Source organism: Musa acuminata, chromosome BXJ1-4, assembly GCF_036884655.1.
Source record: "Musa acuminata AAA Group cultivar baxijiao chromosome BXJ1-4, Cavendish_Baxijiao_AAA, whole genome shotgun sequence".
NCBI lineage: Eukaryota > Viridiplantae > Streptophyta > Magnoliopsida > Zingiberales > Musaceae > Musa > Musa acuminata.
In genome coordinates this window covers 10,370,709-10,423,108 of record NC_088330.1, presented here as the reverse complement: position 1 = coordinate 10,423,108, position 52,400 = coordinate 10,370,709, and the positions used below count along the sequence as shown (strand labels likewise).

At 40.4% G+C, this 52,400-nt stretch overlaps 4 protein-coding genes, 1 long non-coding RNA gene and 1 pseudogene across 9 annotated transcripts; 5 read left to right on the top strand and 1 right to left on the bottom strand.

Annotated features, from left to right (window-relative positions):
- Window positions 1-4,232: 4,232 nt before the first annotated feature.
- Window positions 4,233-7,397, bottom strand: LOC135648074 (probable LRR receptor-like serine/threonine-protein kinase At4g37250). Its single transcript, XM_065165736.1, has 2 exons — window positions 5,113-7,397; window positions 4,233-5,031 (listed from the first exon to the last, which is right to left on the bottom strand). Exons 1-2 carry the CDS (start codon window positions 6,977-6,979, stop codon window positions 4,349-4,351), a joined length of 2,550 nt encoding a protein of 849 aa, XP_065021808.1. The 5' UTR covers window positions 6,980-7,397; the 3' UTR covers window positions 4,233-4,348.
- Window positions 7,398-11,772: 4,375 nt separating this feature from the next.
- On the top strand, window positions 11,773-13,648 carry LOC135648042 (F-box protein At1g47056-like). The gene has a single exon (XM_065165734.1). The coding sequence runs from the start codon at window positions 11,866-11,868 to the stop codon at window positions 13,486-13,488; it is 1,623 nt and encodes a 540-aa protein (XP_065021806.1). The 5' UTR covers window positions 11,773-11,865; the 3' UTR covers window positions 13,489-13,648.
- Window positions 13,649-15,488: 1,840 nt separating this feature from the next.
- LOC135648058 (oryzain alpha chain-like) lies at window positions 15,489-20,925 on the top strand. The gene is made up of 5 exons (XM_065165735.1): window positions 15,489-16,829; window positions 17,261-17,496; window positions 17,588-17,728; window positions 18,635-19,084; window positions 20,555-20,925. Exons 1-5 carry the CDS (start codon window positions 16,334-16,336, stop codon window positions 20,651-20,653), a joined length of 1,422 nt encoding a protein of 473 aa, XP_065021807.1. The 5' UTR covers window positions 15,489-16,333; the 3' UTR covers window positions 20,654-20,925.
- Window positions 20,926-22,424: 1,499 nt separating this feature from the next.
- On the top strand, window positions 22,425-23,921 carry LOC135672069 (uncharacterized protein At4g06744-like; annotated as a pseudogene).
- Window positions 23,922-25,200: 1,279 nt separating this feature from the next.
- Window positions 25,201-26,556, top strand: LOC108952596 (uncharacterized). Its single transcript, XR_001977650.2, has 2 exons — window positions 25,201-25,580; window positions 25,973-26,556. It is a non-coding gene; the product is annotated as an uncharacterized LOC108952596 (long non-coding RNA).
- A 4,577-nt stretch (window positions 26,557-31,133) lies between these two features.
- Window positions 31,134-48,936, top strand: LOC135583451 (kinesin-like protein KIN-4A). Of its 5 annotated transcripts, none has more exons than XM_065165732.1 (28): window positions 31,134-31,441; window positions 31,533-31,737; window positions 33,916-34,062; window positions 34,156-34,305; window positions 35,995-36,248; window positions 37,474-37,661; window positions 37,745-37,869; window positions 38,874-38,910; window positions 39,694-39,785; window positions 39,903-40,013; window positions 40,441-40,554; window positions 41,508-41,601; window positions 41,759-41,871; window positions 43,040-43,138; window positions 43,220-43,333; window positions 43,421-43,537; window positions 43,631-43,711; window positions 44,439-44,510; window positions 45,232-45,313; window positions 45,402-45,433; window positions 45,522-45,619; window positions 45,709-45,804; window positions 45,966-46,187; window positions 46,655-46,817; window positions 47,887-48,042; window positions 48,123-48,418; window positions 48,491-48,527; window positions 48,641-48,936. In XM_065165732.1, exons 2-26 carry the CDS (start codon window positions 31,615-31,617, stop codon window positions 48,336-48,338), a joined length of 3,096 nt encoding a protein of 1,031 aa, XP_065021804.1. In that variant the 5' UTR covers window positions 31,134-31,441; window positions 31,533-31,614; the 3' UTR covers window positions 48,339-48,418; window positions 48,491-48,527; window positions 48,641-48,936. The 5 variants fall into 5 exon arrangements, with proteins under 5 accessions (XP_065021804.1, XP_065021803.1, XP_065021802.1 ...); XM_065165731.1 differs by having other exon boundaries at window positions 48,123-48,422; XM_065165730.1 differs by having other exon boundaries at window positions 48,491-48,936.
- The last annotated feature ends 3,464 nt before the right edge of the window (window positions 48,937-52,400 follow it).

The window sequence follows — 52,400 nt, the reverse complement described above, 5'->3', positions numbered from 1 at the left end:
CTCTCCGTCCCTCTTAATTTTTCATCTCTTGTTGTTTGAGTCGACCATCGATGCCTGAACCTTACTAACACTAATCCCTTATTGCTTCGACAGCCTCCTACTCTCGTTTAGAGGGAGTTGGTAGTGGTTAACAAAATGAACCGCCACTCCTAAGCCTTCGATGACAACGTCCATGTTATGGCATGGTGTCCCCATGTCCAGCTCGTGGTGCTCCTCCTTCGCATACACCAAGTCAAAGGAGCATAGAATGGTGTTTGTGATCGACGAAAATAACGAGAGAAAGAACATATTGAGATCTATGCTAACTTACGATGCAACAATTGACGCCATTGGTCCACTTGCTTAACATGGTATGGGAGCGTGACGAGTGCCACAAGTTCACATGCTATGCGTTCTTTACCCTCGGTGGCTTCCCTACAACAACAAAGGTGCAATTCTTGCGAACCGCAAAAGCATTCGATGTAATTGCCTAGAGGTGGGACAATGTGAAGGAGAAGTTGGCTAAGACAAAATACTAATGCACCTGCGTGATCGATGGGGATAAGAAGATGTGCATGTGTCGACAAGGAAAATAGATAGAGGTGCTACAGGAGGAGGGTGACAGAGCATGGCGACCACTAGCATACCTACCTAGTAACATAAAGACATCACGATAGATGATAAAATCGATAAAATCTTAAATGATTATTTTATGACAAAATCGATAATTCTGTAAGTTTTATCTCGTGTTGTATCTTTCGTTAGTAAAATTAACGATATTAGAATAAATAAAATTAAATATCGAATTTTGATAATTATAAAAATATTAATATATTTTTTAAAATTTAAAATTAAAATATGTAATTAGACCCCCTCTCTTTTTCTGTCAACGTATCTACTCTGTGGTGCCGCAGAATTATCTCCGTTTGGTTGGACAGTGCTGGGTTGTGGTACGGAAGGGAAAGGACGCATTTCCCGCCTTGATTTCAGGTGTCCGGCAGTCCCATAGCTGACACGCGCCAGAGAGGCATGGTGGGAGGCTTCCCGCTTTTTGTTTGCTTCCGTGGTTGTCCAGCTCGATTTATTTAAAAAGGCATGGCTCGATTTAACACCGTCTCAATCACCAGCTTCGGTGATAGCTGGCCGCAGCACCGACTTCTCTAGGCTTACCCATCCCCCCCGGTACGTACACACATCACATTTTGTCTCCCGGAGAGGCGTAGTCTGTTTCCCCTTTGCTGTGCTCCGGTATCTTCTTTTTGACGTATCTATCCTGTTAGCTTAGTACATAATCCATGTTCCTTGAAACTTATATAACGTCTTGGCATGTACTCCTCCAGTTAACAATCTCCTATCTACTAAAGCAAGATCCTAACAGATTTAAGATTGGATAAGGATTGTTGTTCTCATGGTATACATGTCTTATTGTAACATGATAGAAAAGTGACGGCTTTGAGTTGGTAGAACATATTATTGGGTGCAATTTTAGTGTCCTTGCCGTTGTCAGAAGCCAAGTTACAGTGAGAGAGGAAGTCGCAACATTCTATCATGCACAATAGCAAGACCATTATGCATATGTAATAAACTTTGATGGCAAGGTGGGTTCATCATTATCATCTCGCAGACGAAGACTTGGACTTCCTTGAGCACAATATCCAGGTGCTGTCTGTTGCTCTTAAGCATCATTCTCATGAACCTGGCTGGCTATGTTGTTTGATTCTTGATCCCAGTACTATTTTTTTTCCTTGGAGCTTTCTAGCCTCCAGTTCATACGTGGTCTCAATTACCATCGTAGACCACAAGCAGGGCACAAGGATGATGGTAACGAGTCACCAATCAAAATCGACAACAAACCTAAATTAAAACCCGGAAAGATCATTCAAAAGTGGATTTTGTGTGTGTATATATACTGATTCGAATAGTATCTGATTTTCTTTTTTATCCACTATTTTGGAACATTATATGAGGGTCTCCTTGTTAGATGAACAATCGAATGAACTCACTGTGAATATTTTTATTAGCTGAAACTAAGCTAATCCTAGACCAATTATCAATTGTATTGAAAACCTAACGTTAGATCTCTGCCAAGAGACTGTTCGGCCTTCAATTTCCATGGCTTAAGCGTAGATCATGCCTCAGCCGATGGAGGAAATAGAATTATCAGATGAAAAATGAGGATGAGCCAAGTCTAGCGTTCAAGCAAAATTTATTGGTTTGATCATAATATACCATATTTACTTATTAAAAATCACTGATTCGAAGCCTCCTCTTCTTCTGGTGATGGTGATAGTAGATTCACTTGTCAAAAATTGCATCATGATGTTGTGTCAGATTTACTTACCAAAATCTACTTACTAAAGATTAAGAGTTCAAATCTAACCTTCGGTCATTTAGCTACTCATATAACGTGTTAACTACTGGCATGCCTCTACTTCCACACCCTTTCCACTATCTAACATTTATTCTCTTGTAAGCGTTTACCCTTTCACCTACTTTCTCTCTCTAATCTTTTCTTAAACAATGCATGCATGGTTTGGAGGAAATGACCACAGGAAAGTGCCAAGATTTGAGATTAAATTCGAGCCTTACAATCACATTTACCCTATCACTCTAATGCACGACTCGATTGGGGGGTTATTACGATCTTTCTTAAGCCTAGTGTTTAGTGTTAGATCCATTACCTTTGTGGGTAATACTCAACTCTTAATTAACAATGATAGGCTCATCTGAGTCACTATTCTTCTATTCCTTCAAATATGATATTAAACTGGGGAAAAACAATCTGTCTGTCTTGTCATGAGATCCAACCTAATCTAGTTTAATACTAAGTCGATCTAATACCAATTATAACTAATTAATCCAATAGAAAATTCAATTCATTAACTTGATAAGTCCAAACCATACAACTCAAATTACTTAGTGATAATATATTCAACGAATCTTATATCCAGTCACATTCATCCTCCCATTTCAGATTTAAAATGTTGTCACCCTCTAACTTAGACCTGACTGACAATTGTTCGGTGATTCCGAACCAGTTTGGTTATGGTTCTTGAAATCTGAAACTTAAACCGGAAATTTTAGTTCAGTTCCGAATCGATAAGAAAAATTAAAACTAAACGATCAAATGCCCCTCCAAATAACAAATCTACCCCTTCTAACAACTTAATAAACGATTAATTAGAAAAAATAAAATAAAAATTAAATATTAAAATAGGTTATTTGGGCTCGAACCGAAACCAGAACCGGATCAGTATAAAACCGATTTGGTTCTGATTCCAAATTCGACAAAACCGAGCCGCTGGTTCCAAAATCGGAACTACCGGTTTGGTTCCGATCCCAAATTTAATTGAACCGAGGGTCTGGTATTGGAGTCATCGCAACCCCAACTCATCCACCCGAAATCTGCTGTACAACAAGCTAACAGATTCCATCCTGCTTGTCTCAATTCCATGTACTTGCATTAGACCCCTTACATTTGAAGGATATCTCCAATGCATTCAATACCAAACAAGGAAGAAGAAAGGAAACGCATCTTTTGCTGCCTCTGATCTCATTCTCAGGCCCTAATCGACACAATTCATTTCCGTCCATTTATCCATCAGATGAACTCCTAAGAATAGCTCAAGAAACCGATTAAATGCTGCCACCTACGATGACCCGTGCCCCCCCCCCCCCTCTCTCTCTCTCTCTCTCATCCAGCCGGTGTTTCTACCTTGACACGATCAATTCCGGGAAGACAACCAACAATCTCAAGATCGACACGGACATAAGAAAGGCGGAATTGAGGAAGTACCTGAGGGAGCTTTGCCTTCTGCAGATTCTTCACCGGACGAAAGAGAAACCAGCGATCCGCAACACCAAAACCCTGCATTTGGGCTCGACGATCGGAGATGCGAAGCCCGGGCAAAGAGGAAGGTGAGACGGTTTTGAGAGGGGAAGATGAGACATTTTGGGGAGAGGGTTAGAGATCGAGGGAGGCGATGCGACGGTTGAGGGATCCTATAATGTTTTATTCGCTGCAACGGTGCAACCTACATCATATATATATATATACATATATATATATATATATATATATATATGTATATACATATATGTATATATATATGTATATATATGTATATATATATACATATATGTATTTATATATATGTATATATATATATATATATATATATATATATATATATATATATAATTTTGAGCAATTTTGTGTGACCTTAAAATTAAAGGATAATATAGAAGAAAAATAAAAACACAGTGATCGCTGCATCACCCCAAACACTGAGCACATCAACACAAACAAATTAGTATGTGTTACAATGACGAAGGTTAATGGCTTACGGTCCTAATTCTGCTACAGAGATCAACACGAGGCGGAAGGAGGCAACTTCTCGAGCACTTGAATGGCATCCTTCATGGACGGCCTCCTTTGGGGCGCCGCCGCACAGCAAGCAAATCCCAGCTTGAAGCAGCTCAGCAGAGCCTCCTGCTGTTCCTCCACCTCGCCCCTCAGCGCTGGGTCGGCCATCCTCACCACCCTGTTCCTCTCCTCCACCACGAACCCCGCGTTACACTGGGCGAGCTCCACCTCCGACAACGCTCTTCCGGCCAGTAACTCTAACAGCAGCACCCCGAAGGAGTACACGTCCCACTTGGCGCTGGGCTTCAGGTTCTTCATCGACTCCGGCGCCTGGTAGGGAGCCGCGGAGACCAATGCTGAAGCGGAGGAAGACCCGCATGGACTGGCTCCGGCGACTGGTGGCGGAGATAGGTCGGGTAGGCTTCTCTGGGACTGCACCGATCGTTTGCTGCCGAACAGCCGGGCCGATGTGCTGAGTCGGTAGCCTCCGCCGGCTGAGGTGAGGCGCTCGAGGCCGAAGTCGCCGATCTTGGGCTCCATGTCTGCGTCCAACAGTATGTTGCTTGGTTTGATGTTGCCGTGCATGCTCTTCTTCTCATGGAGGTAGGCGAGTCCCCTGGCCACTCCTCTGGCTATCCGAAGCCGCGATTCCCAGCTCAGATGAAACGGCGACGAGCCATGCTTCTCTGAGAGCGACGAATACCCCATGGTGAGTAAGGAAGAGGAGGAGATCAGGGAGAAGAACACGATGGGGGGGAGAGACTTACTGGTAAATGAGATGTTGGCAAGGCTGCCATTGGGTACGTAGTCATGGATGAGGAGCTTCTCGTCGGCGGCCCAGTAGAACCCCCGCAAGCGGACGAGGTTCGGGTGGCGGAACTTGGCGATGCTGCGGACAAGAACTTCGAAGTCCTTTATCTTGTGGAGGGCACCGCTCTCGCCTATTCGACGGACGGCCAGGGCGGTGCCGTCGGCAAGCACCGCCTTGTAGACGATGCTCGACCCACTGGCGCCGAGTACGTAAGCTGAGGCTTTGAGCAGAGTCTCCAGCTCCAGCTCCGACCCGCTGTCGACTGTGACAAAAGTAGGCGCCTGCTGCTTCTGCTGCGGTGGGGTTATTCCGCCGCCACCCTCCGTTCCTCTCTTTTGAAGACGCCATTCCTCTTCTGCTTCCGTTTCGGAAGAGACCGAGGACGCCGAGGTCTCTTCGGTGTCTTCTTCGCCGCCCTTCTTCCTTAAACAGCATGGTAGCCCTCCGAGGCCTTTGGGTTCAGGGGGAGCCGGTGGCTGCTCCTCCTTCATGCCGATAGCTCCAACTCCATTCATCTGCTGTTGCACTCTGTTCCTCTTCTTCACTTGGTATACGTACCAAAGCACTAGGCAGAGAAGCCCGATTCCGGCCACATCCCCGACAACTATCGTGGTAATCACCGCCGGCCGAAGGCCCCCCTGCTGCTGCCCACTACTCGCCGGAGAAATCTCATTCGCCTCCTTGGGCATCGCTGCAAAGGCCGGAGGAGACTTGGACGCCAACGGAGCTTCGGTACTGGTGTTTGGAGGACCGGAGAGGTTGGAAGGAATCGTGCACAGGTTCTTGAGCGGCTTCCCGCAAAGACCCGGATTCCCGGCGAACGCAGCGGGCTTCTGCGAGGCCAAAGCTCCGCTCCGAGGAATCCCTCCGGTGAGGTTGTTGAACGCAAGGTCCACGACGGCGCTGGCCGGAATCTTCGAAACAAATTCCGGCGGGATCGACCCGGCGATCCGGTTGTAAGACAGGTTCAGGTACCGGAGCCTCTGCCCTCCGAGATCCGGCGGCAGAGAGCCATTGATGAGGTTGGAGCTCAGATCCAAGTACTCGAGCCGGCTGAACCCGCCGCTGGGGAGCTCGTCGGAGAGGTAATTGTTGGTGAGAGCGAGGACGGTGAGGTTCGGAAGGAGGGCGAGACCAGTCGGCACTGCGCCGGCCAGTGCATTGTCAGAGAGATTGAGTACTAAGAGGCTGCTCGTCCGGCCGTCCAGCTGGGGGAGGCCGCCAGAGATCTCGTTGGCGGCCAAAGAAAGCACACGCAGCTCCGACGCATTGAAGATGGATGCGGGGAGGGTGCCGTTGAGGTCGTTTCCGGAGAGGTCGAGGTGGCGGAGGTGCTCGATGAAACCAAGCTCCGGCGGCACGCAGCCCAAGAGCTGGGAATTAGGAAGAACCAAACCGATCACTCTTGAAGCGGCCAAGGTCCGAGCACCGCCATCAGAGAAGCCGGTGCACACGACCCCGTTCCACGAGCACGGCGTCGCGTCGTCGTAGTTCCAGTCCCGGAGCGCGGCGAGGGGGTCGGAAAGGACGGAGTACTTGAACCGGAGTAGCAGCGCTCCATCTTGATTCAGCCCCAGCGCTGGACCGAGGAGGAGAAGAATGGAGCACAGCAGAGCTGCATGAGTTGTCGTAATCACCCACTTGGAACTCATGTTGGTGCCTTGAAGCAGCTCATGTCTCAAGTTGCAGAAGAAGAGAGGAAGAGGAAGAGGAAGAGGAGAAGATGGAGGAAGGTGGTATGGGAAGACCTGCTTCCTTCTGCAAGGAATGGAGCTGCTCAACAGATGAAAGCATAAAGAAGGATTTAGTGCTCCAGTTGGCATGTGATTCGGGACGAATCAGTGTGCTATAAAATAAGAACACAGCTCATGGAAGGCTGCACCCTCCGTGAACGTCAGACAGCTCGTGCTTGCTCGTTCCTTGCTTTGAGCTCTTGCGTCTGGAAGACCAACTGAGATCAAGTCAGCACCAGAACCGGCGGAACACGGTGGTTGCTGTGGGAGAGGCGGCGGGGAGAAGAAGAGGAATCTTTGGCTTTGGGAAGAGGACGCAAGGCAAGGAGTGGGATTGCCATGGACGACCTGCGGCAAGCCTACTTAAACTAATGACAGTGGGCATATAAGTCAGCAGAAAAGAGGGAGGGAGGAATGTTGTGTTTGTGCAGTTCCTCTCTCTGCACATGACATTAGTCTTGTTGTGGATTTATAGCGTGACAGGGGAAGGGAAGAGAGATTGTCGAGAGAGGACCACAGTGCATGTATTGTGTCATTATTCAGATCATTTAAGCTCAAACTCATCACCTATGGATCCCCATTCATGAGCTGATGTAATTTTGCTTTCATCTGAACACGGAGAACACATCCATCACTGCGAAGCACAGATTACAATTCCATAGTAAAGAGAAGAGAGGAGTTGGAGACATGATCGAGTCTGCCAGTCTTTTGTCAGAGAACAGCTGTTCTTCTTTTCCTCGCACTTCTCATTCAGAAAGGCCGGACCACATGGATAGCTCACGTATCTATCAGCTGACTGCATCTATCATTCCTCAGTAGACACACTGCAGTTGTGAATTTCTGTGCCCTCAGATTAATATTTATGAGAAGAGATTATATCAAACCCATGCATTGCAGATAATTAAGATTGGAAGATAAGACACTAAGCACCTTCTAAACCACATGCAACAGCCACAAGACATTCCAACATTTCATGTGCCACAGGAGATGAGAGATGAGAGAAATGAAGGTCATTTTCACCTGTGTATTGATTGACATTAGATAAAGATTGGCAGCATATGACTGCAAGAATCTCTGCAAACCAAGTTATGTAGCCATCACTACGGCTTCACGAGTTTTGAAGGTTTGTACTGATTCATGTGAGAGAATCTCAGGAACTCTATTCAAAGAGTCATCAAGTTCTGTACAATCCCATGTGTTCTTATGTGTACAGTGTTGTGTGTTATCTCCTACCTCCTAACTTTTCTGCCGCTGGAGTTTGCTTCTTGCATTTAATTCTCACCTTCCAATCGCTTTCTTCCCGTTAATAAGCAACAGCGTGGAGATGACAGAGAACGAACCAAAAGGATGTTTCATTCCACAAGCAATTGCCAATTTATGGAACACCAAAATGGATGTCATCAACTTCCTTTTGATAGGTTTTTGTCGACTGGTATAAATATCATCTTATGAGCAATTGCCATCATTCCTTGAATTGGTAGCTATATTTTCTCCATTTCAAGTGACAGTTTAGCTCTGCTTCAGCTCATACGAACTGAGGTGGATCAGAGTAAGCGAAGGAAAAGGAGCTCGGCAAGTGTTTGATCGTGTGAAAGTTCAACCTCTGACTATGAACAGGTGACCTGAGTGTTGACTGAGAAAGTCAATTTAAACAGATCCCACATGATCTGCCTATGAATAATTCTGTAGCTACGACTTCGAAGCAATGTTGCACGCTTCATCCAAGACAACAGTGTAAGATCACCGGTGACAACCGACCATCATCTCTCTCTCTCTCTCTCTCTCTCTCTCTGCCTTATTACACTGCTACCTAGAAATGGGAGCTGTGCACTGAAGCAAGAGCTGAGCAACTCCGGAGCCAAACTTGCCATGCACGCTAAGATATCATATCACCCGATTCCGAGTCGTGCACGCCATGACAGCAACCCCTGACCGCCAAAAGCTTCTGTAGCCTCTGAACGCAGAGAAGACAAGCTCGAAGTTGGCGTGGGGAGGAGAAGTGCATGAACCCGACTCACAAGACCTGCATCGATTTCCACAAAGTGCTGCAACCAAACGCGACGCTCCCGCGGTGTGTCCCCTGCTGCGTCAGGCGCGGGCGGGCGATGGATGCCACGCCCTCCATGGCTTTCTTCACCCTCTTACTCATCCGAAGAAAGCTGAGTTCCTCCTCTGTGACTGTGTATCCTCGTTTGCCATCAACCTTCGGTAACTCTTTCGGTGCCGGCGTGGTGATATAGAGGAACTGTGAGATCTGTGTTGTTCAAAAGTAAAGAGGAATTATATGAGATAATTATAATCAAGATTTAACGTTTCGTTGGGACCGATACGTCCTCTCAGCTTCATCTCTTTTTCTCTTAGTCGTATAGTGTGTGTCGACTTGTTAACCCTCAAACCCATTTAGATCAGATAAATATAAAACCTTGATTGTAAGCTCAAGTTGGTGACACAATCCATATTAGTGACCAATCAAAATGCAGTCTAGTGGAGAAATAGCATAAAATAGTTGTTCTTATTGGACCAAGAGCTATATATTAGCAAAGTAAATAGTATCAGTATTGTCCTAAGAAGCAGACAGATTGTGTGGTGTGTACTTGATGCATTTTGGATATGGAATGCTGAGAGATAGAGATAGAGAGAGAGAGAGAGTGCAAAAACTACACATGCCTTGCTTCCTTCTCCTCAATCCATTTGTTCCTCATGAAACAAATGGAGCACAAGCTGAAGTGCTCAAACTGTAACAGGATACTATTAGATGTTATCTTTCTTTGAATATGATCTAATTTTTTGTACTTGACATTATGATTGAACTTAGCTCTTCTCTCTCTCTCTCTCTCTCTCTCTCTCTTTTTGCTTTGGTATCTTGGCAGTGAGGAACAGGACCACATCATGTGAGCCCCATTGACCTCGTGACAAAGGATCTTCCCAGGTAAAGCCAAGACTCCCATCTATTTATGACATGAGAAGGTGCCTTTAGTAGCTAAGAATGCACTGAGGAATCAAGCAGCTGTGGCAGCTGCTTGGATCACAAAACAGTGGTAGAATAGTTTCTTTGCTCTAAGATTCACAGGTGATTCATTGAAGTTTAGTTCACGAGGTATTATGGTGTCAACAGCTCTACTCATTGTCCAGACAGCTTTGAGGAGTAGTAATCTCAATCCAAATGGATATTAGTCTTAGCCTCCTTTGGATTCTTTTTCATTACTAATGATGAAGGAGACTCATATTAAAGATTATTTTTATTAGCATTAATTAGTATTTTTGAATTCCTAAGGCATAAAAAGACTTTATTTGAGGGAAAAATATTCTAAAAATTAGATTAATAAATATTATATGTATCTCTAGGCATTGACGACGAACAATGTGAGAAGAAGCTTTTATTTTTTTCTAGATGTAAGAAAATATATGAGAAAAATTCTTCCAGACATATGTATGGGTTATGACCAACTCAAGAATTTGATTTATTTTACGAGTGATATGTTGAACCATTTAAATTTTATGTCAATTATTTTGATTATTGATATCTAGATTTTTCTAGTGTGCCATGATTGATTGGCCATAAGGATCCAAATACATCTTCATCACTTTGCTTTCGCTTAGGTTACTTCTTTACTATCAAAATGATTAGGATTCGAGTCACAAAAATAATCTCCACTTATACGAATAAATTAGTAAATACTGACCTTCTTCGTACCTACGATTTATTGATTTACTCGATATTAAATAGATTGTCTTGGTGTTAGAATATGAAATCATAATAATAATTTGGTGACTAAATATATAAGCAATCAATGATCAGATGATATTAGAGCATCACCAGAAACATTTTTCATGGAGCAAGAAAAGCAGAATGAACAGTGATCAAAAGGTAGAGCCTCAATTCATGGGAGCTTTACAGCTCATAATGATGCTGAAACAATAGAAATCCTCTTAGGGTTTAAAGTTATGATTGGAATGGTCAAGTTCAGCTTATCTCTTTTTGGACCCAAATTAGTCATGCCAATTACATCTTTTGAGTCTGATGTGAAGGCCTACTTTGAATGGTTTAAAGGATGAAAGGCTTCTTGCTTTCCCACAAGCTAATCTTCATCAAGGCTGATAACCTTAATCTCTAGCATTTGAACCTTTAACATGTGAAACAATAATATTTAGAGTAAATTTTTAACACTAAAATTTACATATTTTATCTAATTAAATTGTTCTCACAATATTAATTGATGATCAAAAACATACTTGGATGGAATACCAACTGTTTAATATCAACTATTATTATTACTAAGCTCTGTCTAAAAATATTAATTAAATTAATAATATTTAAATTCTTCCTTTTAATTATTAATATTTTTCATAGTATATGTTCGTATCATCTTAAATATATTATTAAATTTTTTTTTATATATATTTTATAATAATTTCATCCCGTTTATCTCAATGTTATCATTTGAATGAAACTATACCTATAACTATATATATATAAATATCGGCATCAGTCATCATGAGCATCGTTCATGGCCATCCGAATGCGTGACGGAGGAGAGTGCAATGGGCTACGTGGAAGCCGCAGCCGTCACGCAATGGGGGAATCACATTCCATCCATGCCGCGTCGACACCATCATCCCCGAGTGGTCTTTTCCATCCTCATATTATGGCGTTCACGCGGTGGCGTCCCGCCTTTTTGATTAGTCCAATCCCATCTCGGCCGTCCGTTCGGCGCGATCCGTTCGTAAATCGCCCCCATCGGTGCCGTCCATTTGAATCAACTCCACGCCACACGTGCACCAACGACTCGTCTGAGCCCGCAACTCCGTCCCGTCGTGACTTCGGTCGTGGTTGATGTTACAGTAGTAGTTACTTATCGGATTTAAGTGGCTTCTGTAATCTGGATTGGAATCCCATTTCGAGTCCGCTGCTTCCTCATCGTGCGGAGGGCGAAAGAAAACGCTGCGCCTCTGTCTCGCCGCTCCGGCCGCCCTGAATGGGCCAATCCGCCTCCATCCCATCCATAAAAGTCCTCTCCTCCTCCTCCTCATCCAGTCGCCGTGCTAAGCTTCCCTCCGCCGCTACCGCGGCGTGGCGTTCGGTGGCGATGACAGAGGGAGACGCCGCATCGGGCGACGGGGACGCGGCTCCGGCGAGGAACAATACCGAGGACCTCCCCGATGAGTGCCTCGCCCTTGTATTCCAGTCCCTCGGCTCCGGCGACCGGAAGCGGTGCTCGCTGGTGTGCCGGAGATGGCTCGCCGTCGAGGGCCAGAGCCGCCACCGCCTCGCCCTCGACGCCCGCGCCGCCCTCCTGGAGGCTGCGCCGGCCATCTTTGCCCGCTTCGACGCCGTCTCCAAGCTCGCGCTCAAGTGCGATCGCCGCGCCGACAGCCTCGGCGATGAGGCGCTGGCCCTCATCGCCGCCCGGTGCCCCAACCTCACCCGCCTCAAACTCCGGTCATGCCGTGCCCTTACGGACAACGGCATGAGCGCCGTCGGTCAGCACTGCCGTGGCCTTCGCAAGCTGTCCGTCGGGTCGTGTGCCTTCGGCTTCAAGGGCGTGGAGGCCGTCGTCCGCGGCTGCTCGGCGTTGGAAGAGCTCTCCATCAAACGGCTCCGTGGTCTCCCCGACGTCACTGCTGCCGGCAACGCCATCGTTGGCTCTGCCTCCCTCCGATCTGTCTGCCTGAAAGAGCTCTATAATGGTCAGTGCTTTGCGCCGCTCATCGCTGGATCCTCCAACCTCAAAGCTCTAAAGCTCATCCGTTGTTCCGGAGACTGGGACAGGTTACTCGCGGATATTGCAGCTAAGGTCCCTGGGATAGTCGAGATCCACCTTGAGAAGCTCCAGGTCAGTGATCGGGGCCTTGCCGCACTCTCCTTCTGTGCCGATCTTGAGATCCTTCACCTTGTAAAGACCCCAGAATGCACTGATGCTGGTCTCGCCACCGTCGCTGAACGTTGTCACCTCCTCCGTAAGATCCACATCGACGGTTGGAAGACCAACCGGATCGGCGACGAGGGCCTCATAATTGTTGCAAGACAGTGCCCGAACCTTCAGGAACTGGTGCTTATTGGGGTGAATCCAACGGCCCGAAGCTTAGGGCTTATAGCGAGTAATTGCCACAACTTGGAGCGCCTTGCCCTCTGTGGCAGCGACACCTTCGGGGACGCCGAGATCACTTGTATTGCCTCAAAGTGCATGGCTTTGAAGAAGCTCTGTATCAAAGGGTGCCCGGTCTCTGACCAGGGAATGGAGGCCCTCGCGGAGGGTTGCCCAAAGCTAGTTAAAGTTAAGGTGAAGAAGTGCCGAGGGGTGACTCCAGGATGTGCAGACTGGTTGATGCAATGCAGGGATGGGATGCTGGCAGTCAACTTGGACACAGCTGGGCCTGTGGAACAGCCAGAGGGGAGTGTTGGTGAGAGTGGGAATCTTGAAAACAATGAACAGTTGATCGATCAGATTGGGGCTGTAGATCTTCTCCCATCAAGCAGTAGCTCTAGGTCGTCACCATGGAAGACTAGGATGGGTCTTTACGCTGGTAGGAACTTTGTAGCATCTGCTCTCCGGAGATGGTCCCATGGAAGCAGCAACTCCAATCATACATTACAGTGAAACAAAATCTCGTTCTTTTATTGCTTTCATTGTCCTACTAAGTCTTGAATTTGTATGTCATTTAGCGCTTCATAACTAGGGTTGTCATTTGCTGCTATTGCTGATCATAAGCTGTTTATCCTGACTTTTGAAAGTAAATAGTGGGTATTATTGTCTTTCATGGCATTCTGTCTCTCTACAACCATATGCATTGGTACTCTGCTCTTTTAATGAAATTGTGCTCATAATTTTTTATGCTTATCATTATATTACACTGTTTTGTTTGTTTCTCCCTAATTAGGGCCTTTTGCTTTAACTCCTGTCCTAGTCTGATCTGTCTAGTCATAAACAGCAGGATTGTGGAGTTATATGCAAGTTGCTGGGTCTATTGTTTCATCCTCCATGGCATTGATTTTTGTTCTTTCTCAAGCAGTGTAAAGAGCCATTGGCATGAGTTGAACTGACATTGACTCAAATTATTTTGGCTTGTTTTAATGAAACATGCTAAAGTTTCTTGAATATCTAAGCAAAGCGTTCTGAATTTTAACATTGTAGGATTTTGCGTGTGAATTCAAGGAGCCAAGAGGAGCTTTTAGCAATCTTGAGGACTTTCAATGATTGAAATTAAAAATGTCTCCATTTGTACTTGTTGATTGCTAACATGGTTTGAAGGAAGCTGAAAGTCTGTCACAAGATCTTGAAGTTTTTTGTTTTTTTCCTTTGAAGCTAACTGATACTAAAAAACATAATGATCTTTACATTTATCATATTTTCATGATTCTTTGTTGTTCTCCGGAATGTAGCTCAACTTTGAAGTTAGACATCAGCATTCTATTATTTTCTCTTTTTTATATGATTCTCAGGAAAAAATGTGGACTTAGCTTTTGTACATAGGCATGACGTTCTTCTTGGATTCATTGTCATTAATGCATTTGCTATTCAGTTGAAGATCAATCTTAATAAGCAGTTTTCATGATTGCATACCAGTATTTGGTGTTTGAAGATCTGCATTAGTTGTATTCATGATTCATATCCTAATGTGCAGAGCAATCTTAGTTGGCACATTGAGTACAAATTGTAAGTCTGCAAAAATGTCCTCGACTTAACATATCACATATAAGCTTGGATTGGTTTGTGCCTTATGAATGTTTACTCATGGAAAACCAATACCATCTGTAGGCTAATGGGATTGAGCAACATTATTATCCACTTGGAATATTTATCATGGGAGTTTTTTTCTTTTTGCTGTGGACTGTTGGTAGAAATTTATAATTTTATGATCCCGCACATGTTAGAGTCATTTTTATGATATTGAAGGTAAATCATAAGTGTTATGTGAAAATCTTGAACTGATATCTTGATCTTGAGGTTTTATTTCTTGTTAAGTCTAGCTTTTGAAGTTGACTCTGCCATGGTCTGCGCTTTGAGTATCAGTTAATATTTCACACCTCTACTTTTTCTTGTTACTAGTTTGTTGAATACCTTTTCTGTCGCACGATGCATAGTCCTTCTTGGCATCTGGTACATATTGTAAATGAGTCGTGTTTTTGCCTAATCAAAGCATGTTCGTTCTCTTTGTCATCCAGTTTAGTGCTATGTCTGAGTAATTGATGGTTATGCTTACCGCTATTCTCCGAGTAAATTGATGGTTCTACTTAGCGCTATTCTCTGAGCAATTGATGGTTATACTAAGCGCAATTCTCTGAGTAATTGATAGTACTGACTCCTGTGTATAATTGCATACTGGTTGAATTATTCTAAGATCAGAATGCTAGGTTTTCTTTTCTTTTTGGCCTTTTTACATATAATATATGCTTGCATTAGAGTTGTTAATTGAATTTGCCATTGTATTCTTCAAAGGGTACTAGACCAGTTAGCACTATGCTCACTGATAACTATTTTATTTTGCTCCATTATATACAATTTTTGGATTCATTCTTTGAGACCTTTCTTTCTAAGAAGTATCTTCTTTTGTTTTCCCTTTGCTAGCTAATCATTAGTTACATAATGGAGCATTTACATTAATGTTAACTCTGTCCAAATTTCGTTTGATGTTTTATGGATTGATAATTGTTTGTGGTTTTGAGTGACTGATGAGCTTAGGCTATGGCTAGCTTTTCTGATCTCTTAAAGATTTTAGTTAATGTATCAAGATATTACTGTTACAAATGATGAAAACAGCTATAGTTTCATCACTTGATTAGAGGCTGAGAAACCCTTGGATCTTTTTTGCTATGGCATTCTTGATCTCTGGCTTCACAACTGTTTTATATTGATGTTCATCATATTGCATGTAAATGTTGTTCATTGCTGCAAATTCATTCCAGATAATATTATCTTTTGCATTGTTCTTTACGGTAATATGTTTGAATGTTATTCATTGTTGATAAAGTCATTTAGTTCGGGAATCAAGGGTTCATTAGTCCGTCGGATCTTTTTTACTTTCAGAAATATAATATTTAAAATTTATATACTCCAAAAGGATACGGGTAACGGATAATTTCTCGCGAGTCTACGGATATTTTATCTCTCTCTCTCCCATCGTTCAATTGCTCCTTCAACCTTTGGCTGTTTTCTCCTTTTTCCTTTCTCTCCCATTCTGCACTAGAGTCCTTTTCCTCAGTTCGATAAGCTGTTCTTGCTTTATCCCATCCCCCACCCCCATTCCCCATAATTCATCTGTTATTGCTGTATTCTTGATTACAAACCGACAACTTTATCATGAACGCATCTCTCTTATTTGATTCCGACTCGAAGTCCCTACTCCGTCGCTGTCTCCACGATCCCTCCTATAAGAATACCATCTTTAGTCCCACCACCCCATCAAAATCTCACCTTTCGCATTCTCCTCCTCGGATTTCGCACCATGGGCATCGTTTCCGAGGCTCTGATCGCCGCCCTCCTCCTCCTCGGGGTAGCTGCCACCGCCTACGCGGCGCCGGACATGTCGATCATTAGCTACGACGAGAAGCACGGCGTGCGGGGCTTGGAGCGGAGCGACGAGGAGGTGCGGCGGATGTACGACGCGTGGATGGCGGCGCACGGGCGGGCGTACAACGCCCTGGGCGAGAGGGAGCGGCGGTTCGAGGTGTTCAAGGACAACCTACGCTTCGTCGACGCTCACAACGCCGCAGCCGGCGCCGGCGTGCATGGGTTCCGCCTGGGTCTTAACCGCTTCGCCGATCTCACCAACGAGGAGTACCGGGCTGTTTACGTGGGCACCAGAGCAAACCGCGCCACCGCCCGACGGGTGAGGGTGGCGAGCGACCGGTACCGGTACAACGCGAGCGAGGAGTTGTCGGAGTTCGTCGATTGGAGGGAGCAAGGCGCCGTCGCCGCCGTCAAGGACCAGGGGAGTTGCGGTTAGTCTCCCTTCCTCTTCATCTTACGTTAAATTACCATTGAACCCTTCGATAACTTCCTTTTTGTCTTCTATGTGGCCCTTTTCCATCCATCTAATACCTAATTTGCGGCCAATTTCTCGTATCCGTGCTTATGTGGTACAAGTATCCTGTTAAATATTGGTGTTATTTATGGATGAGTTCTTCCTTGCTGTAATGTTTCATAAATATTATATAATGATTCTATTAGGCACAAATTACGTGCAAGTTTATGTAAGAATTGAATGTTATTTGAAATGGTTATCTGCATGAATTCTGAAACTTCATTCTCAAGGTAAGTTATTAAAGCATTAGAACTTTGGCAATCTTCTTGCTGCATTTTGTCGGTAAATGATCAACACTGGCATGATAAGAAGGATTTGGCGCTGATGAACTTATGTGTGGTGGTGCAGGGAGTTGCTGGGCCTTCTCGACGATCGCTGCAGTAGAAGGAATAAACAAGATCATGACGGGCAATCTGATAACGCTATCGGAGCAGGAGCTAGTGGACTGCGACAATGCCTACAACCAGGGATGCAATGGTGGACTGATGGACTATGCCTTTGAGTTCATAATCGATAATGGTGGCATTGACACTGATAGTGACTACCCCTACAAGGCCCGTGATGGGACGTGCGACCAGCTCCGAGTAAATTCCTTGGAATTTGTCATGATTTCTTTAGTTACATTGATGCTAAATGTGATCATTCTGATGGTGATTGGATTGTTTGATATTGTAGAAAAATACTAAAGTTGTTGTGATCGATGGGTATGAAGATGTTCCTGAGAACGATGAGCGAGCGCTGCGGAATGCTGTTGCCAACCAGCCTGTCAGTGTTGCTATCGAGGCTGGTGGTAGGGAATTTCAGCTCTACCAATCGGTAATGTCTCCTCTACTAAATCAGTGATGCTGTGATTCTTAACAATTACCTTGTTACGTCATTAGTAGTACAGTCATACAAGAAAAGAGTGTCATCTCTAATGAAGTGCGAGAAAGTATCATCAGACATTCGACAAGATTAGTACTACCATGGGCATGACTCTGGTTGCATATTGTGCTTGCGCAAGTGTTGTACCTTTCCTACAACTGATTTCAGGTGTAGAGAAACAAGGTGGTGATTAGATAGGATATATGATCATGGATCCATGCTCAGTCAACTTTTATGAATACTGCAAGTTCATGATTTTAAATGCATATGCATTATTGATATATTAGAGTAATTCTGCTCCTTTCATCGTTCTTGAAGGATATTTCATTTTTATTTGTGAAATTTTGGAAATGAATGGATTTAGCTTCAACAATCGTAGTTTATCCTTGCAAAGAAACTATGATTAGTACTAACTCATATTTCATTGTGTGATCGAGGCTTTGTTATGATGGCATTCCAGCGATTGGATCATATTATTGACACTGTGCCCAGAATTATCAATCATCAGAATTATATATGGGTTGTCAGATGTAGAGCTTTGTGGAGACTAATCAATTGATAAGGTAGAATACTAACTAGAGGGACTAATCAATATGCTTCAACATTTTGAGAAATCCAAAAGTGAATTATGTCCAAGAATCCAATGTATAGGCTCCTAATAACATGATATCTACTAAATATGTGACAAGTTAGTATTATAGAGCTCTTTAAGCCTTGTGATATTTCTCAAATATATCTGATCTAGTCTGAAGCACACTTGGTCATTATGAACAACCTTCTATTATTTTATGTTTCTACATTATGAACAACCTGTTAAGTTAATGCAACAAAAATTATAAGCTGTGCTATTTGTTTTAGGGAATATTCACGGGAAGATGTGGGACTGAGCTGGATCATGGTGTGGTTGTTGTTGGCTATGGCACCGAGGATGGTAAGGATTATTGGATTGTCAGGAACTCATGGGCCAGTGACTGGGGAGAGGCTGGCTATATCAGGATGGAGCGTAATGTCAAGACATCCACTGGAAAGTGTGGTATTGCTATGGAACCATCTTATCCCACAAAAAAGGGTCAGAACCCACCCAATCCTGGACCCTCTCCTTTCCCACCAGTGAATCCACCAATTGTCTGTGACAACTACTACTCCTGTCCATCGAGCACCACTTGCTGTTGTGTCTATGAGTATGGACACTACTGCTTCGCCTGGGCATGCTGTCCTCTTGAGGGCGCAACCTGCTGTGAAGATCACTACAGCTGCTGCCCCCATGACCACCCTGTTTGCAATGTCCAGGCTGGAACTTGCCAAATGGTAATGTCATGCTCTTGGTAAACTTCTCATGCAAATGTTTTTAATACCAAACTTATCACTGTTTAATATCTGATCATCTTTAATACATCTGTAAAGATCATGGCATCCTTAGAGTTCTCTCATGTTGAATTTGGAGAAATGCCAGTAAATTAACTCAACTTTGAACCTAACTTGAATTCATGATTTATATATTGACAGTTTAAAATTAGTTTCAAGTCAAGTTCCAGTTGTTGTATAATTGGCCTCTACTACATCAAAGCCTGATTCTGAAACCGATCCAATGTTGTGCAACTTGATAATCTAAATTCACCCATATTTAGCTTGTTTAAGATCTAATTCTTTATCAAGCTTTTTAGGCTTGCTTCAAGATATACTAATAACTTTTTCAACTCAAATACATTGTCGCATCAATATTATTCGATTCTGCCAAGCATTTAGAGTACATTCTCGGTCTAAGCAGTCAGCATTCATAGATAAGGAACTCAAATTGAAACAGAGAGAAACTAAATCTTTTTCAAAATCCCGATAATTAGTTGTTTAATGTGTAGGATGTATGCATATACATCTATCTATAGTTCGGTGCAACTTCTGCCAAATCTGAAAAGGTGCCTCTAAGTTGCGGCTTTTGGCCTGAAAACAGTTTCGAGCCTATCTTGTTATTGAGTTTGCTCATTTACATGCTAGTTGAGCTCATTCATGCTTTCAAATTAGCTAAGCTGTAGCTATTTGTGATGGTTTTCTTAAAATTACCTGCCCTGCAATAGGCGGAATCACTTTTAGGTCTTAAACTATGGTCCAGCTATCAACATACAAAGTAGTACGGCTGTAGGCCGTCTCACTGTTATGTCTTATCAAAGTCCAGCTGGATACAAAATTATAGACAGATGACTATTTATCTCATTTACATGATAGCTGGGTTCATTCATGCTTGCAGGTGAGCCAAGCTCGATATTTCCAGCCCTACAATTAATGAAATCATTTTTGGGTCTTGTACTATGGTCCATTTGCATATATACAACTTAATAATTCACTGTCTTATTCAGAAGTCCATCAGGATACAAATTAACAACCGTGACTTCTTAATTCTTTCCATCTAGCTGAGTCAAATTTGAGATATTTGTGTATGGCTATTGGAATTGCCAGCCCTACAATGAGCCAAATCACTCTTAGGTCCTATAGTATATATAGTATGGTTGCATTACATACAGGTTACTAACTGGCTGTAGTTCCATATCATAGTTATGTCTTATGCAGCAGCTGAAAACAAAAGATACAAATAGATTGTTACTGCAGTGATGGTGATGATCTGTTGTGTGTTCCTGGCTATATTTAGCGTGACAGTCCTCAAACATGAACCTATGCATATAACCTCAACCATTTCTCTGTAGTTAACATTTATCTTTGTAAATATTTTGGACTCTGCTTCTTATTTCTTATCGTCTCCATTTCATACTTTATGTGAACGAACAGAGCAAAGACAACCCCCTCGGAGTGAAGGCTCTTGCTCGGATACCTGCAAAGCCGCATTGGGCATACTTGGATGGCAAGAGCAAGAAGATCAATGTATGAAGACTCATGCATTGATTTGTTTCGTGAAGTGAAAATTAAGAGTACTCCAGCAGCTTGACCTGGCACACTTCTCCCCTGCTTATGAACCGAAAGTTAGCTTATTGTTTATTTGACGACAACCGTGTAAATATTTCAGATTCGGAATGTAAGGTGGACCGAAAGATGGTTTACTTATTAATCATGCCATTTGCTTTTCCAAAAATTGGATCCCATTCACTTGTCATGTACTTCAAAATTTATCATGTTACAATAAGATTGGGCATTAGCTTACCCTATGTAATATCTGATGCTATTGTTGTTAATGAATTGCTTCTGTTGACAGCATAACCTTTTTTCCTTCAGACCATTTGATCATATGTGAACCTTGGTAGTAAACTTTATCCTATGTGCTCACTTTATGGAAACTACTGAGTAGTTTCAATTAGTTGATCTTTTCCTGCATCATCAAGCTTCTGAAACCCTCAACAGCAAAGCTGTTCCTGTTCTTGGCCTCTGGAAACACCTCTAGTTTCAAATTCAACAACTGGTCTTCTTACTTTTCTGTCATTCTTCTCTCTCTGTGATGATGAATGTTGCATTTAGTCCAACTACTGTTGCATATTAAAGATGTTCCCATTTGATCACCAAGCCAACTATTTCCAGTGTGGTCACATTTTGATCACCAATTATTCCCAAAACATGCAATTTCCAGTGTAAACACAGTGAAGTCTGGAGTGGCTATTGATATCTGGACCCATCAGGCCTAACTGAAGAGGAGCATTTTCAGATAGCAGTAAAATTTGACTTGTGTTTGCATAAAGTTTAGGGTCAGAGGAGACAGGAGGAACCAAGTGGGTTGATGAGTAGTAATTACTAGATCCATGTCCTTCTCAGTGGAATCATGGAGATCATGGGCATTTACCAAAACATGTGGCATTCACCCTCTGCTATGGTCCTTTCTTGACTATGGCACCTCTCAAGAGGACAACAGCATTAAACTTCCCATTCCCACCACTGTCATCCAAATAATGAGATCAAGTTTAAGACTTGCATGAGTAGGACATGACCAGCTCTTGGTTTGCAAAAGCAACAGTGCAAAGATGGCTTCATTTCATTCAAAACTCTTAAATATCACCTGAAGCAGCTCACTTTGTAAATTTGAGAAGAAATTCTTTCTTTAATAACATTTTATGGTACAATCAAACACAAAATAATTCATTCCCAAATATATTTCTCTTTTTTTTTCTTCTATATATATATATATATATATATATATATATATATATATATATATATATATCTTCAGAAGAGAAATCTAGTGCATGAACTGAGGAAGTCATGATCTACTGATGAGTTAGAATGTGCTCTGGCTGATAAAAATGCAAGTAATATCTGGTACAGGATTTAGACTGAAGTTAATGAAAACTGTTCATGCATTAAAATAAGACCCAATGGATCAAATCATCCAAATTTATGCACCACTGATACAGTCCTTAGTGAATAAAAGGCTAGTTGAGCTCTGCAACTCCTCTGTCAACCACAGTCCATCTGTCATGCATCAATTTGTCACCATACTATTCCCATTCAATCTCTTCCACTGCTTACCACTGTGTCTCTCTGTTCTCCTTGTGACGTCCCCTGTCCCTCCCTCCCTCCACTATACTCACCACTCTCTCTCTAATGCTATTTATTAGCTCAAACTATTCCAGAACGACACATATATCTTACATTATGCATTGCATGGAAACAAACAAGCTGTAGTATGAACTAAAGAAGAGAAGGAAGCTTTCTCATGGCTAGCAGAAAGCTGCTGCTGCTGCTTCTCTCCACTGTACTCCTCTTCATCTCTTCCTCCCTCGGTGATCGCAAGGCCATTGAGATTGGCGGTGGCGTTGGCGTCAACCTCGGTTTCGGCATTGGGCCGACACCGTCCCCGTCTCCTCTTGACGACTCCGACAGCTCCTCACCGCCTGCGCAGGCACCGTCGTCTGGGCCGCAGCCCTCCGACTTCCCCAACCTCAAGCAGTACTACGCTTACCTTGTCATCCAACGCTTCAAGCAAAGCATAACCTGCGACCCCGGCGGCGTCACCCAGACCTGGGTGGGCTACCGGCCTTGCACCTACGAAGGCTTCTACTGCGCCGCCCCGCCGGACTCCCCCGACACGCCCACCATCGCCTCCGTCGACTTCAACGGCTTCGGCCTCTGCGCGCCGACCATCGTCGGCTTCGTCGACTAGCTCCCCGACCTCGCGCTCTTCCACGCCAACTCCAACTACTTCTCCGGCACCATTCCCGACCTCACCGGCCTCCCCTACCTCTACGAGCTCGACGTCAGCAGCAACCTCCACTTCGGCGCGTTCCCCACCAAAGTCCTCCCGCTGAGCAACCTCATCTTCCTCGACCTCCGCTTCAACTTCTTCGCCGGTGCCGGCCCGGCCTCTGTCTTCGCCTTCGACCTCGACGTGCTCTTCTTTAACAACAACAACTTTACGAGCCGCTGCCGGCCGAACTCGGCCGCTCGCCTGTAGCCTACTTGACCCTGGCCAACAACGGCTTCACCGGGTCGATCCCCCCGTCCATCTACAACGCCTCGAACACTCTGATCGAGGTGCTCTTCCTCAACAACAGGCTCTCCGGCTGCCTGCCGTACGAGATCGGATTCCTGAGCATTGCGACGGTGTTCGACGCGGGTTTCAACCAGATGACCGGCCCGATCCCGTGGTCCTTCGGCTGCTTGCTCAAGTTGGAGCAGCTGAACCTTGCCGGGAACCTGCTCTACGGGGAGGTCCCCGACGTGGTGTGCCGGTTGGCCAAGGACGGCAACCTGGCGAACTTGTCGCTGTCGGGAAACTACTTCACCTGGCTGGGCCACTCGTGCTGGGACTTGGTGAAGACCAAAGTGCTCGACGTGCGTCAGAACTGCATACCAGGGCTCCCGGAGCAGCGGTCGCCGGCGGAGTGCTCAACGTTCTGGTGGGGGCCAAAAGAGTGCCTTCCATCGCACGACATTCCATGCAGCCTCCCAAAGGGTCCGACAAAACGCCCGATGTCCTCCACGCCGCCGGCGTACGTGACCTACGAGGCGCTTCATCACCCACCGCCCCGGAATTAGCAGATCGCTCGTCACTGCAGCAGCATCTCTTCTCATTTCCTCTTCTTAACTCGATCGATCCATCTCTCTGATTAGCTTCTGTCCTAAAACTTGGTGTCCTCGACGTTCTTCCTGATCAACCGTAAGCAAAAGGAGAAGAATAATGAATGGGGGACTGATCATTGTGTTGTTTCAGAGCCAGCAACATGAATAAATGCTATCAGATAAGGAGCTGATAAAACTGAAAGAATAAGAACATTAAGTGCTTGTAATTTCCATGTCAGAGGACAGACTCCTGCAGAGCTTAAAAGAATGACCATGGCATCTTAAATATGGTAGATAAACACACACCTTTCTGCTTGATTGATCTATAGATGGAACAGAGATCGTCACAGTGTCACATTAATCATGAAAGATCCTTTGAGCAACCATGGCAAATCAGAGAGGATCTTCATGTAGAACCTTCAGGTTTACACTATGAGCCTATCAGTGAGTGGACTGCACTTCAAGCTCTCCATTCACCATTAAACCCGGTGATTCCTCCAAGGAAATCATCATCAGCTAAACAATGAGAATTTTTCAGATAATTAAGTGGCACTGTTGTTTTCTGCATGCCATTCCTATAGTCACTAGCTAAGAACACTGGTCTAAAATGGATCATATCAAACCATATAATATAGCATTGCTGATAAGCAAATAAGATTTCCTCAATGCAGTTGAGGAAATCTCTAAGCAGCTGAGAAAAATTCTCCATGCTGTATAACCTCCATGAGTGTCTATAAATAGTTATCAAGAGTTCATTATCAAAATGAACTAGACAATTACATCTTATACATTTCATAGTTTCTTCTATAATTTCTATCTTTCTATATTTTTCGTTTAATTTTTATCATGATATTAGAGCTTTCTTCCTTGCGGATGTAGGCAGCTCTGTTCAGTTGGAAAGGGCAGTGCTGCTGCTTATCTCTCTTCTGGTGTCGCTGCTTAATGAAGTAATACCCTCGGCAATATTGCCACTGGCTTTACCTTCTCCTAGACCTAGTGACATTATCGTGCCAACGGTTGGCCCAGTCCATGATAGTGACTCGCTCTCGGCTATACCACCAACACAATCTACCACTTCTATCCCTCTAGACATCCAATGATAATACGTTCCAAAAGTGGTATTGTCAAATCACGTCAAATCCTTGACTTACATGGTATAACAAGTTCCTCCACTGAGGCCAATGAACCCACTACAATCACTCAAGCTCAAAATCTTCTTATACATTTCATAGTTTCTTCCATAATTTTTATCTTTCTATATTCTTCATTTAATTTTTATCAATTACAATCAAGCAACAGTTTTGGGATACACTGTGCAGTAAAATGAAAAGATCAATAGAAGATAAATATAATAGAGATTAACAAATCACACAGCAACTTAATTCACAAGTACAAACTGAGGATCTACTTCAACTTGTACAGAGGGAGGCACCAGTGATGCAGAGGTGACCAAGAAGAAGGAAATAATTTGGGCCCAACATGAAGTGATCTTGAGTTGGATCCTTACAGCCTGCTCAAGAGAAAGTTGCAAGAGATCCTTGAATTCTTCAGGCCATTAGCACTACTTGATGGTTCCTTCAGAGAGACACCACCAATATCTGAAAGGGATCTTCCATTGAGAAATATATACAGACAAACACACAAATGTATACATTAATATTAGGAAAAAAAAAACAGATACAGGGATGGAGAAGAATGGTTCTGCAATCTGCAAGCAACTTTCTCAAAAGCAAACCAAAATTAGAACTTATGATGAGCTGAGTTGTTTCAATCTATCAAGGGAGAATCAGATTGTGGCCCAATTCTAAAAGTAAGCCTTTTCTTTCTCTCTTTGTCATTCTTGTGAGAACACCAAAGACCATAATGATGATTGAAAGTTGCAGTATAGCTGGAATCAACCCCATTCATTTTTAGCTCCCACTAAATTGCATAGATTAGCATAAACTTTTCAGTGTTAACAATGATGGCAACATTGTCAGGATTTAGAGAATACACTTGTGTTATGCAAACATGCTGAAATGCTAAGAACATGCTTGTGTTTTTCCTACAAATGTTTTCTGCATGAAACAAGAATCTAGAAACATTTCCATACTGTAGATTAGGCATTGATCCATATTTGTTATGGCCAGAAGACCTCAGCTTGACACAGAAAGAGGGTCAAAGTACCTATAATCTGAGACAGGAAGTATATTATTCATGCAGGGCAAGACAAATGGTGGTGTTTCATGCCCCAACAATGGCGGTCGTCATTAGATCGAGTGTGATGCTGAATGGTTGAAATGTTGGAGTCATCGAACAGCACTGCACACCCATGCTAACTAGAAGTTCTTGTCACCAGCAGATCCAGGTACTAACTATGAACTAATTGAGGTGGAGAGTGTGCATCTTAGGAGTTAGCACATGCATGGCTATGATACCATGAGACTTCATTCGAAAGCCATGCCTAAATCCTTCATTATCAAGATCATATCCTGTAATTGTCAGTCCATTGAAGTGTTCCTTCAGCAACTGTGATTACTTCTGAGGCTGGCAAATTCCACTGGATCGAACAGTTTTCACTGTGACAAAAGCAGATCAAGGCTTGAAGATTGCATCTCAAGAAATCTTTTTCTTTTGATAGCTTTAAAGGTCTTAATCCTAAAGACTGGTCTTCAAGCAGCAATGTGATTGATTCTCTATGTTTGTTGGAAGGCTTGCATCTCAGAAAAAGACTGAAAGAGGCTGCCTCCTTTTATTCCTTGATCTCATTAAAGGCGCATTATACTTGCTGCATTGGTTTTCCTTCAGTCAAACCCTATCTATGACAGCTGAACCATCACTCACAAAGCCCATCATGAGCATGGCAATCAGAGGTATCTGCTGCAAAATGAATGAATGAATGTTATCCATCTACTGTTATCTAGAAAACATGATCGAATTAAGAGGACATTGTTATGTTTTGGTACTGATTGCTGATTACTCTAATTGAACTTATAATAAAGTATTGATCCTAACAACTAAAATAAGTTGATTCTCTCTCAATCTTTCTCATGAAACAGCAACCATCTAATAACTTAATCGAGGATTTTGGTGCGCCGACGTTGCCATTTGTCGTCCACAAGTTGAGCTTAACCACTGATCAGACTTTGCAAGGAGGAAAGCACTGCACAGTAGCAGAAACACATATTTCCATCCATACATGAGTGAGGAGGAATCAACCCGAGATCTTTGCTTCCTATATTTCACAGTTTCAAGTGGCTCCTCTGATGCTAATCCTGATAGAGAAGCTCCACTGAAAAGAAGAAACCACTGCAAATTTTCAGGAAATTAATCACATTATTCCTTGCATAGTGATAGGGAGAATATAACACATACACCTCAATTGGAGTTGGTCGACACTACGATCTTAACACCGATAAGGAGATCGATTCAACTCAACTAGATTCGACGTATGACTCCACGATTAGGTGGTTCGCATATTCATTTTAAATTTAACAATCATTTATCATATTTTATAAAAATCTAATTATATTTTTAAATTTATATTAATTTAAGTGTCAGAGAGATAGTATATTTTGATATAGTTTTACAGATTCCTAACATATCAACATAGTGAGATAAACTTGAAAGTAGTGATTTTGATTCACTCATCACATCAAACAATAAAAATCTGTCCTAATATATAACTGACAAATGAACTCATGAGGTTTGAGTTGATAAAGCCCTTCACAGTTTCAAGGGAAACATGATCAATGCCCAAGAAGATGGTTTCTGTAGCCAAGCTTTGTCCAGAAACGAAGACAACTTATCTCGATACATACTATACGAGACCATCCAACGTATCATCATCTCTTGCACGTACAAAGTGACATTATGATTGGCAGTCAGAGAGAGAGAGAGAGAGAGACAGAGAAAGAGAGAGAGAGAGAGAGAGTCCTCGCATCATCACATGCAGTAAAAGAGTGTTTACGTTATAATAATGTATGTCAAAGGTGGGAGGACAACGTAGAGAAGCCCACAACAACGAAGCCACGTGAGGGTGGGGCCACCCTCGCTGTCGGCTGACCCCACCGACCCCACCCAGCTCCTCCTGCCCTTTTGGCCTCTTCGCTTCTCCTGTGGCTCGGAAACGTAAGAGAGGAGAAGGTGGTGTCTTCACAGGACATCGATCGGTCCTCCTCCTGGTTGAACGCTTACCGTTACTTCTTACTAAGCGAATCTATCTTTGATATCAGCAGGATTTTGTGAAGACAAGATTCTTCTTATTGGATTTGAATTCGGATCCATGGTGAATCCGAATCATCCACCTAACTCACGCCCACATCCTGAAATCTACCAACCCTTGTCGTTCTCTAAGCTTTAGACGTTGTCGAGACAGCAACAAAAAGGGTTACATGACAAAAGTCCTCGAGGAATCTGCACACTCACATGTCGATGATTCACTTGCTGTGACAACAACAAGGAAAGACATTACGACAAAACAGCGAGGAAGAATCACGGGCGTACCAGAGAGATTTCTATTCCTTGTATCACTTGTGTCGCTTCTTCCATGGAGGATGTATAGCTCAGAAAGCTTTGAGTAGCCCACACCTTGTTAGATCTTGGATCCTCTCTCTCTCTCTCTCTCTCTCTCTCTCTCTCTCTCTCTCTCTTACCTACATTTGTAAGGTGTCAAGTTGATGTTGTGTTAGGCCATTGATAACATCAAGACTGTGGCAGAATATAACATGAAACATGAAGTAGGAATATTCTACCAAGGAATTAAGCCAACATTAGTTCACTGAATCTTCAAGTTCATAACTTGTATAACCAGGAATATATGAACTGAATTGTTCATATTAGCTTGAACAAATGATGCAATCTTGTGTTTCCCAAGTCAACAACTCATCTCTACTCACCAACCTACTTGATTATACAATATTATCTTGGTCAAAAGCTTGAGCATCACCTCTATAAGGATTGATTAGAACCTCAGAACTAACCACAACTCCTATCACTATATAGCTTGAGTTTGTTGATGTATGAAAGGTAGCAAAACCTTTGATTAGTGCTATATCATATCTTAATTAATTGATGATGTCTGTGCTCTCTGATTCATTTCTTTCACAACCAAGCCAAGCCAAGCCAAGCCAGCCATATGCTCATACACCTTTTCATTCCTTGGTGAATCCCTAATGACTACATGAGCTAAGAAGGATTCGGAATAATAGTAATTACCCAAAGCCAAAAGAGAACACATGGATATGATCACCATGAAAAGCTGAACCCTTCAGAACTCTTTGCTAAGGATATGATCACTCCATGTACCCACCATGCATGCCTTGCACCTACAACAACTTGCTCCCTGGTTTCTTGCTGAAGAAAGGGAGGCATCCGATCCTCATGAGGGAGATGTTTAAGTATGTTGGCTTTCGTAGCATTTCCTTCAAACATGTCCTCATGAAGCAGTCAGTGGTCAGTACTGCTCCTCCCCCTTACTGCGTGCTTGCTTTTATCTTGCATGTGATGTGGAGGAACCCACAGAGGACTACCAACAGGTATGTTATTTGGAGTGAGAGGAAGGTGCCTTTCTTCACTTGACAAAGCTATCCCAGCTCTCTACCAGAGTAGAATAATGATCACTTCAAGGTGTTCTGAATGGGTGTAGCTGCCCCATGCAATAAAGAAAGGAGGAGGACAAGGAGAATGCCTAGTGCCACTTCACTGCTCATGACTTTTTCTTAGAATGCATGGATCAGATGGGTGGAACACTCATTGAAAGCAAACATGAATCCTTAATTTGCATCTTTAGTTGTAACATTTCAAAGAGAGGGCAAACGAATAAAGAAAACTCAAGATCTGCACCACATTGTTTCTATATCATCATTTATATTGAATCTTGTCATGGTCATACATTCATCCAGTTATTTGGAATTGCTTTTATATCCAGTTTATTGATTTATTATGATGGTCAGAGATTTATTATGTTCTTGGAACCAAAATATCAATATGAAGATTCACTTATTAGATAAATAAATTAGGATTCAAAATTACACCCAAATAAAAATAAGACTGCACTTTTGTGTCTCCACACCATAGAACAAATTAAATGCCTGGGGCCACTTCCTCACCTAACAAACACCACTGTCATTAACTTACCATGCTAAACTAAATTAATATCACCTCTTTCAATGTCATCAAACACTTGTCACAGGGTTGGTAAGTACACAATAATATCACCAAGGTAGATGCCATGTCCCTTTAACATAACAGTTGTGATAAACACCAAAAGGATGATCTCATTCTTTACCCCCACAAATTATTTTTGTGATTTAAATTCTCACCCTCTTTTTAAATAAAAATATTAAACTTGATAAGACATGTTTTACCCCCGAGACACGCTGATGCCACACGTCACGTCAGAACTCGTACCCCCAAGATACTGTTCGACACGCATGGTCCCGGAAATCTCGGGACGGCAACACCTCGCACACCGAGCCAGAATCCGTACTGATGTCGTGTTGTGTCCACCATGCCAATCCACGTACGACCGATCCTTTTACGGTAGTATAAAGACCTCTATCCCGGCCTCTAAAAGAAAAGAAGGAGAAAAATGGATACTACTGACTTGCTCATCGGAGAGGTCAAAGTTATGGATCACCCGACAAAGATCATTTTTGCAGAAAGACAGCCCAACCTCAGGAGTCGTGGATCGACGCCCTCGTGGCGAGTCATCGACCAACCCACCCCCGACTCGAGGATCTAATCGGCTTCGACAACTAGCTCTGTCGGCAGGAGGCTCCCGACATCGACCCGTGGACCAAACCATGCTAACTCATCAGCTACGACACATTCATTCCCCAATAAAAAGTATACTTTATATATAAGGGCTTACGTATGTATCGAGTATATTATTTGGTTTATTCTGATTTATATATTGATAAATCATTCCATCTTGAATTATCACTTGTACATATTATATTGAGTTGATATTATAAACCTCGATGATAATAAAGACTTGATATCTTCAATCCAAATTCAATATTATAAGCTTCTAGCTTCACTAATATATATATATATATATATATATTGACATGATCTCTCATTGGTATAAGTAAATTTTTTTTACTTGGATTTTCATAGAATTTGATAGATGTTGATACCATTAATCACAACTCGATTGCTTGAGATAGATGTCTGACTAATTAATTTGATCAGTCAAATTCACTGATCCAAAAATGTTAGAGGTGGCTATGAGGAGAATTTGAGAAATAACACTTCAATTTTCCATGGAGTGTAGCCATCACCATCACATCGGAGGAATGGCGCAAGAGAGAGGGGCATTTTGGGAAGCAGCGGTCCTTTCCTGTTAACGATAGCCATCACAGACACCCCTTCAGTGAGCATTCCCACGTCAGAAGGGGAGGAGGAAAGCAAGCGACCTGAGGAGGGCAATTTGGGAAGCAGCCGCGGCTCAAGATTTGTCACCTTCAACCACCACCTTCGCGCACACCCACCACCACCACCACCACCACTTCCGACGGAAGGCTCCCTGCCTCTCTGCGCGCAGCACTCGATTTCGCTTTTGAGAGGGCTTTGCAGTGAAGCTCACGAAAGTATGATAGCGGTTGTTGTTGCTGCGGCTGTTGCTGTCTCTCCATCTCTTTCATACCCGTAGCAGCTGCATCCACACATTACCCACGTCCGCACACTGTGTGTCGCTCTTGCTCCTACCCAATTTGGCCTTTTTCTTGCGTTTCTGCCCCTTCCCTGTAGGTTCTACTTGAAATCTTCCCGATTGCAGGCGATCTGGTCGTCGCCCGTTCGCATTGGCCTCTGATACATGATCTCGGGTGCGTGATCGTGTGCCGGCTTCTTGACGAGGGATGACCATGGAGAACGGGGAGGATTGCTGCGTGAAGGTGGCCGTCCACATCAGGCCCCTCATCGGCGACGAGCGGCTGCAGGGCTGCAAGGATTGCGTCACCGTCGTCCCCCGCAAGCCACAGGTTCTTGTTTTCCTTACTTTCCTACTGAATTCTGACATTAGATGAGGTTTATGATGTTGTCGGTCGACTATCGATTAAACAAAGAGAAAAAAAAGATTATCTTTTTTGTGCTTCGTCATCAATTGCTCATTGTTATCGAGTGAACTGGGGCAGAGATCTAACTCTTCTATTTTTCTTGTGTTGGTAAAACAGTACTTAACTTTCCTCCCCATATCTTTGTTTCTGTTATGTGAGGATCAAGTGCGATGCATGTCAATTGACTGCTCCGTTCTTTTTTCTTGGGTTTATAATTGATCAATATCTTGATATAGTGGCGGCATCACTGAAACGTTCCTTATGACTTTCTAAGTACCACTTATTAACTATTTGTTGGTTTGATAATGTAAAAAGTAAAGCAATTTAGAAATTTTTATCTCTGCTTAAATTGTTTTACTCCTGTTCTGAATTAAAGTCTATGCTGTTTCCCTTTCATAACATTTCTTTTAGATGAAAACAGCATTTGACTATGCTGAAGTCATAGTATGATCTGTGTTCTCCATAATTTTCATTAACTATTCTCATTTTTAAGGAACATGACTGAATTTTTTTCTTTTAATGTACATTCACAGAAGGTTAATTTGAAACTCTCTTTTCTCTTTACTCACTGATGTGATCCAAGAGAAGTTAAGTCTTCTTAGGTCTTTGATGGAGTCAAATTAGGTTTTGCTTGAGTTTCAATAAAGTTTTCATGCTTTTAGGTATGTTTGGAGGGATTGCACTGTGATTTGCTGGTACAGTAGGTTGAATACCTTGATTTAGACTATTTTTAGTCTGTAGCAGTCCTTCAAAGAAGTTATGAAATTCAAAGAGAAAACATCTCTTTATCGCTGTCAAGCAATTCTCTTTTTCTACTAAATGTATCCTTTTCCCTAATTCACCTGGGACTTATTACTTGCTCTCAGACCTTAGATTTAGCTTCATAATACTACTTAAATTGAAAAAAAAACTGAAATTTTTTTCTGTTTTAGTTTATGTTAGTGTTCTGGTTCATTTTGGAGAGGCTACTGATATCCCAAAAACTTCATCAATATTTTGAAGATTGTGCTAATAATAACAAAGTGATAGACATTGAAAAATTGATTGATATTAAACAAAAAGAGGAAACAGGTATTGGTTGAAGAGTACTCTGTATATCGTCTCAGCTCAGGCACTCCAATATAAGCATCCATAAAATTTTTTAGCTAATTCTGATGATATGATTATACTTATTTTAGGAAAGATGAAGTGCTTGAGAATGATGATTTATTCATAATCCCGAAGACATGATAAAATTTTTAATTCCCAAAAAACTTCCTGAACGTCACTTGCTCGTTGAACATATTCCATGGATCTGTTTTTGGACAGAGTCTATATCTTAGTAACATGTTTGAAGCATCTATTTCTTGGTTAAGGTAGCAATTATTTGTCATGTTCCACACTGTAGAGCCTAAATTTGTTAATATTTGTCTTTTGAGTGTTTTTATAATTTTTTATAGGAAAAGCTAATATTTAAAATTTTCATAGTTCCCGTGGTCCTATGTTTCCTTGGGAAAATATTTGGTCTCTAGCTTTATTGTGGTGACAAGTTGTCCAAAACATTTTGGTGCTTCTACTCATCATGTTTGTTCATTGTCTCAAAATCATGCTTATATTCTGATTGTCTCCTAGCACTTTTAAAGTGTTTATATTAGTCTAACTCCATCATATATCATGTGTAACCATGTAAAAATCCACTTCTTAAATCTGTTTGGTAAGTACCACTGTCACCCAAAGTAATTCACATAAGCAACACCAAGGTTTGTTAATTATAATACTTGTATATGCACTTCTTTTCATGTGTATGTGTTGTAATTGGGAGAGATTGCAGTTTGGATTGTGCTAGACAAGACTGCAATCATTATTCGGTATCATGCTTAACTGTATAAACTGGAAGAAACTGGCCTGTCGCTGGACTAAACATGGAGGAGTGGTACATTTTGATAATCTTTTCTACTGTTGTGGAGACTTAAAGATGTTGGATGTTTTATGACTGCTGTAGTTTGTAGAAAACAAATTCACCTTTTTTTTGTTATCCAGGAAAGACCAAACTAATTGCAGCCTTCAACTAATTTTCTTGACTTCATAAATCATAAATATGCATGCAATGTTTTTGATGTGCAGGTGCAAATTGGCACCCACTCATTTACTTTCGATCATGTGTATGGGAGTACAGCTTCTCCATCATCTCTCATGTTTGATGAATGTGTTGCTCCACTTGTTGATGGTTTGTTCCAAGGATACAATGCCACTGTTCTTGCATATGGTCAGGTTAAGTAGCACAATCCAATGCTAAATATCAATGAAATATTTGTGCAATATATCGTGAAATTTTTAAAGCATCTGACAACTTGATGTGCACAGACGGGTTCAGGAAAGACATACACCATGGGAACTGGATGTAAGGATGATTCTCAAACTGGGCTTATCCCTCAGGTTATGAATGCCTTATTTAGCAAGATTGAGACTCTGAGAAATCAAGCTGAATTCCAGCTGCGTGTCTCATTCATCGAGGTATTAAAAAATTACTGTTGACTATATCTTTGCTACCTTGTTTTTGGAATTAATTTCTAAAGTTTTCAGTTTCTTTCCCAAGTTTTCTAAAGATATTTTTTTGGCATTAGTGAGATGCATCATTCACCTTTAGTAATGCTGTGCTAATCCACTGTCTTGGTGATCACGTTAAAGATGGCCCAGAGCTAGATGTAGTACTTGTCTGCTCGAGCTATTTTTGCTGTGGCCAACATCTTTAAGTGCATTGAAGCAATCAACTAGCTTTAATTTCTAATTTACATGCCCATTGTTATAATTCATCTTTAGTAATGCTGTGCTAATCCACTGTCTTGGTGATCACGTTAAAGATGACCCAGAGCTAGATGTAGTACTTGTCTGCTTGAGCTATTTTTGCAGTGGCCAACATCTTTAAGTGCATTGAAGCAATCAACTAGCTTTAATTTCTATTTTACATGCCCATTAATAACAATTTTAGATAGTGTTTTATAGTCCTTCATGAATCTTAAGAGCAGAATTTTCGACACACTCGCTTTTTTTTTCCCCCTTCCTCCCTCCACCTTCACTAAGATGAAAGAGACAAAAAGAACAAAATCAACTAGTTGTATTCATTTGTAAGTTATAACACTCAAACTTGAAGCTACAAGAACAATCTTACTTGTCCAGGCTATATGTTTAACATTCTATGGATTATTGCAGTAATAAAAGAACTAAGTGCTAAACTTGCTAGGTTACTAATTTATATAAGATGCAGACCAAATTATTCCACCTGATTTGGTTCGCTAGTCACTCTGGAAGAACCACATGTGGTTTATACTTTATATACAATTTCTTTCGTGGTTTACCTTTATATTATAATGTTACATACAAAAGTATTCATATTTATTTTGTGTGCTTCTCTTTGATAACAGCATGTTCACATGATAAAATGGGTTAAGCCATACATATAGTGGATGCTTTCACATATACTTAATTGATTGTTCAATTATGCCTGATTCCTTAGTTCATTAGATACAAATGCTTCTTGTATGGCAGCTATATATTTGAAGGCCCTTTGCTGGTTATTCTTAGTGAACTTCATTGCCATGGCATGCAAAATTGAAAGCCTATGCTCATTTTAGTATGATGGAAATATTTCCATTCGAAAAATATCAGTGATGCATCATTCTTCTGTATACAATCTTATGTAAGGCTAAATTGGGTACTAGTAGAAGCTAACACGATGTAATTTCCTCCGGTTCTTCGCAAATTCAAGCTTGCTTAGTTAAGTTTTCATAAATGGTGCTTTATGTATGCATAGGACTTACAAAGAAAACCCTTGTAACTTAAAATAGTACATAATTAGTTACAGGGTATTTATTGGACTGACTGCCACTTGCGAATATTTTTGTCGGCACTGCTCTTGGTTGAGGCACTGTTGTTAAGAAATGGAGTATCTGAGCCAAATACACTTATGCGTGTCAGAATTTGAATTCCTTCCTTTCGGCAATAGTATCCATTATCTTTAGCTAAATTTTAAAATTGCAATCTTGGTGGCAGGAACATCCACTACCTTTAGTTAAATTCTAAAACTGCAATTTGAGAGCATCAATATTGAATTGGACCATTTTTAATCTGCCACAATCTTGTCATAAACCTCTGTTGTAATCTGATATGTAATCTGATACTGAGAATTTGTCTTGGATTATGAAGATTTTGAAGGAAGAAGTGAGAGATCTGTTGGATAGTTCATCTGTTAGCAAATTGGACGTTACCAGTGGCCAAGTTGGGAAGATGACAGTCCCTGGGAAACCTCCAGTACAGATACGTGAGGCATCAAATGGGGTAATAACGCTTGCTGGATCAACTGAGGTTTCTGTTAGCATTCAAAAGGAGATGGCTGCATGTCTAGAGCAAGGTTCACTGAATCGTGCAACTGGAAGTACAAACATGAACAACCAGTCCAGGTTAAGATGACATTTTATTCTCTCACTATCCCCCTTTTTCTTTCTGAAAATGTAAAATTACTAATTTTAATAGGATCTAGTTTTTGAATGTCATACTTGTGGTGTCCTTGTTGCACTCCTTTTCTTGCATCTATCGTTAAGAATACAGAAATTAGCAACTCCTGCTGTTATTTGTTCATCCTCTGTAACGAGGCATGATTTGTTCTTCTTGTCTGCATTATTAGATTAGCAAAGAGAAATAACTTATAACCACTTATGCTTGCTTCATACGATCACTTTATGCTCTAACTTGTTTATTGGCAAAAAGCTGCAACTATACTTGAATACGGTAAACACTTGCTTTCACAATGCTGCCTTTTGTGTGAAATACAAAAAAATATTATTAGTGGTACAAGGAGAGCTAGAAGAAGACCTAAACAAACCTTACTAGAAACTATAAATAAAGATTTGAATATTCTTAATTTAATTGAGGATATGGTTTTCTGTAGAGTTCAATGGTAACAAAAGATCCATGTAATCAATCTTGGGACATTATAGCTTTATTGTAATTGTACAAACCATCGAAACATAACATTAATGTATAATTGTTTATACTTTATACTTCCTGCAAATTTACTTATTGAAAAATAACATGCCAAATCTTTGTTCATCAACTTCTGCAGACTTTTTTAGTTACCATTTTCAGGCAAGAATATTGTTTTCTTACTCTCATGGTACTCTTGGTGATCTCTTTTTTAATCTTCTGACTATCATCATTCAGTAAATTGGCAAAATTTTCACAGCCACTGAATCTATTGAGACTGTGGATCATCATATGCCACTTAAGACTAATTATTTTTCTCTCCATTGATATCGCCTGCCATCTCTGAAATTGAACTTTCTTTATCGGGTATGGTAGTTCAAGTTTTGACTCTGATGTCAGTTTTACGTTCATTCATTGATTCAATATTTGCTCATGCATAAACTGGCAAGAAAACTATGAATCATGAGAATTCTTTAGTAAACAACAGCATCTAAAAGCAAAAGTTACCATCAATAGAAGAAATACAAAAGACGAGATAAAGATAGTTGAATCCTGTGGTGGAATGAAACATTTCTTTTTGTTCAATGGAAGTGCTTTTTTTCACTTTATTGAACCAATCTTGAAATTGATATATTATTCTTGTGTTGTAATCCTCCACACTGTTCTTAATTACGTTCTTTTATTATTTTCCTTATGTAATAGCCGTTCCCATGCTATCTTCACAATCATGTTGGAGCAGATGCGCAAACATGGTCCAATTGTCAGTACTGAAGGTGTCCAAATTGAGGATGTAAATGAGGATTATCTATGTGCAAAGTTCCACCTAGTTGATCTTGCTGGATCAGAACGAGCTAAGAGAACAGGTTCAGATGGTCTCCGCTTCAAGGAAGGTATTTCACCTGGTCCCTTAATGGATATGACCACCTTTTGAATTAAATAAGGTTTCTTAAGTTCATCTGCTTGCTTGTTTAAGGGGTTCATATTAACAAGGGGCTTTTAGCTCTTGGAAATGTCATAAGTGCTCTTGGAGATGAGAAAAAGCGTAAGGAAGGTGCCCATGTTCCATACCGTGATAGCAAACTTACTCGGCTCTTACAGGTTTGCTGGCAGTCTCTCTATTGACATTTGTAATAGTCAATGCATTTCACCCTTTTATGAAATTGAAAATAACTGCACAATCAAACATGTTCATAAGATCTTCTACTTGGTTCTTACTGTGGTTATGAAATTGAAAATTTGAAGTTTGTGTAGTTGTTCGAGACAAGGAATAAAGTTTCCACTATACTGGTAGAATCAATTTTTACAGGTCCAACAGATGGCCAATATACGAACAGGGTAATTTCACCTGGTCCAATAAAAACCAAGCTTACTATGCAGTATGACCACTGTACCAGGCTTGCTGGATAGTAAGCTAAATGATACCAAGTTGTACTAGGCGGTAAGTCTATCACCTAGTATCAATACCTGCTGTACATTCTTTTAACCCTTTTATTTTTCTTTTCTTCTTCTTCTCCTATTCTGTTACTCCACTGCTGCTCCTCCTTGTCGTCCTCTTCCTTTTCCTCCTTGTCTCATCATCATTTGTGTCACCGAGTGACTGCCTCTTCCTTACTGCTGTCATTGCTCCACTGCTCAGCCTTATTGCTCCCCAGTGCATAGTGCTCTCTCTCTCTCTCTCTCATTTGGCTCCTACTGATCTGTACCATACATGGTACAGTGTATGACTGTATGGTACTGGTACCATACAGGTCTGGTAGCCGATCGACATCAGTACCCAACTGAGATTTTAAATTACTTGGTCTGAATTATGATCTTAATTTTTTAAATTATTGTGGTTATGATGGACTATTACAATATTTATTAGAAAGTAAAATTATAGTATGTTCATTGGTACGTATTCCAAGTTAGTTCCTGGTACTATTTCATTAAATGTTGTTTGTCTCATTTTTGTCGATTCATAATCAAGCCTTGACAAAAGTTTCAAGTAGTGTGTTTGGATTTGAAGTGCATAAGTATCTCATCCTTCTGAATTTGAAAGGTTCTTTGTAGTCTGAATGGCCACGGTAAAGAAATTTCTTTTGATTCTCTTTAATTTTGTGCAGGATTCACTTGGCGGGAATAGCAGGACTGTAATGATAGGTAAAATTAACTATTGTCCTCAATGTTGTGTTCACTATTTTAAGCTCAGCTGCAGATTGGTAACTTGGGGCTCTCAAATAAATGTTACGTTATTTGATACATCTCTCTGTTAAAGAGACTCGAGAATCAAGAACTGTTCTCTGATGATTTTATTATATGTTCTAGCACAGATATTAGTGGAAACACAGGTATCCTGTCTTAGTGCCTAACAATTGAATGATTTTGATATTTTTCTGCAATATCTTGCTTTGAATTGGATGTCGTCTCTTGCATGATTTGCTTGCCTCAACAGCAAATAAAAATATTAGATACTTGATTCATACGGATTTTTTCAAGATTACTGGAATCTCCTTGCATAAATGCAGTAGAAGTGCAATAACCAAGATCTCACTATTGCAAGCTGCAATTACTTCTGTGGTATTGTGGTTTGTCCAGTTTTGAAATTCAGGAAGGAGAAACAAAGTTACTGCTATTACTGAAATAGGTAATAAACTTCCTGCACTTGCAGGAAGAGCTGTCAAACGTATTGGATGTTGTGGAGGCTTATATCCTCCTTGACCACCAATGAGGTTGGGAGTTCCCGTATTTATTTAAATTAACAAAATTGTATTCAATCGTAGTTTTTACATAGTATCGATGGTTCTGATGCGGATGAATATGAAATTATAATTTTTTTCATAGTACAAATGGTGAGGATGCTGTATTCACAATACTGAACATGAACATATTCTTTCGAAATCCTAGAATTATTTGTCTAACTTCTATTTTCTTGCCTTCTTCCAGCCTGTATCAGCCCTGCTGATATTAATGCAGAGGAAACTCTTAACACACTAAAGTATGCTAATCGAGCTCGCAACATCCAGAATAAACCCATTGTGAGTTCATGGCTTTGTTGATATTTTTGTGAATTAATGACCATCATTCAGCAGAAATATTGTTTTTATTCTCTGCTTATGAACTGAATTTTTTCTCATTTCTTGGAATCTTTCCAGGTTAACAGAAATCCAATATCAGAAGAGATTCAGAGAATGCGCCAACATATTGAATACTTGCAGGCTCAACTAGCTTGTTATCGTGGAGAAGGAGCATCTGATGAAATTCAGGTAATAGTTTCCTTATCTGATCTGTTGTAACTGTGTGTTCCCTACCTCCCTCCCAGTTTGCATGTGCTTATGCACATGCAAGTTTGCACAAAAGCTTTCATGATTTTCATTTCCTTTTACCTACTTAAATTAGATTTTCTGTGGACCATAGCCTAAATTGAAAATGCTATGCAAGTGAGATTGTAATATTTACTAGAAATCAAAGTATCTGCCAGTCTTTAAAATTTAGCTCCACTTTTGTGGCAATAATGATGATTAAACCAATTGGCAAGGTAGACATTTGCATATCACATGGTTAAACCAATTAGCAGACTTAACTCTATTAATCAACAGCTGATACTTCTGTATATGTTTTTGGGTTGATATCTACTAGCTATTAAGTACTTTGTTTTGTAATATTTGTATCTGTGTATGTCTTCGTATACAGGCACTCAAGGAGAAAGTCTCTTGGCTAGAAGCTACCAACGAAGATCTTTGTAGAGAACTCTATGAATACCGGAGTCAATCCTCTCAGAATGAACATTTTGACATTGATTCTCAAGTATATTAATCAGCACCTTCTGTTTCCTTATTGTTTTAAGTTTTGTGGTTATGGTTCAACTTAGTCGATTACACAAATATCAGTATACTAAATGGCATAGCACACGACAAGTAAGGGGCTTCTAAGAAGAATAAGGGTGTGTCAAAACTTCAATAAGAGGTTGCCAGTAGACAAACTGACAAAGATTTCAATGTAAAAAGAAAGTTTAATAAATGAACCAAGCACTGATAGACTGGGGGGCTAAGTTTTAGGTCTGCATGTAATCTATCATATCAATGGTAGTAGGATCTCATGTGCAGCTTAGAATTTAATGCTAACTTCATACGAATGAAATTTTGCATAAAATCAACAATAGAACACTTGGCTATAATTTGGAATGTGGATATATTTTAGGAACTCTAGTTGGGGTTTAAAATGTTTGTTGTTCTTTGCTGGAAATCAAGAGGAAACAATAAGAAAAAAGGTAGTCAATAATATGCTGATTAAGAGTTGAATATCCCTACTTGAAGCAGAAATTAAGAAAAAATATAATTAACAAAGAAATCTGATATTGAAGCCCACTCCATATGTACACATATTTAGCTCAAGATGAGTGCTTGATCCCACAACAAAGCCCCATCCAAATTTTGGGTTCGTTTGGAATTTTTGAACATACATCTGAACCAAGCCTAGAGCACACTTTCTGTAATAAACCATTTTAGCTTGGATCATGTTGTGCTAGCATGGCACCTGAATTTCCGCGGCACTCTTCCCTCCAACCATCCACATCTGTTGATCACATTTCAACCTTTAAAGTTTGAACGGGAGTAGACACCAGAAACCACCAATCTTTTGAATTTCTGATGCATTGGTATCTTTTATTTGTGCTTCTGCATCAACTAGTAGTTTGTGTTTTATAGATTCATCAGTTGGATAAATAGGAAAATCTCACTGTTTTATACTTGAAATTGCAGAAATCTGGAATGTTTTTTCTGAAAGCAGAAGGTCTAAAGAGAAGCCTCCACACAACAGAAGGATTTGATTATCAGATGACTGAGACACTAAGAGGCATTTCCCTTGTCACACTTGATCAATCAAACAATTTTCTCTTTTTTTTTTCTTAATTTCTTAAGCATGTAACCACTAAAACTTCTGTCATACTGTATTCTCTGCTAATCCCTCACAACTTTTCAGTTTGCTTCCTAATGTAACACCGCATGAGCAGGTAATTCTAGGGAAATAGATGAAGAAGTAGCCAAAGAGTGGGAACACACAGTCTTGCAAGATTCTATGGGCAAGGAGTTGAATGAGTTAAATAGGCGATTGGAGCAGAAAGAGGTGAATAAATAATTTTATTAAATTCCTTATGGTGATTGCTTGCTTTATGAACTAATTAACTAGGTTAACTAAATATTTCTTTTCCAGGTATTCAACATGTAAAATATGATAAGAATGTGTAACTGAACTTCATCTGGAATATTACCATATTACAGCTAACTAAATATTCCTTACGGTAATTGCTTGCTTGATGAACTAATTAACTAAGCTAACTAAATATTTCTTTTCCAGGTATTCAACATGTAAAATCTGATAAGAATGTGTAACTGAACTTCATCTGGAATATTACCATATTACCCCCATCCTATATGCATTCTTGTTTGAGCTTGAATATATGCATATAATGAGCGCTTGACAGATTCTAGCTTTATCTGGTCTTAGTGTTTCTCATTCTGAGAAATCCACAGATTCTAGCTTTGGTCCATGTCATTTCTTTCATCTATCAAATCATTCAAGTTTTCACATTTCTCTGCCAACTTTTCTGCAAAAATATAGTGATTCTTGAAAAATCCGAATGTGGCTACTTTTTCACCTAGAAAAAAAGACATTCTCGTTTAATTGGATGTCATCATACTTATTCATTTCGTAATTCATGATTATAGAATAGAGGCATATTGTGTATCATTAGATGTTATATTAGGATATTGTAAAATTCATTTGTTCATCTAACTTTTAGAATTTCTATTTTGTGCATACAGTATTGATTATAGTATTATGTTTATGTTTTTCATTAGTCTTCATTATCGGCAATATGTAGGTTGTTAAAATTGACTAATTAGAGGGCTATCCTTGGTACCATAGTAAGGTTTCTCCTTGATCTGGACACTAAGGTCCATCACTGTAAACAGTATGTACATGCATAGAAGGGTAAAACTGTATACATTGTCCTTCCGTAGAACCTGCCTTTGTGGGAGTTTTTGTGCACTGGGCCATCCTTTTAGTCTAAGAGCTTGGATATGATTCATTGAATCTGCACAAAGTCGTCTTCTTTCAAGTATTCATTGTTTTCCAGTAAGCCTTTGGTTTCTCACTTGATATTTTTCTCCCTATCAAACATGTACTTCCTAATTCATTATACTTTGAAGATTTTCAATAAAATGCAGCATAGCAATGATGCCAACAAGCCAATATTTTAGCTAGTTGATAACCATGATTTCTCAATCTGCAGTCCGAGATGAAAACATTTGGCGGATTTGACACACTTGCTCTTAAGCAACACTTCAAAAAGAAACTCATGGAGCTTGAGGATGAGAAAAGAGCAGTGCAGGTTGGTTAGTAGTTATTTGACCTTTCTTTCATTTCTCTGAATTTCCTTTAACTCATGTCCTTCTGTGAAATAATATTGCAGCAAGAGAGAGATAGATTGTTGGCCGAAGTGGAAAACCTTGCTGCCGCCTCGGATGGGCAAGTGCAGAAGTTGCCAGACAACCACTTGCAGAAATTGAAAGATCTTGAAGCACAGGTTAAGTACTTATGCCTTTAATTCTTCTATGGCTTAGTAGCAACAATACAACTTTCAGATGATTATTAATAAAGTTGATGTTTTCAGATTTTGGATCTTAAAAAGAAACAAGAGAGCCAGGTTCAATTGTTAAAGCAAAAACAAAGGAGCGAGGAAGCAGCAAAGAAGCTGCAAGAAGAAATACAATATATTAAGGCACAAAAGGTTGTTGCTTCTGCTGAATATATGCTTCCACTGTCACTCTCATCTGCTACTTTCCTGTCTGTCTGAATCTTTTTCATCGTCTCTATTCTTCAGGTTCAATTGCAACACAAGATTAAGCAAGAGGCAGAGCAGTTCCGCCAGTGGAAGGCTTCTCGTGAGAAGGAATTACTTCAGGTGCATCATCTGTCATGGATTATCTTGTGAAAGATCCATAAAAAAACCATGAATTGGCTCACGAAGTTTTATTAATTGCAATATAATAAATTTTAACAAGTTGGAGTTTAATTTCTTCTATGGATAATTGTTTTCTCATAAAGCTTCTGTACGACACCAGTGACTTATTTATATATGATATTCAATATCATCACTCCCCATCATACGGTCCATCAACAATATTTCTTGAGGATTACTGAGCTGCTTGTTAGGCATATGTCATTCCTAGGTTGGCAGGGTAAATGCTACTTCTTGATTGGCAACGCCTGTTACATGTTCTAATGCAAGGTTTTACATTGGCTTGAAATGTAAACTTGTTTCCACTTCTTTTTTATTTTTCTGATTCTGTTATAGTAGTCCTTGATCTCATTTTGCCTCAGTATATGTCTATTTGGCTTTAGCCCATAACTATTTTTCCATCCAGTTGTTTAGCTGTATTTTGGCCTATGTCATAGTGTAGGATGGCATCATGTATGTTTTGTCATTGCTCTTGCCTCTTAGTACTTTTGTTGTTGCTATTATGAAATATGACAGTTTCTATTCTGTACATAAATGGTTTTTATTCTGTACATGATATGGTGGTTTCTACTCTATACATCATTAGACATTTGTGTAGAAAAATATGTAAAAAGTTAGATTCCTGATGTCCCATAAATTTTAATTTGATTTCATGTATCTGCCCTCTCAGTTGAGGAAGGAGGGGAGAAGAAATGAGTATGAGCGTCACAAACTTCAGGCATTGAATCAACGACAGAAATTGGTATTTAATTGAAACTTTCTCTTAAAAAATTTCTTAGTGTGTGTATTTCTTTTTCTTAAGTTTTATCATTGAATAATGTTTCTTTGGTTGCTTCCAACTAGGTGTTTGTGTATGTATGTATATATACATAGTTACATACACACAAACATATATATATATATAAATATATATATATGTTTGTGTGTATGTATGTATTTTATGTTATACTAATAGTTATTATTCTGCTATATTTAATTAAATCTTTTATGTAATATTTTTGATGGAGATGGTTTGTTAGCTTATATGGATATATAGGAAGCTTATATTCTATTGTTCATGTTATTTGCATCTCAAATGGCAATATATATGTACGAGGACCCCATTTGCAGCATCCTTATATACTGTGCCACTCTTTTTTTCCTTAAATTGTATTAGATGCTCTGGAAAACATGAAAGTAGGCACACAAGTGTGCTGTCTGATGGTATTCCCTGTTAGAATGAAAACATGAAAACATATACCAATACCTGTGTTTCCCTGTTAGAATGATGGGTCATTAAATTGTGTCTGGTTCATAGAATGGACAGTCTTGGGGAAGGTGGTCAGGCTTTTCTTTGTTCAGTAAGGAATTACTTCATTTGATGCATATCGGTATATGAAAAACGGTCTTCAGAGTTCAGAATATGTCTAGATTGGAGCATTTGGTACAAAACTTCATCTGGGTATGAAACCTTACATTTACAGGTTCTTCAGAGGAAGTCAGAGGAGGCTGCAATGGCTACAAAGAAGTTGAAAGAGTTGCTAGAAACTCGAAAATCCTCAGCAGGTGGGAATTTTGGTTTGTTGCATTTGAAAATACAAAATACACTTTAGTCTTCAGTTGTCCTTTTCTGAATATTTTTTCCCTTCTCCAGTTATTACAAATGGCCATTTATCAGGTGTTCAGGTAAAGATCTATATGTTATTTTCTATTTTCTTAGTATGATCTTGGTCAAAACAGCAGTCAAAATAATAACTCTAAACAAAACCTTCAGTTCAATGAAAAGTCTCTGCAATGTTGGCTGGACCATGAGCTTGAAGTTATGGTGCATGTGCATGAAGTTCGGAAGGAATATGAGAAACAAAGTCAAATGTAAATTACTTAAATTTATTTCTTTCTTCTAATCCAGGATACAGGAAATTGTTTGTTTATTGTCCTAATTGTCTATCCTTTTCATTTAGACGTGCTGCCTTGGCTGAGGAGCTTGCCATTCTGAAACATGAGGAGGCTTTATCAATCAGCGGTAATCCACCAAGAGTAAAGAATGGACACTCCAGGTAGCTAATACTTCTCAACATTAATTATCTTATTATGATTCTATGTGTTTCAGAAAGTCTTATTTGTAGATATCAATGACAAAATTATTATCATTTTAAATTTGTGGAAATCAAGCAAAGGTTATTTCAAAGGTCCAGTTTATTTTTCAAACCTTGTGCAGAGTATCCCCTTTGTCCCCAAATGCACGATTAGCAAGAATTGCATCATTGGAAAACATGGTGAGCATATCATCAAACATGCTTGTGGCAATGGCTTCCCAGCTTTCAGAGGCAGAGGAACGTGAGCGTGCATTCGCAGGACATGGAAGGTGGAATCAGCTGCGGTCCATGGGGGAAGCAAAGAGCTTGCTTCACTATGTGTTTAATGTTGCTGCAGATGCGAGGTTCTACTCCAACTATTTTTGAAATATTTGCTTTCATGAACAATATCGTCATAAGATTTGCTGGTTTATTCTAACAAAATATTCACTTAACTGTTTTAACAGGTCTATTCATTGTCACTACCATGCTCTATTCTGAGTTTTTTTTAATTTGCAAGGACTAGAAAATGGAAAAGAGGAAATATCATATCTTATATTGCTTGAATTGATTATAATTTTTATACTGATTATATAGCAGTAAAAATAAGGAAGGCAGATTATATTCTCAGCTTTTTTTATATATAAAGGTGATTTAGTAGTCAGTTCAAGACTTCTGATAATTGCAAATTGCAATGTCAATGCATAAAACTTACATGTTAGAAGGCCTTTTAGTCTCTAGGGCCAAATTCTGAACTATGTCCCATTTTATTTGACTTCAATACATTTTTGCTTGATCCACATGCACTAAACATTATATATATATGGAACAGGTGCAAGTTGAGGGAGAAGGAAATTGATATTAAGGAACTAAAGGAGCAACTGAATGAACTTGTGAGTCTTCTTCGACTCAGTGAAGCACGGAGAAAAGAAATGGAGAAGCAAAAAATGTTTGAAGAGCAAGCTGTTGCAACGGCATTAGCCACATCTCATTCGGTGAGCTAATATTCAGTCTTTATGGTAATAAATAGCATAGATAAAGTTCTTGTATCTTGTTGTAAACCATGAAGATTAAGTTCTTGCAAATTTTAAATTTGCAGTCAAGTATAAATTAGAATCTGAACGAAGGCCCAATACTTAGTAGAGAATGCAGAGCACTTAGGCACTGAAAAGGTACTGTAACCTTGAAATTTGTAAGCTTAATAGTAGAAAGTTAATAACTATAAAAAGATAAAGAATTTTCGGATTTATTTGCCATGTGTGTAAAGCAAAATAACAATACAAGCAATAGGATCTCAAAAAAATAATAATAATACAAGAGAAGGATTCAAAAACGGTCTGGGTTATATAGAATAACAAGCAACAAGATATCAGTAAAATAGAACAGTGAAAGGGTAGGACTTAGAAATGATATGGGTTATAGAGGTTTTTCTAAAAATAGATTGAAGTCCTTCTGGTACACAAGGTTTTTCCATGTCCTCCTTATGACACAGAAAAGAATGTATCCACCAGCAATAATCTAGTGTGCACAGGAATACGTCAGTGAATTCTTCAAACTGAATGTCTAAACTTGCCCGACAACTCCTAATGATACATTTGAGATGAAAATTTATGCAACAAAAATCATGTGCAAACATGTACCAGGTTGAGGTCACACTTGCAATATCTTCTGTGAAGTTCTAAACCACAAGGCCTGTTTATTTATGGCACATTGCCTAGTCTGTGTGTGAAAAGATGGTTTTTACCATGGATCCTGAGATCCAGTTTAGATCAAGAGAGTACTAGGAGAAGTCATGGATGGGCAGATAAGAGAATTGGATTCAGTCCAATACAAAGCCAAAAAGAAGATACAAGAAATAAATCATAAGTAAAAGCCATGTTGGAAGAGCCCAGCCATTCATTGGCTTTTATATCTTTTCTAGGAAGTTGGTACATGAGACACACTAAGTATATGCCTACTTGCATAAACTTATGAATGGATTTGTTGTCATGGACATGATAGCCAATGTACTACTGATTAGGCCTGCAATATATCCTCTGAAACTCTTCATGTCATAAATTCCAGGTGAGCTCAAATGGTTCTCAGAAGCACTGTGCTGATGAAACCAGTGACCCATCGTCTCCGGTAGCAGTACCAGCACAGAAACAACTGAAGTACACTGCTGGTATTGTTAATAGCCCAAGCAAAGGGACTGTAGCTTTTGACCATCGGCCCCTGAAGGTTCGCTCCATGCACTTAGCAAAGATAAACTCCAAGTCTTTTCTCAATTTGGTTACCTAAGAGGTCTTCTCTGACTGCAGATGGTGCCGATCACACAACTGCCCTTGGCAAAGAAACTAGCAATAGTAGGCCAGGGAGGCAAGCTCTGGAGATGGAAAAGAAGCCACCATCAGTGGTTACTACAGTTCAAATGGAAATGGCAGAAACCATGGAAACTCTCTGAGTCAATCCGGCATAGTGATGAAACATTCAAGCAGGCAAAACGTAGAACCCTGCCTCTTCGGGACATTTTGTGATACAAAGTATACTAGTGCAACTCAACCTGTTCCCAAACAGGTTGTTAGTTGCATAGAAACTGTTTACAGCAAATCAAAATGCAAGTAAGCCTTGACAACCCCTTCTTTGGTTTTTTAGTTGATGGAGAAATGAACTTTGTATATGTTTACAGGATGATGTTTCTTCGTAAGTAAACCACATACATATAGGTAAGCATATTATAAGAAAAATACTATCAGCCGCATGCTCATGTTTGCCTTCACCAATAATGAGACGCCAAATAGTTGGTCTGGAATGTAAAGATCTTCTCTTTGTTGGTAAGATGAGTGCATCCTCGTGGAGCCTCCGAAGTCACTTGTAAAGTGCGACAACCCTTCAAGAGAAAATGCTGCTTATGAACTGGGATGGAGAATGAAGCTGGACATTGCTACTTGGTAGTTGTATTGTTTGTTCTTTACCTAAGTGTGTTACTACTAAAAGTGGAGATCTGAGAAGGTTTTGGCCATTTAGCCTGGCATAATCTTGTTGTAATTTTTTGTATTTTGTTTATAGTGGTGGAGAGATATTTCCAGGTCCCATGTATTAATTCATTCACAGTGTGATGAAAACTTTTCCCCATGCTTCTCTATTGTTATTGTGAGGTAACAATCTGTGATTGAAGTTTCTTTTCACTGTCCAGTGATATGTAAAAGAGAGATCTTGTTTCTTCCCACAACACAAACGAAGCTGAAATATTTTTTTGTCTGTAAAGGGTACAGCAGAAGATGTCGTGTGGTACGCATGTATTATTACAGAAGCTTGAAAGTCTTTCATCTGTATAAACCACGAAAGGAGTTAGAGCAGAAAGATTGTTGTTTTAAATATCGGTCTCGATCGATTTTGATCGGGCAATATATTGTTCTAAATTGTTCGGTATCTGTAACAAAAATAAAAACAACAAAAAAGAGTGATAATTCAAGCATGCGGTATCGTGCGGGCTGCCGGTGGAATGATGTAAAAGTATTTTGTATAGTATTTCAAAGGTAAATGAATCAGAGTATAGTAGGAAGTGTAAGTATTTTGTATAGTATTTCAAAGGTAAATGAATGAGAGCATAGTAGGAAGTGCAAGAGGTGTTTTGCATGTAAGCTTGATGAATGTGACACTTGAATTAGACCAGGCATGCACTTGAATTAGTAACATGGTGTTAGCATGAGTCAATAGTTTATGTAGGTTGAGAGATGATGTAAAGACCAAGAAGACATGATGGAACTGTTGCCTAGTTTTCCATGAAATTGGAAGTTAATTCTCACTGTCATATTTGATTGCAAGACAACAATTCCATTTTGTAGTACCAACTCATAATCTTTAGCATGAATGAGAAGAAGTTGCTGTCCCACAAGACATGTTAGTATCAGCTACAGATACTCCATTTTTAAGGTGATGCTTTCCTTGCAACAAAAGAAGAAAATAAAGGGAGATGCAGCACATCTTCCCAGACCTAAGCACACAGTTCTTTACGTGGGATCTCATAACGAGGAAGACCAACAGCGGCCTCGATGAACGTAAGGGGTTGGACGGCCTCCATCACTGGCCAAGTGTTGCTGCTATTGAAGGAGTCGTCATGAGCGTGGAGTGCGAGGAAGCCAACGATTGTGTGCATGCAGGGACGGTCACATGCATGGATTCCCCCTCTCTCTCTCTCTCTCTCTCTCTCTCTCTACGTACCGTCTCCTCTGCCATAGGCCAAACACACACACACACACACTCTCTCTCTCTACTATTCTTCTTCTCTCCCATAGGAGTGGCAGTGCCAAACCTGAAATGTGGAAAGAAAAGGTAAATTTAGCCTGGAATTAAAATTGAATCCATAAGGGTCAGTTATGAAATCTGAATCATGTATCGATTCCCAAAATCAAGAATTAGAATCGAACCGATAAAAGTCCGGAATCAAAATCGAAATCGACGATTCTGGTTTCGGTTCATGCGTTTCTGGTTTAAACATTCTTTTTTCTATTTTTTTTCCTTTTTTAATAAAATTTTTTAATATATATATAATTATTTTTTAATTAAAAATAATTTAAATTTATTTGATTCGAAATTTCAAACCTAAGAGTCGGAACCGAATCACCCAGGCTAATTCCGATTCAGTCTGAAACCGACAAATCATCTAGGACTAGTTCCGATTTGGTTTGGAACCGATGAATCATCGAGTTGTTTCAGTTTTGGCCTGATATGGTCTTTGATTCGAATCAAATTGTGGTAAAACTTAGGTAAATTCTAAAAGAATTTATTATTTTGATTTTTTTTTCTCATGAGCATATTTTTTCATTTATTTGTTAAGAGCTTCTTATATTTTCTAAAAAATAAAACTATCCTTGGCCTTTATCCGTGGATTGTTGCCGCCACCTCCATAGTCGTCTTTGTTCTATCGTAAGGTCTCGTCACTCTCGTTTCCTCTTATCTTTTTTTCTTTAATCCTTTTTTCAATGTCGTCTTAGTCATCATATTCTTTCACCATCATTCGTCTTTTTTTCTCTATCGGTGCAATTGTCATCGCCATCACCTCTTCTCCTCTTTCCATCTACGATTACGAACTCAATAGAGAGCTAGTGGTTTCAATAAAAAAAAGGACGTACGAAAGAAGAGGAGATACCAATAGAACGAGGTAAGTGACGGAGGCAAGAAGACAGGGAAGAAGGTAAAATTTTCATGAATTAAAAAATAAAGAATACTTTGCGAGAGAGAGAGTAAATGAAAAAATAATAATAATAATAAAAGGGTAAAAATAAGGTGTGGGGGGTGGGGTTTAATTTGGGCAAAGGAGAAAAGGTTAGGTGAACCACCGTGATAAGGACTCGAACGTTGGACATCAGACGGCTAATGTATTTGGCGATCCTCATCAGGCCAAAATGGAAGGCTGGCATATAGAGAAGGGGATTGAGTAAAAAGGTCTTGTCATGTCACTTGATCTTGGCCATTTCTTTGGTTTCAAGTGGCCAAGCATCCTCCTCCTGTCCTAGAGAGAGAGAGAGAGTGTGTGTGCGCGTCTGTGAGTCATGTGTATGCAGCAGACACACATACATCAGCCTCTAAGAGAGAGAGAGAGAGAGAGAGTGTGTGTGTGTGTGTGTGTGCGTCTGTGAGTCATGTGTTTGCAGCAGACACACATACATCAGCCTCTAAGAGAGAGAGAGAGAGAGAGAGAGAGAGAGAGTGATTGGTACAACCTCCACATGTGATAAAGTTGGTGTATGCACGAGGACTTCGACCAACAACCAAAATCATGATCATTCATTCAACTCGCAAAGGAACCCCATATTAATATTATTATCATCATGATATCAAATCTCGCCTTTTTATACATCACATTGATGATCCTTGTCATTGTTTAACTCCACTCGATGCTTATCAGACTCACTCTCTATTCAATATAAATATTTTCATTTCAACATCCCAATATAACAAAATTCTAAATTAAGTTCGATGATTCCACAACACCTCTCTCTCTCTCTCTCTCTCTCTCTCTCTCTCTCTCAAGTCTGAACAGAGAAAAGTGCACAGCAAAAGGCAAGAAGAAAGATAGATAGACATATAAATGTATGTGTGGAATCAACCTTTCTCTTTCATCTCTATGTCTGGGTCAAGTTACTACCATGATGCACTGAAAAGGAAAGCCAGGGAGAGCAGCAGACAAGTACAAGATTCACATGAAAAGCTGAAGACCACTGTAGATTGCATGGGAGCAATAATATCTAGTGAATTATTATAGGGTTGGAAGATGAAGTACCGGAGAAGTTTTAACTGAGGGGGGAGAAAGAAAGCATCTCCCTCGCTGCCGCTGCAAATGCCCATCTAACCCGTAGTAGGACCACTGCAACAGCTGAATGCCAACCACTACATGTCAAAACAAGCAACTCCAACTCAGATTGCTGCAACACCATCTCCTTCCTTTGCTATTGGTTTTGTAGGTGTGTGTGTGTGTGACAGAGAGAGAGAGAAAGAGAGATGAAACAGCAGAGTGCCAACTACTACAGGTCAAGAGCAGGAACCCGAACTTGGTATGGGAGCTGAAACCCAGTGCACCCCATTCATGCCACAGA

Coding starts and splice junctions, on each gene's coding strand:
- LOC135648058 (XM_065165735.1), top strand. CDS start 16,334: ATGGGCATCGTTTCCGAGGCTCTGATCGCCGCCCTCCTCCTCCTCGGG. Junction 17,497..17,587: donor GGACGTGCGACCAGCTCCGA/GTAAATTCCTTG, acceptor TTGATATTGTAG/AAAAATACTAAAGTTGTTGT. Junction 19,085..20,554: donor AGGCTGGAACTTGCCAAATG/GTAATGTCATGC, acceptor GTGAACGAACAG/AGCAAAGACAACCCCCTCGG.
- LOC135648074 (XM_065165736.1), bottom strand. CDS start 6,979: ATGCCAACTGGAGCACTAAATCCTTCTTTATGCTTTCATCTGTTGAGC. Junction 5,032..5,112: donor TGCCAACATCTCATTTACCA/GTAAGTCTCTCC, acceptor CGTCGCTCTCAG/AGAAGCATGGCTCGTCGCCG.
- LOC135648042 (XM_065165734.1), top strand. CDS start 11,866: ATGGGCCAATCCGCCTCCATCCCATCCATAAAAGTCCTCTCCTCCTCC.
- LOC135583451 (XM_065165732.1), top strand. CDS start 31,615: ATGACCATGGAGAACGGGGAGGATTGCTGCGTGAAGGTGGCCGTCCAC. Junction 40,014..40,440: donor GAGCATCTGATGAAATTCAG/GTAATAGTTTCC, acceptor CTTCGTATACAG/GCACTCAAGGAGAAAGTCTC. Junction 43,538..43,630: donor AATATATTAAGGCACAAAAG/GTTGTTGCTTCT, acceptor TCTATTCTTCAG/GTTCAATTGCAACACAAGAT.